At 46.0% G+C, this 72,089-nt stretch overlaps 2 protein-coding genes and 1 long non-coding RNA gene across 3 annotated transcripts in view; all 3 read left to right on the top strand.

The window, feature by feature from the left end:
* The window catches only part of LOC142574824 (sodium/iodide cotransporter-like), a 26,713-nt gene extending 1,285 nt beyond the window's left edge, over window positions 1-25,428 (top strand). The window contains exons 2-5 of the mRNA XM_075683830.1: window positions 8,481-8,638; window positions 15,198-15,338; window positions 23,653-23,782; window positions 25,372-25,428. Coding sequence (XP_075539945.1) covers window positions 8,526-8,638; window positions 15,198-15,338; window positions 23,653-23,782; window positions 25,372-25,428 — 441 coding nt within the window. The 5' untranslated portion in view covers window positions 8,481-8,525. The remainder of the gene's footprint in view (window positions 1-8,480; window positions 8,639-15,197; window positions 15,339-23,652; window positions 23,783-25,371) is intronic.
* A 2,986-nt stretch (window positions 25,429-28,414) lies between these two features.
* LOC142574272 (uncharacterized) lies at window positions 28,415-36,051 on the top strand. Its single transcript, XR_012826484.1, has 3 exons — window positions 28,415-28,502; window positions 30,562-30,671; window positions 35,984-36,051. It is a non-coding gene; the product is annotated as an uncharacterized LOC142574272 (long non-coding RNA).
* Window positions 36,052-36,143: 92 nt separating this feature from the next.
* Window positions 36,144-54,868, top strand: LOC142574271 (uncharacterized). The gene is made up of 5 exons (XM_075683395.1): window positions 36,144-36,223; window positions 36,354-36,526; window positions 38,486-38,586; window positions 39,255-39,349; window positions 54,621-54,868. The coding sequence occupies exons 2-5, from the start codon at window positions 36,477-36,479 to the stop codon at window positions 54,762-54,764; spliced, it is 390 nt and encodes a 129-aa protein (XP_075539510.1). The 5' UTR covers window positions 36,144-36,223; window positions 36,354-36,476; the 3' UTR covers window positions 54,765-54,868.
* Window positions 54,869-72,089: the final 17,221 nt, after the last annotated feature.

Genomic DNA, 72,089 nt, shown 5'->3' with positions numbered 1-72,089 from the left:
TTACTCAAGCACAGTTGCATACACGACTCGAGCGGTGGCGCTTTTGTTCACTCAGTGCGGATTCGAGAACGACGGTTACGGTGACGTGCGTATGAGAATCATCGGATAAAAACTCCGAATGGGCTTACGGAGTTGGAGGCTGTAGTGTTAAGTCGATTACGCATATCGAGATGTCGTCTGCGTACTTTAGCAGATGACGCAAGCATGAGTATGCCCAGAAATTCAGCTTCCACACAGGAGTAGCAAAAACGTTTTGGTCAGACAGGCCATCTTTTATATCCCTGTACTTCGGAAACACAAAGCCACATCCAGGAAAATAAATGGAACAACTTGCCCACCCTTCACTTCCCGCCATGGAGAGGGAACTTATACAGAAGAACAATGAAATATTTTACAATATCCCAATTACTATACTAATTGTTTTTCTTGCTCCCTTGAACTATCCCCACCTGAAACTTCACTTCAGCAAATTCAAATCGCAACTGTATAGGCTTTGCGTTAAACTTCCTGAGCTTAAACAGAATTCTGAGTCATCCAATTCAGCGTTACACATATCATACTTTCAGAATTACAGGGACAAAGTGTCCTTGCTGACTGAGTTTCTTGGGAGGGAAGAGAAATGGCTACAGTGCAACAGATAATGAGGTTTCCCACTTGAGAGCAGATGAAGGCTAATTTCAGTTCCTCTTCTCTTTAACCTTCTCAGAAAACTCAAGATCGTCTACGTCTTCACTGTACATACCTTGGCACAGTAAAAGGGCGGCAGCATTGTAACCGTCTTTGGAGCAATTGGGAAATTTTGTTCATTGTTTCTTTCTGTTTCTAGGTACATTTCTTTATAGTTTGATGCTATGATTTCAGCAACCATTTCAGAACTGTAGGCTTCATTATGGCAATTTCCCACCTTTTCGCAGCTGGTAAGCCACCACAAATCGAAACTACAAGTGATTCAAAGCTGCAATGATGCGTTTGCACAAACACATAAACACCCTTTTCCAGCCATTGGAACTAAGCGCAGAGATGTTGGTGCTGGCTCGCCAGTTAAGGCACCTACCTCGCATCGCATCTGGTCTTCGAATGGCATCTATGGAATGGTATACGCAGATAAAGCTTACCATTTGCATACCTACCATCTTCAGCCTTAAGCATTACGTGTGCCAGCATACTTCGAGCCAGCTACATGAAACGTCGCGCACCGCGCTCGTTTCTCGAAAATGCGAACTTGCTACATTATTCCCTCCAAACATCACTTACAGCGCGTACATGGGCAGAGGGACCCAAAGAACAACAAAAACAAGCACTCACTGAATTTTATCATGAGTAACAAGCACATATACCATGACACCATGACAAAAGCGCCCCCTCCAAAGAACGAAGCCAGCATGACCACGCATTACAAATTCAGAGGAATCATGACCGCCTCATTAAGATGAGCGAGCGCACATATGTGACCTTATAAAAGCAGGTTTTTTATCTGCTAGTGTAATTGACGGCTTACTAACCTAGTTACCTTTAGCGATCGCTGCTGCTTCAATGATAAGTCTAGTTTTTTTACTTGGATACCTAGCTAGGATATTGGTCTTTTAAAAGAGCGGAATACAGCCGCATTCCGCGCCACGGACAACTAGAAACCCATCCCTGTCGATGTAGGCGCTGTATGTGACGCTTGCAATGGAATACCAGCTGGCCCGTATCCAAACCCTGCTTCGCTATTCACCCTTGCGCTTGATCCTGCGGCCTTTTGAACTAAGCTTCTGTCATTTTATCTATAACTGACAATTTGCTGCGTGACAATGACGAGTCATCGTTTTTTGTCTTGCCCGTGCTATAAGGTTGTGTCAGAAATATTAACTGTTCCGTCGAAATTTGCCAAGATACGGCTTCTTTAGGAACGTTACAGAATGTTTTATTCACAAAATGGTTGTTGTCAGTGGCTGGGATGCATGCCAAAATGAACAATCGATATCCACTGCAAACTGCACCTTTATTTCGTCGTGGAATAAAGTACTCGAATAATTACAAAGCACACTGCGGTGTTGCTTCACTGTCAGAAACTGAGACAATTTCACATTTTTTTTTCATAACGAATATCCACAATTGATAACAGTAGCAGCCCCACAACGCCTACACAACTGTATGCATGGAGGCAAGGAGGCTATGCAAAGGCAACATTATTCCATGGGCGTACAATGGTCATATTGTTACGCAAATGAAGGATTAAGAACTGGAGACTGTTTACAAAGTATATTTTCGGTGATGCAAAGTTTTTGTACTCAAAGGTCCTCTTGTACTCAAAGGCTTTGTCCTCAAAGAGAACCCAATTGAGGACAAAACCGTTAACCAGTGCGTGTGTCCGGGCTTCCCAGGACGGCAGGGCTGCATTACAGTCTCGACGTGGAGACGCGGCGACAAGTTGATGAAAGGAGTTGCGCCGGTCTCACCAAAGGTCGGCGTATGGGATGATTGACCGGACCACCGGAGCGCCCTTGCTCTGGCTTGAAGATAGAGGCAGGCGGCTTGGCGGCACGAGCAGACGGCGGCGGCGTTCTGGCCGGGCAGCTGAGCGTAGAGCTCGGGACTGTAGCCCGACTGCTCTCGTCCTGCCCACGGGCACAGAAGCTCGCCGGCCTTGGGCAGCTGGCGGCACGCAGGAACGGGTTGGCAGGAGGCCCCGGTCGGGTGAAGTCCTGGTGGCTCGGGTCCGGAACCTGACGGCCCGTCTTCAACTCCCGGTTCGGTAGCCGACCTTCTCCTGGCGTCGCTTCCTGGAATTCTCCCGGCGTCTACGCCCTTCTGCCAGCGCACCACGCTTTTTTTTTTCCGCTCTGGCCGATTTGTCGTGTTCTGATTGGCTGTCTGATGCTCCGTGGTTTCTCCTAATTTGTTGGCATTTTCTTGTTTTCTTTTCTTGCGCCGCGCGTTCACGTGCCGGACGCTCTTCGGCGTTGTCGTTTTCCCTCCAGCACGGAATTCGCCTCGGCGCGCGCACTCCTTGTCGTCTGCTTCCGTCCTTTCTGATCACCGCACCATGTCGCGCACTACACACATCACATTTACAAAGGATAGTGGAGCGCTGGCCAGTTCAGCCGACAGCTCGAGAGGCAGAGAGCGTTTTTCGTCTTCGTCGGGGCGCCCGCGTGCATCGTCCACAAGAAACACGCAATATGCATGTATCATTATTCCCGGCGGCGCAAGCACCGTCCAGGTGCGTCTAAATATCGGTGCTAACAGGAGAGTAATATGATTTGAGGTGCGCGACATGACCAACGTCAGTGGAATTCGGGGCAGATGAGGCACTGGTACTGACTGGGGCGATTTCGTACGCAACTGGGGTCACGGCACGAAGCACTCGATATGGGCCTGTGTACCGAGACAAGAGTTTTGCTGTCAGGCCAACGTGACCAGTCGGAGACCACAGGAGTACCAGAGATCCAGGCGAAAAGTGGACGGCTCTGTGTTGGCGATCGTACAAACGCCGTTGCTTCTCTTGCGAGGTCAGCAGGCGAGCGCGGGCAATTTCGCGTGCTTGGGCTGCCCTAGTGATGGCGTCAAGTAGGTACTTGCGGGTCTCTGCTGCGGCGGATGGAAGGGATGCGTCCAGTGGTAATGCGGGTTCTCGGCCGAACAACAGAAAGAACGGGGAATAAGCTACAGTGTCATGACGCGAAGAATTATATGCAAAAGTGACATAGTGTAGCGCAATCAGTATGGTCGGACGAGACATACTTTGCAAGCATGTTTGTGAGGGTGCGATTCAGACGCTCCGTGGGACCATTAGTCTGTGGATGGTAAGACGTATATAGCTTGTGCTTGGTTGAGTAGCACTGCAGGAGGTTGACGATGACTTTAGAAAGAAATGTCCGACCACGGTCAGTGAGCAGTTGGTGTGGAGCGCCATGCTGCAGAATCACGTCGCGTAATAAAAAATTGGCGACACCTGTGGCGCAGCTCGTTGGAAGAGCTCTGGTGATGGCGCAGCGCGTGGCGTAATCTGTCGCCATAGCGACCCACAAGTTGCCAGACGTGGATAGAGGGAAAGGCCGAAGTAAGTCCAAACCAATTCGAAAGAACGGATCCGAAGGAATGTCGAGCGGTCGAAGGCACGCGGCAGGAAACGTGGATGGCGTTTTTCGGCGCTGGCATTTCTCACTTTCCACAACGCTTTTCCGGACGGAGAGGGCCTGGCCAAAAGAAGCCTCGGCGAATCCAGTCATAGGTGCGGGAGACACCAAGGTGACCTGCCGTTGTAAATCGTGAAGTTCTTGGAGAACAGGTGACCGGAGGGTGCTTAGGAATGACGAGGGGTAGGGCAAGGCCATCGGGGCGTACACTGTGGCCGTATAACACAGCGTCCCGGATGACAAAGAAGGTGAAGGGGCAAATCGGAAGACGAAGATTCCAAGCTACCAATGATGGCGCGCAAGGTGGCATCACGGCGTTGCTCGCCGGTAACGTGTAGCAGCTGAGAAACGGTGAAAACGCAAGCGTCGGCATCGGGGTCAAGGTCGGCGGGTGGTTCGTCCACGTGATAGCGTGATAAACAGTCTGCGTCTTGATGTTCTTGGCCCGACTTGTACACCACTGCATAGGAATATTCTTACAGCCGCAGAGCCCCGCGACCAAGCCGGCCGGTAGGATCCTTGAGCGAAGAAAGCCAGCAGAGTGCGTGGGGGTCCGTGATTACAGAGAAGTGCGTGCCATACAAGTACGGGAGGTATTTGGGAACCGCCCAGAGGAGAGCCAGGCATTCTCGATGTCTAATCGAATAGTTGCACTCCGCTGCTGTGAGGAGGCTGCTAGCGTAGGTGATAACACGATCTTGATCCTGTTGGCGCTGGGCTAATAGGGCTCCGATACCGTGACCACTGGCATCAGTACGCACCTCTGTATGAGGACGGGTCAAAGTGGGCCAGTAAAGGCAGTGTGGTGAGAATGTTGGTGAGCTGGGCAAACGCAGCAGTTTGAGCGGGGCCCCACATAAACGGCACGTCCTTCTTCGGAAGATGAGTAAGCAGTCGGTAAATTTCTGGAAAATCTTTAAGGAAGCGGCAGAAGTAGGCGCAGAGTCCTGCAAAACATCGGATGCCTTTGACAGATTGAGGTACAGGAAATGATGTGATGGCGCGAATTTTTTCCGGGTATGGTTGAATACCGGAAGCGTCGACGAGGTGGTCTAGCACTGTAATCTGCCGACGACCGAAGTGACGCTTCGATAAATTTAGTTTTAGTCCAGCCTCACGGAAGACTTGAAGAACAGCTGATAAGCGCTCAAGGTGCGACTCAAATGTAGGTGAAAATAGGAGAATGTCGTGCAGGCATCAGGGCATGTTCACGATTTGAACCCTTGAAACAAGGTCCATCATATTTTCGAACGCTGTTGGCGCTTTGCATAGACCGAATGGCATAACTTAGAATTGATATAGACTATCAGGGGTGACGAACGCGGTCTTCTCTTGGTCATTTTCATCCACAGAAATTTGCTAGTAAACAGAATGAAGGTCTATCCATGAAAAGTATTTGGCACCGTGGAGACAATCGAGGGCGTTGTCAATGCGAGGCACGAGGTAAACGTCTTTCTTAGTAATGCGGTTTAGATGGGGATAATCTACGCAGAAACGCCGTGTGTCATTCTTATTTTTAGCAAGTACCACGGGCGACGCACAAGGGCTTGACTAAGGTTCAACAATATCTTTAGCAAGCATCTTGTTCACTTCAACTTGAATAACCTTACGCTCTGAAGCAGAAACTCGATATGGCCGGTGATTAACAGGACTGGCATCACCAATATTTATGTGATGCTAACCACTTGAAGCCTGGCCCAACTGGCGATTGTTGAGGTCGAAGACGTCGTGGTACGAAACCAAAAGGCGACACAGAGCTGCTGCTTGTGTAGGCAATAGGTCCGCAGCAATCATGGGACGAAATGTGGCGTCAGGCCAAATCGCATCCTGTGGACATGGTGAAGAATCTGAGCAGACGTCCACTAAAAACGTGGTGACGTGATCATCTCCTATAGCACGCAGCGTTGCAACTCATATGCCTTGGGGTAGAACTTCCTTTGTCAGACCAAAATTGATGACGGGGAGACATGTCCGGTTATAGGCGACGGTGACAACGTAGGGGGGCAGAGTGATATTGCGCATCAAAAGGACATCAGGAACAGTTGTGGCGACGTAATCACTATCGGGCACTGGAAAAGGTGATAGTAAATCGATGAAATTCAAGGTTTTAGGTGGCAGGCGGACGAAGACGGTCGTGCTAAAGTTGTTCAGCACTTCGGTACAAATTTGCGCGAGTAGAGGAAGTTCGAGGCAAAGGGTACCGGCAGAACAGTCGGTCAAAGCTGAATGCGCCGTAAGAAAGTCGAGTTCGAGGATTAGTCACGGGGACAATTGGTCAGCACTGTAAAAAGAACAGTGGAGGTCGGCGATACTGACACGCGAAGTACACTTTCCAGTGACGTCAACAGTGCTACCATCGGCCACGCGTACAGGTCGAGTGGTAGGAGGCGTGGGAACCTTCCTCAGTCGACGACGCAGGTTACATACAACTCATTATGAACAGCTCGGGTCCAGTATCTATTAACGCCGTCAAAAAGAAATGGTCGACGTGGACATGAAGGAAGTTCTGGTTCGTTGGGAGCGTCAGTGGAGGATTTCGACACGACGGAGATAATGCAGCACTACCACCAGGCGCTGCACGGTCTAGTTTTCCGTCCGGGAGGGTTCATAATTGGTCGACGACGAATAGCGGCGTGCCTGGGGCGACGGGGACCGACGGCGTTGAAGTGACGGCCCGCGAGCAGCACGACTGTCATCGACGCACACGTCGGTGGTAGCAGGCATACGGGGAGGCGAGTAACGGCGTGGGTCGGCCTATGGGCGAGTAGACGGGGAAAAGGAGCTTGAACATGGCGACGTCCAGGAGGTGCGACAGTGGTCTGCGACGTGGCCAATGCGGAAGCAACGGAAGCAAATGGGCTTGTCGTCCGGAGTTCTCCACTAGATAGGCTTGCGGTATCTTGGAGGGGAATACATACGCTGTGAGGCATAGCTGTGGGAACCGGTCAGGCATCAGGTCGGGAGACGGAGTAGGCAGCAGGAAACCAAATTCATGCCGCACAACTGCCTGAATGAGAGAGATCGCTGGGGCTGGTTGGTCAATGGTGGGGTCAAGTGGGCATGGATTGAACGGCGCAGGACTGGTACCTTCGTGCTGGCGGCGAACAATGCGTCTGACGTGCTCATATAAGGGTGGTGAAGTGGCAAGATCGACTCAAGACGACGTCGCAGCCATGTTAGAGAGCCGGGAGAACTGTGGAATGACATGGCCGCTTTTGGCGAGCTCAAAGCGGTGGCATTCCTTCACAAGGACGTCGATGGTGGACACATTGTTAAAAAGCAGCAAGTTGAAAGCGTCGTCCTCGATTTCTTTGAGTACGTGGCCCATTTTGTCAACCTCCGCCATTTTGTTGTCGACTTTCCGGCAAAGAGCGAGCACGTTTTGTATGTACGAGACATACGACTTACTGAACTCGGGTAGCAAGCTCTTTTCTAGCAGCCAGCTGCCGACCGGTGGGATTTCCAGAGAGGTCGCTCAGCTTCTCTTTGAAAGCATCCCAGCTAGAGATCTCGTCCTCATGTGTCCGGAACCAGACACGAAGAGTTCCGCCCAAGTAGAATAGGACATTGGCTAGCATAATGGTAGGGTCCCAGCGGTCGTTTTCGCTAGCACGCTCATACAGGTTGAGCCAGTACTCAACGTCGACATTATCTTGGCCGCAGAATATCCCAGGATCGCGGGGGCTGGTAACCGTAACGTACGTTGTTGGCGGGGTTGCAGGAGTAGAAGGAGACGAGGTCTCGTCTCCGGGAGCCATGGCGGAAAGCAGGACGGTGTGACTACTGCGAAGCTCCGTGGCGAGGACGCGGAACGGAACCCTCCACCAAAACGTTACACGAACGAGGGAGTAAGAACTGGAGGCTATTTACAAAGTATATTTACATAGGATAATGGAGCGCTGGCCAGTTCAGCCGACAGCTCGAGAGCCAGAGAGCGTTCGTCGTCTTCGTCAGGGCGCCCGCGTGCATCGTCCACAAGAAACACGCAATATGCATATATCAATATAAATGCAATTGTTCAAACTGTATTTATTATTTTTTCATTCACCTCCAGAATGGTGGAGCATATGCAATGGCCGTGATGGTCATCTCAACGCTGACATTTCAGCGCTTTCATATAGACGTAGCACTAGTCGCAGTTAGAATGCTACCTGACTGCCTGCATCAACAAGTAATGGCCAATAATATCTTAACGTGCATAATTACGTTAATGTCATACCACTTTTTCATGACAAAGAAATGGTCGGATGTTCAATACTGAGACACCCTATTTTAGAGTTCCTTTACAAATTATTGCGTTACACTATAGAAACTTTTGAATAATTCCATCGCTTATAACGGTTCTTTTTAATTCCACAGGGTGGACTCCGCAGTGTCGTCTGGGCTGACTTTGCACAAGCATTCATGATGTTTTCTTCTCCCTTTATCATCATTGGAAAGGTCATATACGACTCAAGAAGTGTCAACCCGGCTCTGAAACCAATAAGCGATATCAACATTGCGGACTACATCTTCCGGTGAGCAATTTTATGGCGTAAATGTTCCCGTGCAAACTGTTGTTGTTTCCATATTTGACGGCCGCGTGCGTGTACGGTTCTCTCTGATAAATTAAATTTCCAACTATGAGACAGCTTTACTTTGTTGCGCCACCGTCGATTGCCGTTTACGTAGCTGTTGTGCAGCAGGCGCCGTTTTTCATTTCCGTGTCATTGCGTTGTATATATCGCAGAAATTTAATCAGTCGTACGCACATGCATAAAGTCGGGTTCAGCTACTCATAATTTCAGAATTAGGCCTACGTTGTTCAACCAGGATTTCTTTAGCTGGAGCAGAGAAAAAGTGTACGCTCCTGTGGCGCCTTTGGCATGATGACACTCCGTTTGGTTGTGTGCGTCTGGTTCTCTTGTCAAATGAGCCACGTTTCTAAACATTATGCAACATGAATTTCGAAGTAAAGCTTTCAGCTCAACGGCTTTTCCGTATTGCCAACAAACTGGACACTGAACTAGTTTATGATAGTGTCTTACAGCCTAAGATTGGTTCGTTGATAATTACTGAGATTAAAGGGATGCGGGTTCTCGGCTGGGAACTTCACTATTCCGGATCTAGCAGAAATTAAGACAATCTGAAACTGTTCACAAGATTAGCAGAAATGCGCCAGAGATTGTTAAGGCCCACCCGGACGTAGCTTGCTACCACGTGCGCTTTTTCCTGCAGCACTGCATTACTTATGACCAAGCGAACTTCCCGCGGTTCCCTACTCAACAGCGGGGCAAACCTTAAGTTGCCAATATAAGTGACCAGACCACGAGTCCTTAGCACCACTTTTGCGTTTCTTGATCAGCGAGAGGAAGCAATAAAGCTTAAACAACAGCGCATGTTGATAGTCGCTTCGCTCCGTTCGTATTTCTTGGATATGTTGTTGTAACAATGATCTTAGACACTATTCCTTCACTGTGACATTACACAACGATAACCACTAACAAGACGACAAAGCTCTACCAAGTAGTTCAACCGATTTCAGTAATTGAGACGACTATACCTACGGGACGCTGTCCTCTACACGGGTGGTGGCGCTTAACGCAAGATGAGGGCACATTGCTTTCTTAGATTTGACGCATTCTGAGAACCAAGGAGGACGACGCAACGAGCATTGAGGACGACACAACGAGCTATGGAAAGAAGAATGACGGGTGTAACGTTAAGGGATAAGAAAAGAGCAGATTGGGTGAAAGAACAAACGCGAGTTAATGACATCTTAGTTAAAATCAAGAAAAAGAAATGGGGGGGGGGGGCATGGGCAGGATATGTAATGAGAAGGGAAGATAACAGATGGTCATTAATGATTACGGACTGGATTCCAAGGGAAGGGAAGTGTAGCAGGGGGCGGCAGAAAGTTAGGTGGGTGGATGAGATTAAGAAGTTTGCAGGGACGACATGGCCACAATTAGTAAATAACCCGGGTTGTTGGAGAAGTATGGGAGCGGCCTTCGCCCTGCAGTGGGCGTAACCAGGATGATGATGGTTATGATGATGATGATGATGATGATGATGATGATGATGATGATGATGATGATGAGAACCAAGGCACTAGCGGTATGCAACGGCCTTTCCTTATCCGTTATTATTCGAGATGAAGGTTGTACACGATGCGCTCGCAGTCCTTGTCAACTTTTCTTAAGCAGTGGATGTCGGATGAGTATTTGAACGTGCACTTTAGCAAAGACAGTCCACGATAGGCTGCTTAGGGCTGGGAAGCTAAGTGACCAACCTTAATACTTTGAATGATGGCTTGTGGAAGATACGTTTCATAAGTCGATGTCGCAGCATCTGCATACAGTCAGCCTCCACGCTTATATGCAATTTCATTCGGACATTATGCTGCTCGAGAAGCCATATAATTAATATGGCGCTCTTTGGCCATAATGCGCCCTTGCTGCAGTATATCACATTGAATAATTAATCAAATCAACCAGTTAAATGAAATAAAATCATGTATGTGTCATACGTACTATTTATACATATAACTGATCACCATTCTTCTTTCTACAAGCATGTTATGTAGTCCTCGTCTTCATGACACGGCTGAGTAGAGTTTGCTGCTGTGTGTCCGCCTGGTTTGGTTTTTGCATTTCGACGTAGCGTCTGAGCGCTGTAGAGCATACCTATAAAGACTGGGTGAGTTTATAGTATTAAGCTTAAGGGGTGCAACAAAATGAACAGAGCACGAGACTTTACGTTGCCCAGGATTAAAAACGCATTCTAAGCATCGAGCTTACTTTTATACAATTTCACTAACCCATTCACTAGGCCTCACTTCATATAAGATCAAGTAAATGCGTCGAATTAGTATTTTTTGTCTGCATATGAGTTTACAAGCATGTGTACATTTGCTGTCGCAATTGTCTGAAATACCGAGAAACGTTAAGGCTTTCTTTGTGTCCAAAGTTGAAAAAGTTCTTCACTATCCCATTTCAGTCACATAGCGTTCATAACAATGTGAGTGTGCCGAAATATAAATTAAGCTTTAAGGTACCATGCCCAGTTGCAAAAGAAAAAAACTCAGTCTTAAAAAAATTGTTCTGTCATCGTGTAATCCTTCATATTTCTCTAATCTATCTTTTGAAAAAGAAAGAAAGAAACACATTGTGCACATGAATAATAAAGTTGGTACGACAGCAAACGATAATTGTCTTTCCGAAAGAATTTTAATGTTTCTCAGTAAATGCAGTAGATGACTGCCAACACCAGCATTACAATGCTGTCAAAATATCCTAAAATTCCTATTTTCACAACGTATGTTGCTCCTGACGTCTTGTGTTGCTTTCGTTAGTATTACAGTTTAACAAGTTATCTGTACAGCATAAGACCGCGACAAGAAATTAGGTAACATTACGGTTTCTGTGTAAACCCATGCCCTAAAGTGCTTTAAAATTCCCACATTAACATAATCATATAGTAACACTGTTTTTTATAATGTCACGTGGTAGTGACGGTGAAGAAAGCAGCAATACGGTGGAATACAAAACTAGCTTTTATTGGGTGAACCTGTGCCCACAAAAACAGGCTACACTTCCAACATCGTGCTGCAGAAACCTATTGTTCATTTGTTAACAAGTCGTGCTCTTTTCCTTCTCTATGGATACAACGTAATCATTGGAATCGCACCGAAATATATACGGAATATATAAATTACTGACGTCAGTTCTGATCCGATATAATGTACTTTTGTTGCTTCTGTTCGCGAAGTGTTCTCTTTTTTTCAAACACTCTTCATAGCTAAACATCAACCGCCACGCCTTTGAAAAGCCGATTTATTATGCGGCATAAGATGTAATAGACGATAAGCAGTAGCACTGGCACGCACAGGATATTCACTATCTTACCTAACCCCTGTAGCTCTCTCCTCGTTTTGCGTTTTCACTATTACATCAAAGCAGCTCGAATGCCCGAGGAAAGAAAACACTCAAGACCGATGCAGGGGCGGAAGTTGTCAGTCAGCGCCTGCATGTCTTGACTCGGCTTTTTCGTCGATGTCTTTCGCGCTGCTTTGCTACTTCATACCTCGAATCAACTAGCCGAAGCATACATCCCGCTGACATTCCCACTTAATGTAGCCTATAAATATATCGTAAGCAGCAATGCTCGAACATACCAATATACATTGAACTACGCTTTCCTTTTAAACACTTCAAGCAACTTGGCTCCTGTCATCAGATTGGAAATTATTAATGTTATTGCGAAACAAGTAAACATGAACTTGTCAAACCTGTAGCCAAAGGCTAACTGAAGGCCCGACAAGTAAATCATAGGCAAAGCTTAGCGTTGCAACAAAGGTAAAAAAAGAGGGATACACAGAATAAAGTAACATCTCGAAAGAAATGAAAACAAATGTGTGGAAGGTAGCGCATTCCACGCACCATAAATTAAAAGACAGAATCTAATATAGTGCACAGACCTATAGTAGCTAACGTGTTTACAAAATAGCACGCAATAGTGGTCCGAAAAGTAGTTTCGTCGAAAGGTTCGCCAGCGGTTTCACCATCAGAAAATTGCGACGCCGGGAATGGTGAAAACTTTAACAAACTGAGCGCCAACTGAAAATGTAGCACTAGAAAGCTAAACGTGGAAAACGTATAGAGGGACATACATTCGAAGCCCACCTTCACAGGCCACCCCTGGTTCCGGTGTTATACACTATGCAGCCGCGTGCACTGACAACAGCGATACGTAGGACTTTTCTGCTTGAGCATTTCCGCTTATTCTCTGTCTAATATCGACCATCGTGCTTTTTTGCCATACGGGTAACGTCACATGAAGATTTCTTGGCCAGAACTGTAGCCCTTGGTTTACGCATGCTCGTAGACGGAAAGGTAAACGCGTCGTCATTCATTGTCACTTTAGAGAGACCGCTTCGGGAAGCAGCTCGGGTCATATACATAGTGCCTGTCAACATTAAAGAAGATGTCCTACTGCTGCTTACATTCTGCTCAAATTTAGCGCAACAGGTCGCATTTAATTATCCTGTTAATTCGGTATAACCCCTTGCACTTCACAATCCTTCTTCATTTGTGGAGAAAAAGAAGACACTAAATCGCCTTGGTGTACGCCCCTCGTGACGTATACCTCGCACCACCCAGATGGTAATGGACGCTACTATGGAAAGCCATCGTCTGCAAGTTCCGCCGCCGCTGGAAGCTCCTAAACGGCATGACAGCCGCCATTACCTGGGCGCTTTTTACAGCAAAGGGCGCAGACGAAACTGACTTCAGATTTTTTCCTTCAGACACTAGGCAAGAGTGCCAAATATTACTGAAAGATCCTTGCCATAAAACGCGATATTTCCGCGAAATGTGAGCTAAATTATAGCGGTGAGCGAAATGATTGCTTTTGAAGATTTTAAACGAAAAAACTTCGTCCCGGTATCAATTCGCCAGAATTCGTCAACGTATCACTATATCTACCCAAATAGATCATTCGTCTTTCAATATTATCTCGTCATCATTGACACAAGAAAATGGGTGAGCCCTGTCACCAGTTATCGTCCTGGATAGGCCATGCTCATCATGGTCGGGGACTCTTTTAAATGTGCAACGATGAAGCCGCCCTCCGGCAAATGGTTCGTCAACCTAGCTGGTTAAAGGCATTAAGACATTGGGAGATGTAGCGGTACAAGCTTCTTGAGAAATCCCCCGTGCTGTTCTTCTCTGCAAAATCATCACTTCAATTTGCCTCGAAAGTCACCGCATGCAGCTATCGCCATTGAGATAGATTAAACTTAGAAGTCAAACACCGAGGCCAGCGTTGTCACGGTTGACGCTTCAACTTACGAGCAAGCACTGTACACACTAGAAGGTAAAAGCGATTAAAAGGACACTAAATTATGACGCATGACGTAATACAGGCAAATGTCACACTCAGTTTGCGAACTGATTTCATTCTAGTTAAGAGTGCCTTCGGTGTGGCTCGGATATGGAGTTGTTCTATTCAAGGACGTGTACCAGTCACATGGGTATTGATTACAGAGAATTTTCCTTAATAGGGTTTAAAGACACTTTTCGATGAGTTGTGTCCTTCGTGTCGATAAATACCTGTACTATGTTCACCTACTGTTACAAATGCACATTGAAAATCTGTTTGTAGAAGTCGTCCAATTGTACCTATTGTGTGAAACGCGTAATTATTGGAAAATCGAGGCTCTTGCAGCTGACCACAAAGCAAATTACAAACATTAAGTTCAGTTGTCTTAGGCTCCTCGTTAAAAAAATGTTCCCCGCCATCCACGGCCGTCCGAGAAGTACAACAGTTGACGTAATTCGCCCGCTGACGGCCCTGCTTCGAAAACGACCTCGCAGGGGCCCTTTCGGAAGTGAAACTCTCTCAGATATAACGCCGGGAAGCGTACCAGGCTACCTATCTTCAAAAAAGCTCAGTTAGCAGCCAAGAAACAGCTTTCTTTTTTCTTACATTCTGATCTGTCCTGAACAGAGCTCAATGACAGAATGCATTTTCAGATTGCTTCTCATTATAGAATCGCATGTGCGAATGTCAAAAAAAGTAAATTTCTTCCAGACTTTGATCGGATGTTTGAGACACCGCTTCAATATGCTAAGAAAAAGTAATCGCACTCTGATGATTTTTGTAGGAAAAGCCATCTTTCCTTACCTAAACCCTCAGATAAAGCCATAATATTGTGCGGTTGGTTGACACGTTGAGGCTACATTCTGGATTTTTGTACTGTCACAGTATTCAAAACGCACCTTAAGAGTGTATGTCGTCGTTTTAGACGATAGAAATGTCATGGTCAAATTAGCTTCAATTTTCATAAAGTCTTACACAAAAACTGGTACTGAACCAATTCCTAGAGTTAATTACGCATCCGGGAAGAATACTTCAGTACCGGCCTGCTGGATTTCTTTTTTAGATCTTTAAAAGGAATGGGAATTATAGGATAAAACAGGTCTCACGAGTATGTGAACCGGACGACAACAACGGGAATCGTTCAACACCGTTGTCGATAGCGGACATTGTTGTTGCTGTTAGTTGTTGCTGTTGATGGCTCGCCCTGCCTTTCAGGACGAACGTTGACTTCACGAGTGACGAGAACCTGTGGAGTGGCTTAGCGGCCGCTGTGCCCTTCAGTTTGGTGCGCACCGCATTTGATCAGATGGCCGTGCAGAGATTTATGGCGGCCAAGACACTGCGAGATGCGCGCAGGTACGTAAGCTCTCATCCCTTGGACTCCTTCCTAAATGGCGCGTCACACATCTGGCGTCGAAGCTGGAATTCTCTTTCCCTCTGCGTTTTTGAGGCATCCGGGCCTTCGCCCTAAAACTGTGCTCGGTAGTTTCGTGCACTGTGACGCGACGCGCGTGGACGGCGATTGGTAACCGAACCTATGCTCCATTTCACAAGTCGTTTTCAGCACTGCGGAAGCTGCAGGACTCTTTAGCGAATAAGAAGCTCGGATGCCCCTCGACTTGTGCTCATCATTGCTGCGTCGTCTGCTCAGTGGCTGCCTAATTCGCGGCATGCGACATGCCTTCGGAAAGGCCCCAAGCTGTCACGTATCGCTGTAACATACTATGTACAAAGCAAAAATAAAGCTATCATCAGGTAGTTAGGCCAGGAACTACTGTTTACACGTCGTACCTTTCACAGCACTGCTAATGACTTCAGAAATGAAGTATGGTTCATAACTTAGCCATGCAAAAATTTGGTCAGCGTTCTTTGTGTACCTTTTCGTGAATTAGCTTGTGTGCGTGTTCTGTGCCGCACTGAAAGTTACTAATTGTGTCGAGCATCTTCCCTGGCCCGTCACAAGTCAGCCAGAAGCACAAACATAGCTGACTTACTGAGAGGTTGTTGACAGAACTAAAAAGACTCCCTAGAGTGTCGTGGTCCCTCTAAAGAATCAGACAGCAAAGAGGCAAGTTGGGATATACTCAGAACGAACGAATCATAGTCGCCTGGAGACCTCAGTTGCAAGTGTCAATTGCAAGAGTGCTACAGGAATCAGTTAAATATTTCGATTGATCAACGCCTTGTAGTCTTTCCCCATCCCAGCCTCTTCATTTTCAAACCCTAGTGAATGTGCGACTTGAAATACTGTTATTGTAGCGCATACCGACGAGGACGCTAGAAGTCAAGTGAAAGACAAGGACCCCGCGCTATCTTTCAATAATATCTCTTTTCGGTTACCATGGTTTACTTATATCCTCAGCCTCGCGCATCGGCGAACAGCTGCTTATTAGCATTATCACTTATTCAACAGCAAAAAAAAAATAACAAGGAACATTTATTGGGAACACCACTTGCATCAAGAAGAGAATGCTGACTCTTTCATAATTTAAGCGCATGCGCCAAAATCCTTATTCTTTAATTGCAAATGCCATAGACAGCTTCTAAAGCAAGCATCAGCATCCATGGCGATTTAATCTGCTTCTAAATTCAGGCGAGTTAACTTGCCTCGTTATATACAGGTTGTTTCAGCGAACGCTTTCAATTTTTTTGAAGGTTGCCTGTGGTAGTAAGCTCAATTCTAGTTCATGAGGTGGTCTACTCGAAGCGGCAGAAACTACTTGCACAAAAAATTGAAATGCAAATCGACTAATTAACAATAATGCATTAATTAAATTTTAGCTAATTATCTTATAACACATATTGCAATCTACAAATTCTAGAACTGGACTTCGCTAGGCGGATCCACTTGGAACAATTTCTTAGGATGACACCTGTTTCGCCTCAAACATCTCCCCCTTTGTGTACTACGCAGACAAACAGCAGTGGTGCACGCAAGGTAACGTTTAACATCAACTCACCGCTCTTGTGTTGTATAAACCGTTGAAGAAATTAAACAATCGCCGTCAACATCACCGCTAAATATCTTGAATCAAAGCAAACAGCACAGAGAGCTTCACTTACATCGATTCCCACAGTGCGTGAGATCTGCATCATTTTTTTATTGGACGCCTCGTACCTTTAAAAAACGGTATTATTAGTACAATCATTGCATCCGTGATAACCGTCACCAACCTGTGCACGTCCACTGCAGGACCAGGGCTTCTCTCAGGCAACATCTGCGATTACCTTTGTCCTGCGCCAGCCGACTTCGCACTATGTCCTAAAACCGTAGAGGCTATGGCGTTGTGCCGCGGAGCCCACGAACGCGCGATCAAATCCAGACCTCGGCAGCGGCATTTCGCAGGGGGTGACACGAAAAAACGCACGTGCACCGTGCATATTAAAAGACCCCACCTGGCCAAAATTAAACAAGAGTCCTCCTCTACCGCAGTCTTCTTTTACAACGTGCCTCAGAATCATATCGTGGATTTGCTACGTAAAACTGGAGAACTTAATTAATGTTTAATGCCCGCAATTTTCTTAATTGTAGCGCACCACCAAATCCTACGCAGTCTTCGAGGCTACAGGTGTTTCTCTGCCTCCTCTTCCCCTTCCACTCACCATTCTATAATGGTTTCCACTTGGACTTACACGTTCATAGAAAGGTTAGCGTTGCACTTTCTGCGATGGTTTCGCGGTAGGTCACGGATAATTACAGCTGTCAAGAAGCTAAGCTGACGACGCCTGGGTAGCTCCAGAGGGCATTGTGCATATTCGACGCCGTGCTAAGATCCAAACGACGTTCTCGCGTCGCCTTCCCTCTCAGCCGCGCTGCTGTTCAGTATACATACGCTCTGGACTACCTCCGATGCTACGCCGCCGCCGCCGCAGCAGCAGCAGCAGCAGCAGCAGCAGCAGCAGCAGCAGCAGCAGCAGCAGCAGCAGCAGCAGCAGCAGCAGCAGCAGCAGCAGCAGCAGCGGCGGCGGCGGCGGCGGCGGCAGCAGCAGCAGCAGCAGCAGCAGCAGTGGGAATGTCGAAAAAGATCCAAAGCAAGCTTCACTTTAAAATAACTTATATATGACTTCTAATAATAATAATAATATTTGGGGTTTTACGTGCCAAAACCACTTTCTGATTATGAGGCACGCCGTAGTGGAGGACTCCGGAAATTTTGACCACCTGGGGTTCTTTAACGTGCACCTAAATCTAAGCACACGGGTGTTTTCGCATTTCGCCCCCATCGAAATGCGGCCGCGGTGGCCGGGATTCGATCCCGCGACCTCGTGCTCAGCAGCCCAACACCATAGCCACTGAGCAACCACGGCGGGTATATATGACTTCTGATCCGGTACATGTCTCTAAGAAATGCAAGGTGTAGTGGCTGCTCTCGAATGCACCGTAGTCAACGATCATATTAGAATGACAAGCTAGGTGCCAGAGGGAGGGAAACACCTGTAGTCTCAAAGACTGCGTAGGATTTGGTGGTGCGATACAATTAAGAAATTTGCGGCCATTAAACGTTAATTAAATTCTCCAATTTTACGTAGCAAACCCCCGATATGATTATGAGGCACGTTGTAAAAGAAGACTTCGGTAGAGGAGAACTCGTGTTTAATTTTGGCCAGGTGGGGTTCTTTAATATGTCCTCTACACGTGCGTTTTTCATGTCACCCCCTGCGAAATGCCGCCGCCGAGGCCTGGATTTGATCGCGCCATCGTGGGCTCCGCGGCACAACGCCATAGCCTCTACGGTTTTAGGACATAGTGTGAAGTCGGCTGACGCAGTACAAAGGATTTGCAATCAAGATTAACCAAGGCTAGCCATGCTATACCTTAGCTTTCGCTACGTATATCCTTGCATAGCTGAGCTAAGCTACTGCCAATTTTCTTTTTTATTCCGCCGCCGTCGAAAAGCGTTACCATAGCCGCAAAGCTATCGCGGCGGGCACACAAGTGTTGATTTGACGTGCGATCGCTTCCATTGTGCCGCCTATGACCCTGCGGTGCGCTTTAATTAGTGCGGCTCTGCTTCTGGAAGCCTTGCGTAAGTTGTCCGCAAGACCTATCTGCATACTTTTATTTTTCTGAAATAGCTGTACCTTGAACTTAAGTTTATCGAGCGTTTCCTTGCCTTCTCACGTCACCTTTTCCCTACCCCCCCCCCCCCCCCTGTATCTCTATGGGAACTGCGTGCGAAGAGTGGCAAGGCTGTTTCACGACTCGTTTCGCGGCTGCGTCGCTTCTACCTATTATATGTCTCCTCTACCCCTTCTTTCTTCCATTCTATTTAGCTACCTTCTGGAGTAGCACGTTGGTAGAAAAGCAACTGCTTGCAGGGGTCACGGGTAATTACAGCTGTCAGAAGGCTAATGTGGTAACGACCCGGGAGCTCCAGAGGGTATTTTGCACATGTGACGTGGTGCGTCCAAACGAGTTCCTCGCGTCTCTTTTCTGTCGCGCTTCTTCCATGTATATAAACACTCTGAACCACCTCCCGGCGCGATGTGCCGGACGGCAGCAGCCACAGCAGCAGTGGGAGCGTCGAAGTAAAAGGCAAAGAAAGCCTCGATTTAATAACCTATTCACTATGAAAGTCAAGAGCGCATGTTGCACGCTAATGCGAGATAGTATAAGGCGGACAGCCCCAATCCGCCTATTTCATGGCGCGACGGTGCATGCAGCCTCCCCTAGCGGGTTAGTCACGAAACGTTTTGAAAGGGACGCGTGCGCCGCCGCGCGGCCTTGTATCGAAGAAAGTATCAAAAAAAGCGCCCGCACACGCACTGCAGCAAAGACTCGTGCCGTGTGAACTCCACTGGTAATAACTCTACGTCCCGGTGCGGTGCCTAAGATGTGCGTAGCCTAAACTCCACTTTAAGACAGAAAGCGACCAAGGCTTCGTCCGGACTGCACCGTGAACCACGTTGTTGCCGCCTTGCAATGATGGCAGCCGAATTTGTTGATAAACCCCGGGTTACACAGGGATGACACTTCAAAAACATTGCGCTTCTGACGAAATCTTCTTGCAGCGTCGGCCCTCTCTTGCTGGTGGCGGTAGCGCGTGCCTGACTTCACGTACTCGTTTAAGGCGCGGTAACACTGGGCCGGTGCGAGACCCACAAGACGCTGATGCCAACTATTGTGCACAGTGTGTCGCTGAGACCATATTATTATAATAGGGGGACCAAGACGTAGGCGATGGGCGCGACTTGTCGTACCGCGAGTGGTTTTCTGCTCGACGACGGCACCGATAAAATCAGCGTGCCGACCATGATCACTCTTCCTAACCCAACCCCATGGGCCGTCGAACCAACAACGCGATAGCCGCAGCACCTTCGCTTGTATATATAAGTAATCACGCTCCAAACATGCCTGAATCGAAACATGCCTTCGAAGGTCAAATGCAGAAGCTTCAGTCACCTCAAGCCGTGCACATTAAGTTTGAGCCAATGTTGATCGGTTTTATCGAAGGTTGAGTTAGGCCTGGCCCCGTCAAGTTCGTGCACCCTCTACCGATTGACGTGATCATAAAAGCAAGCAGTTACGATGAAGGAAACTACTCTTATAGTTGAGTTGTGGCAATATAGCGATTTGATATCAACTACTGCTCACTTCGCACAGTGCGTACACAATAAGCGGCAAGCGGCGACACAGCGCTGTGCCAACACGTGTATGTGCGTCAATGTTCCCGAAGGCTGCCGGTCGCATTCGATACGTAGAGGAGTGGTTCTGTACGTGTTGTTATGCTGACACATTTCTTAATTCAAGAGAAGCACTGTCTACCTCAGCGTCAAACGAGAAACCCGAGACAGTGAAGTCGGTTGGGCAGCTCAAACAACCGTCTGGCTCGGTTACCAACAGCGTCTGTGATTTCATGCGCGTTTTTACGAGAGAACAACACGGCCTATATGTCAGCGCTCATGCCGAGCACAGTTTTCCCTAATAATACTCTATGGCACGCGCCAACTGTACGTATGCTGAAGTGAAAGAGAGAGAGATAGAGGAAAGGGGAAAGGCAGGGAGGTTAACGAGAGGGGAAGATCCGGTTTGCTTCCCTACGCTGGGGAAAGAGGGAAGGGGGAGGTAAAGTGATAACAAAGTAGAGATAAAGAAAGGAGCACGGACTTACAATCACACTGGTCACTGTCGCCGCACACTGTCACCGCACAGCACAGTAGCACTTGCAGCACTATGCACATCTGTTCATGCTACAGCCGCCTGTCCAATTCTGTAGCCCTTAAAAACTGCAACAGTGCCCTCATCCCCCTATGCTGCGATGGCGTGTGATGGCGGAATTTTATTATAAGTTCCTCTTTTAGAGGTCTTCGGTCAAAGCGCCTTATCACGTTTGTGAGCGATGGTCTCTGTAAATTATAGCGAGGACATTCACAGAGAAGGTGCTGAAGAGTCTCCTCGTTACCACAGTTATCACACGAGGCGTCGTCGGCCCATCCGATTCGGAAAGCAAAAGACTTGGTGAACGCCAACCCTAGCCATATTCGACAAAGCAGGGTAGCTTCGCGACCCTGCTTTGAAGTGAAAGAGAAGCGAGAATCAGTAATAACAGCCTGTAATATATGTGTCTGGACCACAGTAGCCGTTGTATAAGTGGCTGGGCCGCTCATATTGACTACTCTCAGGGTGGAAGAACGCAGCTCACATGCGCAGATATCTGCGTTGCTACGTTTTGACGTTATTTCACATAAGCGATGCGCTGTTTCCACAATATCGTAAGCTAACAACGATGGGTGGCTGTAGATGTCGATGAAAAACGCACCGCTTTCGCAAATACGACGCGGATGGTTGCGTTCGAAGACTTCTTGAGTATGCGAAATCCCTAATGATCGTGCAAAAGAAATACAAAAGCGAGGAGCAAGAGCCAACATCCACCACATCAAACTCCAAGGCTGCCACGTCAGCAGACGGTACTCAGCGTGCCTTTATCAGGGGCACTGTGTGCACAACAGCGCACACCCAGTAGTCAGTGAGTGCTAAGTGACTTCCAAGAATGACATGCTGCCTCAAAGAAGCCATAAATAATTATTCCTGATCCACAAAACGCACAACCGAAGCACACTTAATATGGGCTCACGTACACAAAGCCAGGACACCCTTTCAAAACGCATCTTGTAACGGGCGACAGAGGGCAGCACAGGAACGGGAGAAAAGGCTGATTGCAGCACATGTGCCGGCGAAGTAACGACCAAACATCTCCGGTGTGACTGCCTGCCCCACATACGAAGATGACAGAAGTGCCCTTCGGACAGTTTTTGGGCGCTTAGACGACCGGCCTTTCACAGAGGAGAAGATCTTGGGCCCATGGCCTCGTGCGTCTGCTATGTTCAAGGCCACAAAGGCGCTCGCGCATTTCATGAAAATTGTTGCGTTTCTTGTGTGTGTAACAGTGCAAACTGTGAAATTCTTTCATCTTGCTCCTGTGTCAATGCGCTTTCCCCCTTCCCCAGTGCTGGGTAGCCTACCAGGCTCAGCCTGGTTAACATCCCTGCCTTCCTCCCTTATGGCCTCTCTCTCTCTATCTGTAGGTCTAAGGTCGTTTTTTCCGCTGAATCAGCCTCTTCTTCGTCTTCACGCTGTCCCAAGCACCGGCTCAGACGCGAAATCTTCCCAGGTGATCGTCGCCGCCGCCGTTAGAGCCCTGTCTTCCGAAGGCAACCACTCTTAACTGTGCAGCTTCATTGCAGCAGGACTTGACCAATCTAAATATCACAAACTAATTTGCTATTATGCAAGATGTTGGTGTGATGGTTGCTGCAAATTGGCCCCTATATTCACATAGATCGGGAAGTTTGTAAAGTCAAAATTAATTGTTATTTTGCTGCTTTATTGCGATAGCAATTATATGTACACTCCAGTGCATTTCTACTGTCGCCGTCACCGTGGTGTTCCATATAAAGTGCAAGAGCGATAACACCGTCGCCGCGCGCCCTTCGCTGTATGTGTGAGTGAAAGCGTGCAAAGAGAGCCAACGATCTCGGCTCAGTCTCGCCCGTGCAGAAGGGATGAGAGCGGGCACAAGTCGTGCCGTCTTCCGTCGCGCGCGAGGCACCCAACGTTGTGAGGCACCAGGGGTGAAGAGGGCGGCGTTCCACTCCGGCTCCAACTGCCTACACGGCCGCTGCACGCAGTCGCGCGGCCATGTCTTGACAGCGATCTGCATAGAGGACAGAGCCTAGGTGCGTCGACGGCTCGTAGCTTTGCGCATGCTGCTTGTTCTCAGCACTCTGTTTGCGTTGAAGCGATAGACTTCACGTTGGTCACTTCACTCGCTGTTCTTGGCGCGCTTACTCACGCCAGTGTTTCGACAGTGAGTGTCCGCGGTCATCAAATATGATGTCTTCAATGTTTGTTTATGCGCACTCATACCATGCTTGTTAATTCACTTAGTGAGCGAATGTCCTTTTCCAAGCTTTTACAGCCGGTAAAGCTACCATCCTTGCTTCTTATAGCAGTCTACTAATTTGCTATCGCAATTGATGCTTATGCTTCCGGGCGAAACTGCGACGTTTTTCTATGCCCGTTTTTCGCGGTCGCAGTCCTTGCAAGCCTAGAAAGCGCATTCCATAAATGCTATAAAAATACAAATTTACGCTTGTGTATTTTTTAAATATACCATGCAGAAAGAACATTCTCACCTCTACGACAGCCATTCCCCATCTTCATTTGCAGGATAGCCATCGGCGGCCCTCTCTTGGCGTTTTTCTTTTTCACTCTGGGCCTTGCAACATCTTTGGCCCTCGTTTACTGGTACACAGACTGCGACCCGGTCTTGAGTGGTGCCATCAAAAGCTATGACCAGGTGACAGTCATATTATATGCGTCATTTTATCTCCGTTATCCTCAATTTGTAACTTTCGCTTAGTGATTGTAAACATACTTTTCTTTCTGTGAGTAGTGCCTCTTAAACTTGATTCCTCTTACCAAAAATTATATGCACGAACAGCCGGTCAAAACCAGTGATAGGTCGACGAAGAGAGTGTTCAGTTGGTTCGCAACCACACCGCTTCTCAGGCGCTCGTACAATAATCGATGCTTCCGATTCTACTTACGCCCTACTCAAAGTTCGCCTTCCCCATCAATCTTGTCACTATAAAGGAATCGCCAAAAGCTGAGTTTTCCGGAGCCTGATTGTGCCATTTGGAGAAGATATTTGCATTAAGCAGCCTGGCACTAGAGGCATACAAAGACACTACTAACACATGAGCTTGCTGCACTTACCCGAAGGAATGTTAAGCCTTTGCTGGTGCCACGTTCTAAGATTTTCATGGATCAGGGTAACATGTACACGCATAAACTTCAAAAAGTACAGTTTGGCAGCTGTTCGTAACCTGATACGGCATGTTCAAAGCTAAGCAAAAGGAAAACACTCCGACAGAAAAACGCATAGACTGGACTGGTTCTTTGTGTGAGAACATGTGTCTTTGCGCGTCAGCTTTCTGAATTCATCATTGCTTCAAGCTGTTGTATTTAGCTTTGCCCGCGCCTTAGTTATCTCGAACAGTATAGTCTTGTCACGGATATGCAGAGCAAGCGAGCACGGCGCTGCGGTAGAATTTTGTGTCGTCTGTAGCATAGAAGTGAAAAAAAAATTACGGCAGACCTGATATCGCAATCACTCACGACGATAATGCGAATAGCAATCGAGCGTTGTAGCAACTACCATGTCCCTGAAATCAAATTTTTTAAACACCTGTAGTGGCAATTCTGAGACGTTGCATGCTTTGGCTGTGTGCTAAATACTCCGATATCAGGTCTCATTGCTATGGCACTCCCTTGCCAAGGTCGCCCATGGGCATGATACATGACGATGTCTGTATGACGCCGACCAATTGGTGATGAAATGACAAATAAGGAACGAAAGTGATCGAACGACATATGCGTGCAACGACGACGGCATAACAAGAATGACATTCCGATTCTTAAATTATAACGATGGTATCCCGACGACAGCGTAAAAACGACAGGAGGACAATGAAAGGACGGCTGTATGACGACGGTGGTGTGAGGACGATGTTATGACGACAACCGAATACGAAGCTGAAATGACGCGATGGCACGACCAAGAGGCATGGCGACGACGGTATGACAACGGATGCCTAATATCATTCGTGTGACGACGAAGCAATGGAGACGCTGGCATAATCACGACTGAATGACAACAGCAAGATTACGATAAAATTAAGAACAAGAAATGATGCTGATGGACTGACGAAAGTGGTATAACGACGACGATATGACGAGAATGGGATGAGGATACGGAAGTGATGAACATGCTGAAGCGCCACCGTAGCGTTGATGGCATGACGACAACGGATGGCGACGAGAGCATGAGTGGTATGTCGTGCTTAAAATGACGCTGGAACGACTGTGACTGCATACCAAATGCAGTTTGACAACAAATGCTGGCCGACGATGATGGTATGGCAACAGCAAAAGGACAATTGATGACAAGTGTATGATGACAATGACGTGACGATTAGTGGTTCAGAAAAACTGTATGACGACGATGTCGTGATGATGACGGCATGACGAGAGTCGAAGGACGAAGCTGGAGTGACGATGATGGTACGTCCACGACGACATTACGGCGACGGTCAGACAACGCAGGCATAACAGCGACTATGAACGATGGCGGCATGACAAGGGCCGTATATTCACGACTGAATGACGACGTTATAATTAGAATACAACGAAGAATAATTATTGACATCGATGGAACGACGATGGTGGTATGACAATGACGGCGTGATCACAATTGTGATGACGTTACTTGAAGTTATGATATTGATACAACGACAGTGAGTTCGCCGCATCTGTGTATTCGCCTGCCAGGCGGGCAGGTATAACCACTGCTCGTGTGTCTCGCATTTCAGTGCAACCGAACCCCACAATATACGCCAAGGGCGGCATTCGCTATGTCCAGGCAGCCAGGGGAAAGTGTTTCTCTATCGAGGTTCGTCACCAATCGTTTACAACTCATGCCGTCATCGCTGCGGTTGATCAGGGGATAAGGGTGAATATGGCAATGGCTTGCCCGTTTGGCTTCGCGCAGTTGGCTTCGTGCGCCTGTAAACAAAGCCACTCTCCATCTAGCGGTGCCTCGCGGTAAAATGCGCAAACGGTGCGAAGGTTCACAGTGCCGCGCTCAAGACAGCTGTGACCATCTTACGTACAAAACTTTTTATTCATTTTGCGCGATGATCTACCCTTTCAGCCGATGAATAAGTAAAAAAATCATTATTTGAATTGTGGGATTTTACGGGCCAGAACCACGACCTGATAATGAGGCACGGCTTAGTGGGAGACTCCGCATTAATCTCGACCACCAGGGGTTCTCTGCCGTGCACCCAATTTCAGGTACACGGTTATTTTTGCCTTTCACGCCCATCGAAATGTGGCTGCCCTCACCGGAATCTGATCTCCCACGCTCAGGCTTAGCAGCTCAACGTGAAAGCCACTAGGCCACCACAGCGGGTGTGAATAAGTACCGACTCTCTGCGTATGGTTCATCATCAGCCTGGTTACGCCCACTGCAGGGCAAAGGCCTCTCCCATACTTCTCCAACAACCCCGGTCGTGTACTAATTGTGGCCATGCCGTGCCTGCAAACTTCTTAATCTCATCCGCCCACCTAACTTTCTGCCGCCCCCTGCTACGCTTCCCTTCCCTTGGGATCCAGTCCGTAACCCTTAATGACCATCGGTTATCTTCCCTCCTCATTACATGTCCTGCCCATGCCCATTTCTTTTTCTTGATTTCAACTAAGATGTCATTAACTCGCGTTTGTTCCCTCACCCAATCTGCTCTTTTCTTATCCCTTAACGTTAGGAGGAGGAAAAACTTTATTTGCTCTAATTGGTTAGAAATCAGCGGTGGCAGATGCGGTCGGCCGTCTTCACGGTCTTCTTCCCCATCTGCGCAGGGTCGACGCCCCTATTCCAGGGCACCATTGAGGGTGGCTACTCGGCGAGCGTGCCTTACTAGTCCATGCTGGACTTTCGGGTCGCTGCTGGAGAGCACCCTCTCCCACTGCTCCGCACTCGGGTCTTTTATTTGAAGGAATTGTTGATTCTGAACGCATTCCCATGTAATGTGATATAAGGTGGGCTTGGCGCCGCACCAGGGACGTTACACCTATCATTCTTCTTTCCATAGTTCGTTGCGTCGTCCTCAATGGTTCATGTGCATACATATGTCCCTTTGTTGCCGGGCTATATATTTGTTCAGGAACTGGGTGTGTTGACTGGCTCTTTCACAGTGCATTGAGGATAATTACTCTGTCCAACTTTCACTGACCACATTTCGGGCTGCGGCATGCATTATTCGGCGATATCGAGTCAATTGGGCATTTCTAGTCGCTATAAGAGATGCGCTGGGGAACGTGAGAACAAGAACTACAAGGACGCAATGCTCTCATGATAAAAAAGTTTATTTCGGCGCAAGCGCTGAAAAAGAGTGTCTTTTTTTTATGAGCTGCTCTTAACTGTGTCTTGATGTATCTTTATTGCCTGATGTTGTGTTGATGAACATATGAGATGGCTGCTTGTGTCCTCTATACCTATGCAAACTAACACCCCTGCATTCTCCCTTTCTTTCCTCCTCCTAGACATGTGACGGCTTAACTTCCTGCTTGAACGATGGTGCCTGCACCGAAATATATTTTCTTCGATCGTGAGAGCGGTGCATCTTTCTCGTTCCTTGCTTGCTTGTTGATTCTTAAGCGTTCTTTTATAGGAAATCAGTTCCGGCTTGAACAACTTACAGTCGTTCGACGGCGCTTTGATGTAGCTTCTGCTGTTTTAATATTTACGGGTCTCCCTTTTGTCTGAAAGATGACGATATCGAGGTAAGCATTTCGGAGCTTAGTTACCTCTTTCTTGAATTTATACTCACAGATTATTCGCAACTAACCACTATTGCACATTGGACTTTGCGGCACTGAGACCTCAAGCGCCTAATTTAATGCTCTGTAGCCAAACTAGTGACGTAGTAGAAAGACCACCGACACGCTTCGCACAAGGTAATATAATACGCTTCTGAAAACGAGCCAGCCAGTGCGCTTTCAAGCCGGTGGTGGCGTCTTACCTCAGTATTCATTTCTTGTTCAAGCTGGTGCTAAATTTTCAATCAGTATGCGCTTGTACATTGGGCAGAACATCCATTTCCGCTGTTTTGCATCCGCGGCATCTTTTTCCAAAGTATGTCTGCTACTTCGAGAATTGTAATCGGACCCAAGTGAATGTCTTGCGAAAAGCGGTAAATTACAACACAACAGGCCTGTGCACGAGCTTGCTTCATGACATCTCAGCAACATTGATGGTACCACATCATATACAGCATCATATACGGTCTTCCTTCTTCATAATATTCAAACATTGTGACTTCGCTTATTGAGAAAAAAATCGTGCTGTATCTTTCTATCATACACCAGATCGTTCCTCATTACATGACTGAAAGACTGGCCAGGGTAAAGATGCTACGAGGTTTGTTTCTGGCTGGTCTAGTAGGAGCTTCTACAAGGTAAGATTGCGTTTAGGTATCTGGTAAAATCCTACATGCTACATAACTCAGATAAACAAGTATACTCTTGTGCTCTTGTTCTTGTGGTGAGCAATAATCCTAATTTTTCGCTTGTGCCCCGTGCCCAAGCAGATGCCTCACTAACAGATTGCGTACTTTCGAAGGGCGCATCTGGGTGTAAGGTGGACAGAAAATACGATAAGATTACGACAGACGCCGTAGTGAGAGAATGACGCGTTAATATTGACCACCTGGGGTTCTTTACTATGAACCCAATACACCATTGACCAAAAACTAACTACCAGTCGACTCTGAACTATTCGCATTTATGTTTCATTTGCGTCCGTATTATGTATTTTAATAAAGGTTGACATGTACCTGATGTACCGGCTAAATGTTGTCAAGATTTAGAAGAGAACGTAGGACGTTGCACGAAAGAATCCCACTCTATATTGACAAGCGTCGTTCACGCTAGTCATGAGGATTTTATTTTATTTTACAAAGGTAATTTCTAATTATGCCTAAATGTCTACCTTTCATATGCCTTATGCAACCCATAAGGTGTCAATGCAAAACTTGTGAACGAGGAAAAGAAAAAAAGACGCAGTTTCGCCCGAGAGGGGAAGCATCAGTTTCGATAGCAAATTAACAGCCAGCCATACAAAGTAAGGACGTACTTTTATCGGTCCAATCAATTTGTAAACATTAGCTTGCTAATTAATAAGCATGGTGTCAGCGTCCACAGTAAATACGAACACACCACACTCGATGACTGCAGACACTCGCTCTCAAAACGCTGGTGCGAGGAAACGCGCAAAGAAACGAGCGAAGGAAACGAGCGAAGTGACATTCGTGCTGTCTATCGCTTCTACGCAAAGCGAGCGCCGAGGACACAGCACGCACAAAGCTATGAGCCGCCGACGTACCTACATTCTGCCTCCCAACGTAGGTCTATATCAACATACAGCCGCACGACCACGCGCCTCCGCGATATGCGCATCTGCGCATGTGGCGGGTGCGCAACAAATGCAGCGTTTAATAATTGAAGACAGCGTTTAAATAGCCTAGCCTTCTATGGACTTCTGCTATCGCTTAAGCGCTGAGGAGTTGTCCCTTCGTATTTATGAAGTTCATTAAGGTTTTCCTTACAGGTGGCTTTAAAGCAAAAAAAAGTACTTATAGACCGGGAAGAAAGGGGCTAATCGAGGGGCCTGATTTTTAATAATCATATCATGACAAGCCAACAAACAAGGACACCAAGGACAACATAGGGGAAATTACTTGTACTTACTAAACGAATTACCGAAATGATAAATTGTCATTAATTTATCATTATTTATCATTCGTTATCATATCATTTCTTGTTGTCTTTGTTGGCTTCTCATAAGACACTTGTGGGTGGCCTTAAATTCTGTTATCTGTCCTATCTGCACGTCCTCCGCAACTCTTGCACTGACACCTTATCGAAAGGAAGGTAAATAAAGTAGGCTAGTTCAATTTATTCAGGTACATACCTGCGCACAATTAAAATACACTCATGGCTAGCGTGAACAATGCCTAGTTAAATTCGGTTGCGCCATTTGCACTGCCTTCCCGTTACGTTTCTTTAACTCTTGTAAATCTTTATTTAGAGAAGCCGGCATTAGATAGATAGATAGATAGATAGATAGATAGATAGATAGATAGATAGATAGATAGATAGATAGATAGATAGATAGATAGATAGATAGATAGATAGATAGATAGATAGATAGATAGATAGATAGATAGATAGATAGATAGATAGATAGATAGATAGATAGATAGATAGATAGATAGATAGATAGATAGATAGATAGATAGATAGATAGATAGATAGATAGATAGATAGATAGATTTTGGAAACAACTGCGAGGTCGAGGCCACAATGGTCATTACAATGCTGCTCTTTGTGAATGGCAGTTTCGGCAGAAGACAGCAATCATCGAGAATTTGCATATGTGAGAGTTCGCTCAGATATACACCAAACCACTGCAGCACAATTTGCTTCTTTTTTATTTATTCTTTTCATCTTCCACAGCACAGTTTCTTCGGTCGTCAACTCACACGCAGCAATATTTTACATCGACGTCATCAAGCCCCACGTGAGGATGACAGCACGGAAAGCTCTTTTCATAATGCGCGCGCTGGGTAACGTGTTTTTGCCTTACTTCAGGCTCGCTGCATTCTTCAAGAACGATCAGAATGCTGGAAACGCCTTGCTTACTTTTGAAAGTGTGACAAAGTTGCGCCGTTTTTCAAAATGACATAGTTCAATATATGCATCTCTCAAGCTTTTCAATACGAAATTCGTGATCACGATAAACCTCAACCTAGAAGTGCAACAGCCGTTAAGAGAAACCTTCAGCTTAGGGCCCAATTGCAAATTCCATATAGATATACCTATAAAACTTAGAAATGCTAATGGCAAGATAACCGCTGCACCGACGATATTAAGATATGTTCAATTTGTGAGATAATGTTCTAGTGACTGTCGGAAAGGAAATCTTCATTTCTTACATGGAATCTCTTTCTTTTTAATTCCCGAAAATTCGTAAGTATAAAAAAACAATAAAACACGAAGTTGACGAATCCGTAATCTAAAGCAGGAAAATCAATATATGAACTTACAGCTTGCGTGAAAATTGTAAAACCTTTAAAGAGGTTTTCCAAAAACCTTACTCACAGTATTGAATTTTGCGGGCAAGGTCTCCCAGGAAAGTAATCAGAGGGATAAACGGACGAGCAAATTGAGAATTTAAAGAAAATGGTCGAAAAATTAACGGGGATAGTCGATTCGCAACGGTCCGAAATCCAAAACTTAAAGAAATCACAGAGGCAGGCAACCCCTTCTCCGCAACAACCCATTAGACAGATGATCCCCCCCCCCCCAGCAGCACGTCAACAGCCGCAAGGAGAGGATAAGATGGTCGCAAAGGCGTCCCTCCCGCCACCAACGAAACGCAAAATTCAAGACGCCGACCCTATTCAGGCTATAGAGAAAAGGGTCGAAAATTTGGAAAGGTTAGAGGCCAAGATGTATGAATTTATGAACCGTATCAACATCCAAATTCAAGCTGACCTCGGGGCAGTTCAGAAACAGGCCGAGGAATGCCAAATGCTAAGGAATCAGATGGTCGCCATGAATGGGTGGCAACAGAATATGAAGCAGATCGTCACGCAAGTGCAAAATGACCAGTCGCGCAAATGAAAACCAAATCTGGCAGTGGAACTGTCGCGGCTTCCGGCGCAAGCGGTCGATTCTGCAACAGTACCTTCCGCTATTAGATAAGACTCCTTTGGCGATTGCCCTCCAGGAAACTGGAGGACCCGCAAAACTGTCAGGCTGTCAGGCATTTCATAGTGGCAGGGGGGAGAAATCCTCGGTCACAACGCTCGTGAAAAGAAATATCGCGGCCACTGAACACGATCTAGAGTCGAGACAGATCGAGAACGTGTTTGTCGAACTTCTAACCGGAAAACAGAAGGACCCTAGTTTATTCCTTCTAAGTTCATACAGCTCACCCAGGCAAAGGAAGGTGAGGTTCAGGGCTCTGCTTCGCAAGGCCCTCAAAATTTCAAGCAACCAGCCACTGTTGATAGTGGGGGACTTTAATGCACATCACTAGGAATGGGGGTACCCGCACCAATGCCCGAAAGGCAGACAGCTGTGGGAAGATACGCATGACATAGGGCTCACTCTGCAAACGGACCCTGAGAGTCCAACGAGGGTGGGCAATAGCGTTAGTAAGGATACATATCCAGATCTGACATTCTCGAAAAACATTAAAGATCTAGAATGGCATAATTCGGATCAAAATTTTGGCAGCGACCACTGCATAATTGTTTCCATACTGAAAGAGGGCCTTCAAACGCGCAGGGCTCGCGCGCCGGCCGTCGTTGAGTGGGATGAGTTTAGAGATATCAGGAGAGCGTAGGAACTGGGGCCCATGAGAAACATCGAGGAATGGATGACGGCGCTCAAATCGGACGTTAGAGAGACGACAAAAACGCTCGAAGGGGATAACGCCCCGGAGATAGCGGACATCCGTCTTCTGCATATGTGCGATGCTAAGCAAAGCATGCAGCGTCGTCTCAAAAATCAGAAATGGAACCGCAACCCCAGAAGAAGGATTGCTAGGCATAATAAGGAAATCGAAGATTATACTTTTAAATAATGCGAACAAAATTGGGCCAACAAGTGGGACGAAATGGAGGGGCGCATGAACCTCTCCTAGACGTGGAACATCCTCCGGCACTTGTTGGACCCCGCAAGCTCGAAAACTCAATCCGGCATAAGATTGGCAAAAGCTAGGCACGCGTTCGTAGGGAAAGATGATTATTTCGTGAAGAAATTAATTGAGACGTTCGTGGGGCAAACATCGCGAACTCCACTACGCGACTATGGTGGAGCGCCTAACGAGGCGTTGGCCGCCCCCATGACAGACGCGGAAGTGAGGGCAGAGATTGTAAGACAGAACGAAGTCGGCTCTGGGCCCTGATGGGGTAACGAACAACATGCTCAGGAACTTAGACGATAATTCCATTAGTTATCTAACTAAGTACATGCAGAAATGTTGGGATAAAGGCGAGCTCCCACAACAGTGGAAGACGGCAAGCATTATTTTAATACCGAAACCCGGGAAGCCTCCGCAAATGGAAAACTTACGGCCAATTTCCTTAACTTCGTGCGTGGGGAAATTGATGGAGCACGTCGTCCAGGCCAGACTGATGGGCTTCATGGAACAGGGCGATTTGTGGCCACATGAGATGGGCGGGTTCCGACTTCACTTGTGTACGCAGGACGTCATGCTCCAAATCAAACATGATATAATAGACTCAAGGTCTAAAGATTCAAAAGCAATTCTTGGACTGGACCTCACGAAGGCTTTTGACGACGTAAAGCATGAGGCGGTCCTGGAAGGGCTGAACAAGATTAATGTAGGTGCCAGGACATATTGATACATCAGGGACTTCCTAACGGGAAGAACTGCCTGCATGAGGTTCCAAACGTTGGAATCCCTCACAATTGAGCCAGGGAGTAAGGGTACGCCCGAGGGATCAGTGCTTTCTCCCCTACTTTTCAATGTGGCTATGAGAGAACTCCCCGAGCAATTGGCAAAGCTCGAGGGATTAACATTTAGTATATATGCGGGTGATCTCACCCTCTGTGTCAACCTGGCAAGTGATTCAGCCGTTTAAAACCTGCTCCAGGCCGCCACCGACATCATAGTCGATTACGCGGCCGAGAGAGGCCTAGCATGCTCGCCACAGAAATCAGAATTGTTTATATTAAATCCGAAACACTTAAAGTGCAAGGCACCGTCGTAGATCAAAGTTAAAGTGGCGGGTAAGGAGGTACCAATAGTCGAGCAAATTAGAATCTTGGGCCTGATTCTCCAGTGACACGGCCACAATGGCGACACCGTCAAGAGGCTGCAGAATCACGCAATACAGACCCTGAGCCTAATTAGGCGGGTGGCCGGCAAAGGCCGAGGGCTAATGGAGAAAAGTTTAATTCAACTAATACACGCGTACATATTCAGCCGAGTGAGCTATGCAACGCCATATCTCGATATGAAAGTGGTGGAAAGAGAAAAGATTGATTCTCTAATGAGAAAATGCGTAAAAGGAGCGCTGAGACTGCCCATGTCTACATCAACAGAGAGACTGACGGCTCTAGGAGAGCACACCAAATGGGCAGAACTGGCGCAAGCGGTGCGAACCTCTCAAATTGAGAGACTTAGCACCACGAGGACAGGAAGATCCATATTGGCCAAAGTTGGAATAAATCCGGACAGAGGCCTCATCCAAAAGGTGGAAGTAGATAGGGAAGTGAGAAAAAATCTGATTATCCCCCCCCCCCCTGCCAAAGAACATTCACCCGGAACATAGCAAAGACAGGAGGCATAAACGAGCCGAAGCATTAAAAACTAGATTCGGTAATATTTCGGAACATGAGGTGGCCTATGCAGACGCGGCGGGAGGTAGCGGCAGTTTTACGGTGGCAACGGCCGTCAGCGGCCGGGGTATTCCCGTGACCGCTGCCACTCTGCGCGGACCCAACATAGAAGTTGCCGAGGAAATTGCGATCGCATTAGCTTGCGCTGGCACGGACGCGAAATTTGTGATCAGTGACAGCAAAACTGCCATACAAAATTTTAGCAAGGGAAGGGTCTCGCCCTTAGCGGCGAGAATCCTAGGCCAGAGAAAGTTAGATAGAAAAGATCAAATAATTTGGACTCCAGCGCACGAAGCCGTCCCCAGCAAAGAGGCGGCCCACGAGCTGGCTCGAGATCTCTACCGCCGAGCCGGTACAGGGCCCCTCGATGATTGAGGGAGCGGAGAGCGCATGCTAAAATATGGGGAGATCACGCAGCATTATAGATTGGCTCGTAGACTGGTATCCCCGCCAGACCCAAAATTAAACAACAGACAAGCAGTCGCATGGAGACGACTACAAACTTATACGTATCCGCACCCGGTTATGGCGAACCACATGTTCCCCGAGGCCAGGAGCGATAGATGTAATCTTTGTGGGGCGAGAGGGACCCTCGACCACATAATATGGGAATGTCGGTACTCTCCCGGGGGAACGCACAAAATAGGTAGTAGAGACACCTGGGAGACCCTGCTAAGCAGCTCGGACTCTGAGCTCCAGCTCCGGCTCGTCCAACTGGCTGAAGAGGCTGCTGGGACCCAAGACCTCCCAGCCTGCATCTGAGGCGGCGGTACTCGCCCCCTGACCGGCGTGTCGGGGGGTGGGTAGATCACCTTATCCGTTGGACAATAAAGTTTATTCTATCTATCTACTCACAATATAGCAGCATAATACACAGCTGTGTGTAAAACATCAACTTCGTCCGCTTTAGATATTTTATTAGGTTCGGTTGACAGAATTGTGATCTTATTCGTTATGGAGTTACACAGTTGAAAAATACTACTTGATAAATTTTTTTCAATTTTGCAATTCTCGCAATTTTTTCGAAAAATTACGGCCGAAATAAAAGCTTCGCTTTACCGTTCTCTTTTACATTCAACATACCTAATCACAATCGGCGCACCCGTCACCGTGAAAACGATTTCTGCGATCGCATGTATATCGATAGCAGTTCCCGACCTAAAACTTCATGTTAACGTCAATACGCAAGAGAAATACTACAACAGCTATGAGGTCTCAGTATCGCACACGTCGCGCGAAGAAACGCGGGTAACGTAATAGACCCGCCTCACGATACCAGGGGAATACACGCGTCGCTTCTGAAGCAATTGTTTCCTTTTCAGTTGCCGCATCGTTAATAACATATATGGCCCATTCCTTTTCGGTCTTCAATAGATATTGTTTTACACGTTATTATCTGTCGAACTCTATAGATGAAAACGCTCAAGTCGTGCTGTCAGTGTATATAGTCCAGCAAGCTTTTACGAACTCAGTATTGTATGGACTCCTCATTTCACTGCAGCGTTTTCAAGCGGCACGGTCATGACCCTCCTAGCGGTTGCAGTGCCGCACATCGGAACGGCTGCGCGGTTCTGTAGGCCGTTCTGTTTATACTTAGCTGTACCAAACTCTCTTTCCTCCACTTTTAAACAAATGAATTACTCTTTCTCAACAGCTTTTCTTGTCCTTGTACTCCACTGCCGCGGGTCCGTTCGCTGGGCTCGTGCTTCTGGCCATCTCCTCGCCCTGGGTCAACGCAAAAGTAAGAGTCCGTCGCCCGCCTGCCGTGCGGGTAAGGGTTCTTTGAATGCGTGATTTTTTTTAATGACTCCTGGCTAAGAACCGACTACTGTACGGAGTGTTGTTACACTGTCGCCTCTCCGATGTTGCAGGGCGCAGCTTGGGGCACCGTGCTGGTATGCGTCCTGCAGTTGTGGCACGCCATAGGAAGGAGTCTGTCGTCGGTTGCACCACCTCGCCTCATCACTAGAACCTTGGAGCGATGCGCGCCCCTAATGAATGCTTCTTCTGAAGCCAGAAATCATACACTGTTGCCGTCTGAAAGGTGTGTGTGACGCCCGAATGGCTGCACGCAGCCGTGGTGACCGGCTGTACTGCAAAGTTTCGGTTGACCCTCGCGAGGAGTACTGTTCGGCTTTGATGTCGGTAAGCGACTGCTTTGGGAAGGAATTAGACTGGCAGTAATCTTCAGAACTATATTGCTGTGTTAGTGTACAATCGGCATTTTCTCTCCCGCAGTGTTTCAGTTGCTCAGTTGGAGAGAATGAAGCGGTAGCAGTAGCTGACACTCGCTGTCGCCTACCCAACTCGCGGTAATCAAATATATACGTTGCCGATGCAGAACGCAGCACACGTACCAGCTCATTGCTCTAATGATATTTAACTACATGTTTTAATGTGCGCTCAATGCACATGTGCTCTCTTCGGTGGTTCGTGTTGGAACAGGTAATTGTTCAAAATAAAAATCGGCAGCCAACCATAATTTTCGAATTTCCATGCACGAGCGTGTCTAGATTCATATGTCAATTGCTCGTTAACTAACACAAACAACCGATCATCTTGAGAAAAGTTCATATGACGCACAGTATTCTACACCATACAACCTATGTCAGTAATTAAACAGCGTGAAGGTAAAGCTTGAACAAAATAAAAAATGAAAAAATCAACGCATTGTGCTTTCGTCCTTTCCTTTCTTCCTTTTTTGCCCAGCTCTACTTTCGCATTGTTATTATAATTATGTCCCACAAAGTAGTCCAAACCACCACGTCGCATGTATCATTTGCTCAGAAATCGAGCAAGATCGAGCTAAACTCGAAGAATAATTATACACAAAGTTCATTCTAGAACAGTCGTATCTTATGTGGAGAAAAATGTTGTGTGCATTCATTAGCCTGATGTTGAATCTCGCACTACCATCGTTGTAAGGGACACGAAATAGCCAGGAGTGCCTACAGTATCCTGTCCAATGTGCCAGCCCTATATATATACGGCTAGTTTTTAGACGTCATTTCATACTGTTTTTGACAAATCTGAATATTCACAGCCCTCTTTTTCCGGAAAATTACAATAGGGCAGAAGCGTTCGTGTGGTTACAAGAAAACCTGACAAATGCATGTAATAGGCATCCTTCACGAGTACTGCACCAAAGGGGCAAGGTGTCGAATAAATCAACTGGAACACCACACCGCCATTTAAGCTGTTTACTTCCTGCACACGGCACACACCGAAAGTATTTGTTGAAGCTACTGCTCCAAGCTTTAAATGGAAGCTTGATAGTCGGTTTGCATGATTGTTTTCCTCATCAGTGTCCTGCTACTGATCGTACGGAAACACAATGGTGATTTCATGAGAAAAACTAATACTGTAATAACTCTTGAGGCCATTCACTGTGTGACTACACCTAATGACAAAATTGCCCAGTTGCGAAAGCTCGCTTCGATGGTCGTCGCGTCTCCACAGGAGCACGTGCGCGCCTTCGATGCACGCGAAGTATGTTGTTGTTAATTAACTAAAACCTGAACTACACCGCACATAGAAAACGCAGTTCGTGAGCAAACTTCAAGTGTAGCGTAAGGCGAACTTCTCTTCGGGTACGCTACAAAGTCGCGTCCAGCAATGTATTGCGGCGTATAATATTTATCCTGAGCAGTGATGAATTTCACCATTTCTTGTTACAGCCACTCTATTTTGCAGCCTACCATTCTGTTGAATTCAAGGGACAATTTGAACCACGTGTTTGCTCAAAAGTTGGATAGTGTAGTCACAATGGCAAAAAAATCACTCTTCCTTCTGCGCTTCCTATTTGTTAGCAAAAGTATAGCATGACGTGAACCTGTAAATATAACGTATGCATGGTCATATACCGTCATTAAGAGTCATGAGGCAAATATCCAATGAATTGGCGCCTGTGAGACCACTCTTTGAGCCCATGTTTTGACTTTGGGGTTAAGGAAGTGCTGGCTTATTCAATGAAGCGTTCGACTTATTTGATCTAATTCTGCAGGGCACCTGTGTTCTGGCTGTACCAAGCCTCGTTCTATTGGATGTCCTTCTCTGGGTTGCTGCTTACACTTCTTCTCGGAACTGTCCTCAGCCTTGTGACAGGTGAGCACCTCGTAAATTGGATCAGGTTCTTCACCATAAAGATTCGCAACTCATTAAAAAAATTACGAAAATGGGCTCGTGGCACTGACACTACGCTCATACGCATACAAGCACGCGCTCATATCACGCCAAATGTTCGTAGTTTTCTGTAGTGTTCAGTATTTTCATCACTTAGTTTTCCGCGTTAACCGCGAGGGCCCTCAAAGAAAATGCGCCCAAGAACGCTCATATCACATCACGCTAAGCAAAGTACTTTCTGCACAAGCATTTCACCATGTGATGACGAGGAAGCGTTAAAAAAAGAATGCACGCTTCTTACAACATATCAAAGAATAAGTTACTGTAGTAGGAAGTATACAAGCATAGTATAGAATTGCCAGACGCGAGGTAGGTAGAAGTAGAGGTGGCTGGAGAAGACCTTCGTATTGCAGTATAGGCAAAATAGTCTGATGGTGTTACGATGTATATCAGCACTGCTCTTCTCAATTCCTCGACAATAGTGATCTCCCATTACGGGCCATGTACCTGTTTATTACAGATGAGCGGATTCAAGTTCATGGTTTTATTCGTGCTCAGAAACTGGGCACTTTCCATTACCCATAGATTGTGCGATCTTCTAAACTGTCTGACTGAAAAAGAGCTTTATTTTACCACGTTACATTTAACAGGTGGTGAAAGAACTGCTAAGAGCAATGTGCCACTCACAAGCCCTATATTCCTGAAGTTATGGGCACGTTTCAAGTTTTTTCGCCATATGCTGATGGTAAGTAAAGAGGAGGCCACAATTCTTACTTCTTTTCATACATATTTGCAAATTCAGTATCTATAGAGAAACATAGCGACGCATAGTTAGAATCCCGTACAACTCTCACACCTTGAAGAAGTGGCTAGATTGTAGCAATATCTAGCAATATATTGTTAAATTGAAGCAATATATTTTACAGCAAATCTGTTAGCGTCTGGTTGGTAGAGATTTTTCGCGGCGCGTACTCAAGCAATAAAATACCTTCAGTGATTTAAAAAAAACTATAGCGATTGAAGCGGAAAGTGGACACATTCTTTGGTATCATGCATACAACATAGAGCGCAGCATTCGTTTCAATAAATTTCAAGCATAAAACAAGAATCAAAACCACATCTTTGACGATAAGCCGCTCCTGATAACAATGCTAAGCAAGTATATGTTTCCTTGTACGTTTCCCGGTAAATATTACTGTTGCGCAAGCTCCAGCGGCGACGGCACCTTGTGGTGTGGTGAGAAACGTCACTAGCTTCCCATATATAAAAGAACCAGCCTGGCAACTTATTTCATTGTTGTTGCACCGTTGCTATGTGTAGGCAATGCATAGTCCGGATTCCCGAGGAGCGACGTGAATACGAGGAGTGACAGAGGGAAAACAAACGGCAATACGATCAGCGGCGACGCGCTGCCAAAATTACCATTACTCCCATTACTCTCAATTACCATTAACACCTTTACACTCAAACAATAAAGCATAGCGCGCCCCTCCTCACCAGCTGTAGTGGTGGTTTTCAACATCTTCGCTGGACAACCACTTTTGCAGGGCCGGGATGGCGAGACAATTTCTTTGTTTTTATTTCGCATGTGATCTCACCAGCCAAAGCACGTAGTAGTGATAGTATCAGGAGATATAATACATTGAAGTTCATCATGTTGTTACCGTATGCTGCTTAATTTTCCGCTTCCGAGCAAGATATCACTCGATGTGACGCTAAAGAAAAAAATATTCATCTTTTAGCATAAGTTGCTGTAGTTATTTCAGAGTAAATGAAATGTTAGGAAATATGGGAGTTTTATCAAGTTTCTGTGCGTGCTTAGCAAACGGGAAAAAATCCAGAAAGTTATAAGAGTCATGAGGAAGACCACACGAGTAAACAAGAGCGCAACTGCACAATTATTGCAAGCCACACGGCAAGACCACGTGGGCAGCGGCTTGTTATAACCCAAACACGTCCAAAGGATTGACAAAGGCTGTGAAGTGCTACAATTCTTCCTGGAGTGGAACTTGTTTGCAAAACATGCAGATGCTTATGTATGCAGGAAAGCAAAAACACCCACGTGTTTCATCGATAATATCAATTTTTATCATTTGGTATGGAAATAAATCGATCTGGCGGTTCCCAATCCTGTATTCAGTACACATTCGATACGTTCTGCCCTGTTTCGGGACTTTAGTAATCGGCGACACGAATGAAGACATAGAAGGCCCAATATTCTCACCACCGAGCACGCTTTGCAATTCTTGCTTTAGCCACTTCTCTTTTTTTTATAGGACAAGCCCAATAATTTTTTGCGCACAACAGTAGGTCGCTGAGCTTACAATGCACTTTCGTAAATTTGGACGCCGGTGGATACTGCTCCCTACATAAATTATGGGTAACGTGTTGACACAGGTTCACTTGCTGTTACCAGATTCATTGGGCCTTCAGTATCTCCAGTTACTGTGTCAACACAGCGTTCCCGTTCTACCGGTTCGCGTCACGATGTAGTTATTCTCATTGAATACATGTCAGGTCGAAGCAGAAGAAAATCAAATGAGCTATCCTGTACCATCAGCGCCCTGACATCCGTCTTGCTACTTATTGTGTCCCACGTGCACTAGGGGCCACGTAGGTCGTGTCGTATTCAATAACTTACATCATCGCTCTCCACATTATTAATCTTGCCGGCAGAGGTTGCATCTAGTGGAATTAGTTCAGACTTCCCGATGCTTCCCGAGACTTCGGTTAGCCTTCCATGGTTGGTCATTTGTGCATAAAGCAAACCAGCTGCAGACTATCCAAAATGAATAATTTCTGTTGGCTTTGTCGGTATAGGTTAAACACCACTGTTGTGTCTTGTCGCACTGTGGTAGCGTGTCGGTTGAGATGTCCCTTAAAGAATGCCACAGTCGCGCCACTGGTGCATGTTTCATTGGGCAAACATGGCGCTGTGAACTCTTTGTCATGCAATGAATTATTAGTGCTACTAAGCAATACTGCGAAAACTCAGAGTCAGCGATTTGATATAGTGGCGGCGCATTTCCAAATAACGATCGACAGTTTTTCCTTTTTGGTGCTTGTGAATGATGTCCTTGTCACAAAATTCAACATCATTCTAATGATGAGCAAAACGTGAACAAGGTGAATGCAGGAGCCAACGTTTCGACAAGTGCACTTGTCTTCTTCAAGGCGACATATGCTTTCCTCGCCACAGTATATGTAGGTGGGGTTCTTCTAAAGGGGAGCGGGTGTGAGGCGGGAGCGCGTGGAAACGAGGGAAAGTGTGTTAGCGTGTCGAATTAGTAAAGGAACGCTGTGTACAAGGTCAAAGCCAGGACCCCTTCTCCCCTCACCCCAGTTTGTCAACCCACGCGCGTTAGCCGGCGCGTCAAGGGCGTCTGCAACGCCAGCTGACAAAAAAAAAAAGAAGAAAAAGAGGGGAAGAAAAAGGAAAAGGGGGAGGGGATACGCCAAGAAATCAAACTAAGTGTTATTGCCTATAGCTTGAGGTTTAGCATAGCGAATACATTCTAAAGCTCCCTTTGAAACGTTTATGCCTATTGGTTGTAATGTCTTGAACTTATGGATAAGGTATGATTCTCTGTATTTTTTTTCTCGTTCAGAACGGAAATTTGACTGTAAGATGTAGAGTTTAAGTTCATCAAAGTTATGACCTGGTTGGTTGAAATGCTCGGCGACGGCTTTGGGAAGCTTTTTAGCTGTGTCCGCGCGATGTCCGTTTAATCTGACGTTCATTGATTGTCCTGTTTCACCGATATATTGTTTCTTACAGAAGGAACATTCAAGCATATAAATCACATCCGAACTTGTGCAAGTGAAGCTAGATTTGACTTCATTTGTATAATTATTTGCGGTGCTTTTAATTTTAATGTCACTTTGAAGGTGCCTGCAGGTTTTGCACCTAGGGCGACAACATGCTTTTATTACAGGGGAATGCTGCTGGCAGACTTTTGCGTGCACTAACATGGCTTTAAAGTTCTTGTTTCGGCGATAGGTAACCGTGGGTACATCCGGGAACGCTTTTCGCAGACGGTCGTTACTTGATAATATTGGGTGGTATTTTCTTAGGATGTTGTTTATGTTTGGGAGTGCATTAGAATATTTTGTTATAAAGGCCGGCGGTCTGTCAGATTCTACTGTGGGCTGTCTCTTCGCCAATTCCGACTGTCTCTCCAATCTTGACGCGGTATCATAAGTTCTATCGAGAGCAACTTGGGGATAGTTCTTTTCTGCTAGCGTTGATCTAAGGTCATTTAGGTGGTGGATATAATCATGGTCTTCGCTGCAGATTCTTCTTATACGTTTCGCCGGGTGATGACTGTTGTAGCATAAATATTGCTGGCTATCTGTAGGCTTCCGGTAAAGTGTCGTTCTAAGTTTTCCGTTTTCTATGTAGACCGTCGTGTCCAGGAAGTTGACCTGACTAGGAGAGTGGTGAGCAGTAAATTTAATACTCGGGTGAAAGCGATTGAAATGGCTAATTAAGTTGGTTAAGGCGCTTGTGCCGTGTTCCCACATTATAAATATGTCGTCAATGTAACGAAGATAGGTGTGGGGTTTTAAAGTGTAGGATTTCAGCAGGTCGGCTTCAAGCTGCCCATGAAAATTTTCGCATACGTGGGAGCGAATGGCGTCCTTATGCTAGTGCCGAAAATTTGCAGGTAGTGTATAGAATCGAATTCGAAATAGTTGAGCGTGAGAACTAACCTAAGGAGCGATAAGTAAACTTCAGGAGCGTGCGCTTGGGGATTCATTCCGAGGGATCTAGAAACGGCTTCAATTCCTTCACTCATGGGAATGTTGGTGTAAAAGGCAGAAACATCCAAAGCGACTAGAATAGCGCGGTCGGAAAAGATTTGGTTGGCGTTGATGCCATCGATAATTCGAAGGAAGTGCGGCGTGTCTTGAACGAAAGATGGCAGGGTGGTGGGTATGTTTGACAGGTGGTGATTTAAGAAGTTAGATAGTGACTCAGTAGGTGTGTTGTTATTAGACACAATAGGCCGACCTGGGATTTCCGCTGTAAATATTTCTTCGACCGGAACTTTATGTATTTTAGGAAGAAGATAAAAGCGGCCTGCTGTTTTGTTTTTGGGCATCATGAAGCGATATTCAGATTGCGTGATTAGTTCCCTGGACCGGAGCTCCGCTATTGTGCTTAACACAATATCGCTGTAATCTGAGGTTGGGTTAGAGTCAAGTTTTCTGTAATGGGTGTTCATGGATGTTCATGGATGTAATGGGTGTTCAAATCCTTTCCGACCGCGCTATTCTAGTCACTTTGGATGTTTCTGCCCTTTACACCAACATTCCCATGAGTGAAGGAATTGAAGCCGTTTTCGCTCCCACGTATGCGAACATTTTCATGGGACAGCTTGAAGCAGACCTGCTGAAATCCTACCCTTTAAAACCCCACACCTATCTTCGTTACATTGACGACATATTTATAACATGGGAACACGGCACAAGCGCCTTAACCAACTTAATTAGCCATTTCAATCGCTTTCACTCGAGTATTAAATTTACTGCTCACCACTCTCCTAGTCAGGTCAACTTCCTGGACACGACGGTCTACATAGAAAACGGAAAACTGAGAACGACACTTTACCGGAAGCCTACAGATCGCCAGCAATATTCAGACTACAACAGTCATCACCCGCGACATTGCAAGCAAGGAATTTTTGTCGGAAAAGCGAAACGTATAAGAAGAATCTGCAGCGAAGACCATGATTATATCCACCACCTAAATAACCTTAGATCAACGCTAGCAGAAAGGAACTATCCCCAAGTTGCTCTCGATAGAGCTTATGATACCGCGTCAAGATTGGAGAGACAGTCGGAATTGGCGAAGAGACAGCCCACATTAGAATCTGACAGACCGCCGACCTTTATAACAAAATATTCTAATGCACTCCCAAACATAAACAACATCCTAAGAAAATACCACCCAATATTATCAAGTAACGAGCGTCTGCGAAAAGCGTTCCCGGATGTACCCACGGTTACCTATCGCCGAAACAAGAACTTTAAAGACATGTTAGTGCACGCAAAAGTCAGCCAGCAGCATTCCCCCTTAATAAAAGCATGTTTTCGCCCTAGGTGCAAAACCTGCAGGCACCTTCAAAGTGACATTATAATTAAAAGCACCGCAAATAATTATACAAATGAAGTCAAATCTAGCTTCACTTGCACAAGTTCAGATGTGATTTATATGCTTGAATGTTCCTTCTGTAAGAAACAATATATCGGTGAAACAGGACAATCAATGAACGTCAGATTAAACGGACATCGCGCGGACACAGCTAAAAAGCTTCCCAAAGCCGTCGCCGAGCATTTCAACCAACCAGGTCATAACTTTGATGAACTTAAACTCTACATCTTACAGTCAAATTTCCGTTCTGAACGAGAAAGAAAATACAGAGAATCATACCTTATCCATAAGTTCAAGACATTGCAACCAATAGGCATAAACGTTTCAAAGGGAGCTTTAGAATATATTCGCTATGCTAAACCTCAAGCTATAGGCAATAACACTTAGTTTGATTTCTTGGCGTATCCCCCCCTTTTCCTTTTTCTTCCCCTCTTTTTCTTCTTTTTTTTTGTCAGCTGGCGTGTCAGACGACCTTGACGCACCGGCTAACGCGCGTGGGTAGACAAACTGGGGTGAGGGGAGAAGGGGTCCTGGCTTTGACCTTGTACGCAGCGTTCCTTTACTAATTCGACACGCTAACACACTTTCCCTCGTTTCCACGCGCTCCCGCCTCACACCCGCTCCCCTTTAGAAGAACCCCACCTATATATACTGTGGCGAGGAAAGCATATGTCGCCTTGAAGAAGACAAGTGCACTTGTCGAAACGTTGGCTCCTGCATTCACCTTGTTCACGTTTTGCTCATCGTCTTGAATTGCCATCTCCTGCATTCCCCGTCTTTTCTCCTGTACATCATTCTAATGAAATATACGGAGAAAACCATTCTCAAATTCAACCCATGGTTCAGATATGGTCTTTGGCATGCGCAGATCATACAACTTCCTTCCATTTCACGTACTAATACGGCGTATACTGTTGGTGCCGTTGCACTCATCGGCCCGGTTATTCTGGGAGCATGCATATTCGAAAAAAACTCAAGCCACACCGATGGCCTTAATTTTCTACTGTCGAAAGAGTCGGGTACGACGACATCCCTCGCTGCACGCATTGAAGTGTTGAGTACCGACGTTAAAATTGTATTCAGCTGTTGATTTCGTTGCACTTCCTGCCTGTGCACGAAAGAGATATTTAATGTCAAGGTTCATTCTTTTTTCCTTACTTATCACTGCTTCGTGGCCCTTTCGTCCATGAACCCACTTCTTGAACTCGGCCGTCTGCATGTCAACTCTCTCTGAAACCTCTTTAACCCGTTTCTTCAAGGATGATGTTAGGCATAGTAGCAAGGAACGCCAAGGAGTCCGGTGTGCTGCCCATTTGTGGAAGGTCAACGGTGACATTTGTGCTTTCCTGACTTTTCTTGAGGAGTGCATGGCTGTCTTCTTTTTGGCCAATTGTAAACAGCACCTACGTTTTCCAAAAATGTGCAGCTACGACAAAATGTAACGTTCTTTTATGCCCCATATTGAGCTACAAGATTTGATTATGCCTGTCCTATGTATTCCAACCCATTTTTATTCTTCTCTAAATTTCGTGCTCATGATCAGGGCCCCCTGTAATCTAGAGAAACATACTCCTGTACAGTCTCTAGAGGCTGACTGGTGATCCAGAATTCCTTGTAACCCTTGCCAGGCTATAGAACGTTGTCCTTGTCTTCTGCACATTAATCTTCAAAACTGCGGTTACACTTTCTCTGTTTATGTGCTCGATCATTTGTTGTAATTCGTCCGCAGTGTTGCTGAACAGGACAAAATCACCCGCAAACCCAAGGTTGCTGAGAAATTTGTCACTTATCCTCACTCCTAAGCCTTCCCAGTCTCATAACTTGAATACTTCTAAGCATGCAGTGAATATCATGGGATACATTATGTCTCCTTGCCTTCCCCCTTTCTTGATAGGGGTGTGGTTCAGAGAGCTAACGAGGATAGCCGATGTTCTAGTTGCCATTAACAGAAAAGAAATGGAGGTGGGCAGGCCATGCAATACAAAAAGGTAGATAACCGCTGGACCATTAGCGTTGCAGAATGGGTGCCAAAGAAACAGAGCGCAGTCGCGAATGGTAGAATACAAGTTTGGGTGATGGAATTGGGAAATTTCCAGGCGCAAGTTGGAATCACCTTGCGCAAGACAGAGGTTATTGGAGGTCGCAGAGGTCTTTGTCCTGCAGTGGCCAATAAAACATTGACTGCTTCTGCTGACGATGAAAATGATTGAGTTATACAGTGGACTGCGTATACGCAATGCTATGTCAAACGGGAATGCCGGATCATCGGTACGAGGCTACCAACTCTGGTTGGCCACCAATAGGAACAATGCTAACAAACTTGGTTTAAGCACAACGCTTCTTTTTGTTAACACCAGGTAAACAGAACTGGAACCATAGCTCCACGTGCCCCATCGGGTGTCATACTTCATAAGAAAGAAAGGTAGGTCAAGTGTGTAAGCGTTTATGCCAAATAGTCAGGGAAATTCACTTCGTCAGCCAGTTGCGCTTCCGTGGAATTACGGGTTGCTCTGCGGCGTTTACGCTGCTTTGTTATCGTTTTTCTTTGGGGATCGTGAAAATGCATGCACCTTGTTCGAAAGGTGCTGTGATATTCCAAGCACAGTGGAAAAGGCTTTATTTGCACCGCAGTGAAATTAAACCACCTTTGAAAGAAAATAATTTTTCGCGAATTTTCTGCCCTTTGCGTCAGCAAAAGTTCTCATTTTCATTTCTAAACAATCACCGGTACGGTCACAAAAGCACTTTTATGTAGCACGTATTGAGCAACAGAAACCTCTATCGGGAGTTTTACAGCGAAGCTGCATGTAGCTACCCTCCGGCGGTGGTCGATGTCCGTTCGTCTACGCGTCGCGTCGACACTAACAAATTTTCGTCTCCAGTTTCTAACGAATGCTTTGTAGCACTCGACCTAATGTAGGTATCTTGGAAAAAGTTAAACTGACATTGGCCTCTAAAAGCACTCTATCATTACGACGAGTATCATTTACTTGCCTTAATTATTTCAAAGTTAAGTTGTAAACGTTACAGAATTCCCGTCTGCTGTCAACACATGGCCGTCAACCAAGGTTGTATGGTTACAAGAAACATATGCAACTCTTGGTTCGTGAAAACTGTCTTGAAAAAAGTTAAAGTAGAATTAGCTAGTAAGACTACTCTAACATTATGCTGGGTTTCATCTACTTCTCTTAATTACGTAGTTCACACTGAAGTTGTAAATTTTGTGGAATGCCCGTCTGCGATGCGGCAAGGCTTGCCCACGTCACTACTTCATCATCAAAAAAGAAAGGAATAAATCACTCCACAGTGAAAAGATGTATTAGCGCAGTAACGTTAATGGCCCTGTATCGCAGCGTCCGATTTACAGCGGCAACCGTCGTTTCGGCAAGAACATTCGAACAATGCAAACCAAACCACGCAGAGCCGGCGTGAAGCACAGAGAAGCTACTGAAGTAATTGAATTTCTCAAAGTAAAATTCTTCAGAAAAATTGTAAAGTGCGACTTACACACAACCTAGAGACATAATAGCATCGGATTATAGCTTGAATATACGAGAAAACAATTCTGCTAGCGGGAAACTCAAACAAACCCCTTTTCCAAGCGTTTTTGCCAACCGCAGACCGGCCACGGCATCGCCATTTGCGCGCACTGGCGTGCGCAAATCTCGGAGGTCACAGCGCGGGGCGCCCAGCTTCTTGCAACATCTCAATATGGCGCTTGATTTTGCCGCATCGTGGATGCGATGGCAAAATTTAGCGTTAAGAATCAGGTGTTATGATATTCAGCGATGACAGTGAAAAGACAGTGTCAATACAGGGCCAGCAAATACCGCGCGTAAAAAAATATAAATAACTTTGTTTACGAATAAACGAAGGCAATAGATATAGGTAAACACAGGAAAAAGCAATAACAGCAAAGGGTAAGAGAAATGCGGCCATAATGAACAGAGAACACTATGGTGATACAATAGGCACGAGGTACTCCGGGGTATGTGGAAAGGTGTGATGGTACCAGGACTTACTTTTGGAAATTCGGTTGTTTGCTTGAAATCGGGCATACAATGAGAACTCGGTGGCGACCATACGTCAGTTGGACGTCTTGCATTGAGCCCTCACGGGAAGACTACAAATGAGGTTGTGCAGGATGATATGTGCTGAACAAGTTTTGAAGTGAGAGAAGCTCACGGTGAAAGTCATTATGAAGAGCGGCTAAGCAATATGGAAGAAAGTAAATGGGCTGGCAGAGTGTTCAGGCATTTGTACAGGAAATGCATCGATTCACAGTGGAAATTGAACTATTAAGCTTACCAGCAAGGTAATGCGGCCTATATTGTGAGCAATATGGCAATAAAGAACGTCACGTGGAAATTCACACAGCCTGAAATAATCTCATGGGTGGCGGCAATGGAAAAGAAACCTGCTTTGAGTAACAACGTAAGAGGAAAAAAAACGAAATCAGGAAAGAAAGTGATGATAACTCAAAGGGAAGCTTATTACTCTTCGAAGTGACATCAGGACGCCTTAGAACGCGCACTTATAAAGCCAGATATAAGAAGGAACAAAAAGCGTGTGCTTGCTGCGGTAAACCCAGATAAACGATGGAGCATGTTTTATTAGAATGTCAAGGTATCTGCCCAGCGGTCGATTTAGGAATCACTGACATCTTTGAAGACCTTGGGTTCAGCGAAAGTAGGGGGAAGTATACATGGCCGCAGTGCAGATCAATAAGATGCGGTTGGATGATTGGTGGAAGAAAAGTAAGAAAACGACAAACAACGGAGGCGCGCAAGAATAAAGTTCACAATAAGGGCTCACGCAGTTTTGTTATGGGAATTCATCGTAGCTTTTTCTCTCCTTTTTTCCTTTCCTTTTTTTCATTTTTAACATAGGTGGGACATTAGGCAATATAATAACAATAGCTTAGTGGCGCAATCCACCGCCCTGTTACAAAGGGGACGCTCATAGCATCCATCCATTCATCCATCCGTTGCATTATAAGGATAGTTGAGGTGTTTGACAAAAATACAAATTAGGATTTTCACTAATTTAGTGTATATTTCTAAGATTTCAGTTCAGGTGACAAACATGAGCCAGTGTTGTTTTCATAGGCAGTCCAAATATTTTTTTTTATTGCTATGGTGACTCCGTCTTGCCGTTGCATTGGTATGCCTATTTTGCCACGAAGCTTCTACTTGTCTTGTGGCTAGGGATCCACGCACTTCTATGATTTAATTTTGAACGCAAATAAACGTATACTTGGAAATAAATTCTGCTCGCTCCCTATTTGTAGTGAGACCCCTTGTTTTGGAGAGAGCTTGTGGGCACTAGCGTAAAGCAATGACCTGCGTACTGGCGGCGCCGGACACTCCCCGGCGCTGGTCGAGCTTGCCGCACCCGTAGATGGCCGGGGCTCCTGTGCTTCAGGTCTCTATGAAGGCGAACGCGTTTCGGCATGGTCAAATAGGCTCGACATCGATTCTCTTCGCACAATTTCTGGGCACGAAGTATCAAAGGCGAGAGCGCCATAACCGACCAAGCACAGAACTTCTGCAAAAAAATGTCCACACTGGTAGCCCTCATAACTTGTGTTCTTAAATGGTTTACGTCTGATAGCTATTCCTTGTAGGAATGAGTGAGCTCTTAAACACGAGCGCTGCCGCTCGGATCGACAAGCGTACTACCGAGCTGTGCCTCTCTGAATGCCAAGCGAAAGACTAAATGTAGCTCCCAATTTTATCTGGCGTGGCGCTACAAGGGAGCGATCGGTGCACACGATACATGCATAATCGAGTAGTGTTTTTTTTTATGCAAAACAATACCAAACTAATCTGCGTGGGCACTACGGTGAAGAGCATATAAGCGATGACGCTAAAACGTTCGATCATTCTAGGAGGCTTGTGCAAGTGACCTCCTCTTGGGGATAGTAAAGATGTTTCAAATCGAAAAAGATACGAAGAAAAAATAACAGTCGACATCATAACGTCGTGCAGGACAGATGATTATTTTACGTTGTATACTAACAATGAGCAATATTAACAAGAGTATGACAGTTAAGCAACCAGCCTCCCACAACTTTAATATTTAGTCTTAACGCACGCCATCCAATTTTGTACTGAACGCAGGAAAGCTTCGCTAACGCATGGGCTACTCTGCGTGTGAATAAAAATAACATTTTTATCACTTCTGGGACCACTCATGTCAAAATTCTCAGGCTTGCAATCACGCAGGCTCTTTTGCATTCAGCACAGTATGAGTAATTCGCGGATCAAATAATTGCGCCGGACCCTCGGCGATAAAAACGACCTAACTGTAATTTTTAGGACGTCATAACAGATTTTAGATTTAAAGCCAGGTAATGAATTAGAAAAATTTTAAACAGTTTGTGAGGCCTGCCCGTCCGCTACGCGCTAATTTTTTAGATGTACGGTTTCGACCTGCCGCAAGAGACTTGCTGAGAACGACTCCTACACTGCTTATGATCTTCACGATTTTAAATGGAACGGTCGGTGGAGCGCCCGGCCTTTGTGCAGCAAACTAGCAGAAAACAAGCGCAAGTGCACGACCAATATCATTTCATCGTCGTCACGTGGTCTTTGTCCCCCCTGTCCTCATGTTATTCTAGTTCCGGTGCCGTCGTCTTCGCGCCGTCATGGGCGTAGTCGCGCTGTGGTCGTGTCACGACGATTTGCAAATTGATGTCTATTACCCAGAAGGATATCATTTCGAAATATTCAAATAGACATACGCATGTTACACATCTGAGATTTAATTCGCTCTTGCTGAGTTTCTGAGTCAATATTTATTGCTTCACTCAGTCAGTCAAGAACTTTATTGAGGTCTTGAGGGGTCTAAGCCGTTGGAGATCGCACGCGGGGAGCTCCTTAGGCCGAAACCGTAGGCGATGCCCAAGTCGGGACGGGAACGTGGTGACGTTCCGCCAGTTCTTGGGCCCTCTGGACGGCCTTGAGTTGGAGTTTGAGGTCCGGGCTTTTGAGGGCTTCTTCCCATTCGGGCTCACTGGAGAGAGGGCCCTCTGGTAACGCGGTACATTGCCAAAGCATGTGCGAGAGTGAGCAATAGGGTTCTGGGCAGTCTGGGCAATTTGCCGGGATTTCAGAATTGTAGTAGCTTAATAGGCCTCGTGACGGATACGAGTCCGTTTGCAGCATTCGAAACGTGGCTGCCTGCGCGCGCTCGAGTTTGGCGTACGGGAGCGGGTATTTCATTCTGCATTTTCGATAGTGTGAGGTGATTTCTTGCTAAGTGAGAAGCGGGTCATTAAACTGAATGTCCAGCCCCTCGGAGGCCGGGGGACCGTCGCGACGGGCAAGTTCTCGCGCACGGTCATGGGCCGTTTCTTTGAGGTTGGGTTTTTGCGGGTGGATGTCTTTCCCCATGTGAGCGGGGAACCAAGAGAGGCATCGTTTGCGCTCTTTTGAGCTTGCTAGTAGTATATGCGCTACCTCTTTCGATACGTTGCCGCTTTCGTAAGCCCGAATTGCAGCACGCGAATCCATGAGGACATGGGTAAATGTGGGGTCTGCCATGGCGATGGCTACGGCTATCTGTTCGGCTTTAGCGCTGGTGGTCGATTTAACTGATGCCGATGACCGTAACGTTCCGTTGCCGTCCACAACTGCTATCGCGAAAGTTGATGTATTGCCGTACTGGGCCGCGTCCACAAATGCGGTGGCTTCACGATCCGGGTCGGTGCGGTCGAGAATCGCGCGGGCGCGGGCCCGGCGCCTACCCAGGTTGTATAATGGGTGGACGTTTCTGGGAAACGGTGAGACTCTGTAGTTGTCTCTAATTTCACTGGGTAGGGTAACAGCGTGCTCGAGATAGGGAGATGGGGAGTCAATAGCTTCGCTTAGAATTAGTCTACCGGCTTTGGACGAGGATAGGCGGAGTCTTTGCGCCATAGTCTGAGCCTCGATCACTTCGTCGATGTTGTTGTTCATGCCTAGCTGATCAACCTTTGCTGTACTTGCTCTTTGTGGAATGCCCAAGACCTGTTTGATGCTCTTGCGCATGAGTGTGTTTAGTTTCGCCTTTTCTGTTTTCGTCCAATTGTGGGCAGAGGCGACGTAGTTAATATGGCTCATAAGGAACGCGTGGTATACGCGCAGAAGGTTATCTTCGCAGAGACCCTTCCTGCGCCCTGAGACTTTGTGAATGAGTCTGATCATGTTTTCGGTTTTGGCGGTTAAGTGTTTGATCGTGTGTCCGTGGCATCCGGTGGCTTCGATTAGGAGCCCAAGAATGCGTATGTGGTCGACTCGCGGAATCTGTTGTCCGTCTCTTGTATGTAGTGCGAACGGAAGTTCGTCTAGAGGAGTTAGGTATCGGACTCCTTGGCAAGACTTGCGATATAGTAAGAGTTCCGATTTCTTGGAGGATAGTTTCATTCCTGTGTCTAGTAGGTACTCCTCCGTGGCATCTAGGGCAGACTGTAATGCCTGCGCCATGTCTGCCAGGGAGCCTCCCGGGCTCCAGATGGTGATGTCATCTGCATATAGAGCGCAATTTACGTTCGGGATGTCTCGTAGTTTGTCTGCGAGTCCCTTCATCACTATGTTAAATAGTAATGGAGAGATGACTGAGCCTTGCGGTGTTCCGACGGTACCCAGCGTGTAGCAGTCCGACTTAAGTTGTGAGACTCGCAGTTGGGCTTCTCTGTCTTTTAGGAAGGAGCGCACGTACTCCTGGAATCTCTGGCCGAGGCCAAGGCCTGCCACAGACTCCAATATGAAGCGGTGCGAGACGGTGTCGAATGCTTTCGTGAGATCGAGGGCGAGGATGCCTCGAACGTCTCTTGTTTTAACGTCAAAGACCTGTTTTTTTAGGAGCAACATGACATCTTGCTTGGAAAGGTGGCGTCGAAACCCTACCATGTTGTGTGGGAGGAGTTCGTTTTCCTCAATGTAGCGTGACACTCGGTTTTGAATGACGAGCTCGGCTACTTTACCCACGCATGAAGTAAGAGAGATGAGGCGTAAATTGTCGAGGTTAAGTGGCTTGCCGGGTTTTGGGATAAGGACCACCGTGGCTGTGCGCCATTGCGTTGGTACCTGTCCTGTTTCCCACACGTGGTTGATGTCTTTAATGAGTAGTGTAATAGCCTGGTCGTCTAAGTTACGTAACATTCGGTTGGTTACCCCGTCGGGTCCTGAGGCCGACCTGCTGTTTAGGTTGTGTAGCGCCTCTCGGACTTCTGCTTCCGTGAAGGCAGCGTCTAGTTCGGAAGTGGTTTCGTACTCTATGCTCGGGTAATCGTTGGGGTGAGCGTCGCCTAGCGGAAGGTAACGTTTGGCGATTTCTGCCAGGAAGGACTCTTCTGTTCCCCCTTTCTCTTTATGTGAGTGTAAAAGTCGGTCTAGCGCGTGGCTTTGATTATCCTTTGTTTGGCTGTCGTCTAACATGCGTTTCAGGAAGTTCCACTTACCTCCGGTCCGCATGCAGCCGTCGACCGCCGAACATAGTTCCTGCCATTGGAGTCTTGTGAGCTCCGTACAGTATTGTTCGATGTCTCGGTTGAGTATCGCGATGCGTTTGCGCAGGCGATGCGTTTGCTTCATATTATTTTTTTTAATTTACCCAGGTTTCCGCAAATCCAGCATAAAAATTTGCTGCTGAAGTGATGACGTTGCTTTAACAAACGCTGTATTGTAATTCCCTCTTCTCAACACAACAGAAATTATATAAGGTCACTCAGTAGAAGCAGTACAGAACAATTGTTCATCTGTCACGCTTCTAGAAGGGAGCTTTTCAGAGTTAAAAATTTCTTTTGAGTGGTTGGTCAGTAATTTAGAAACCCTGTCACAAAAATCTATTCTGACGTCATTGCCTTTCTCTGCAGCTTGATGACGACAAGGTGGAGAACGGAGCACACGCGTTGCGACAGCGGGAGGGACAAGAAGACATCACCGAGGTTTCGCCTATGTGCGAAGGACAAGAACTGTCGCATAGCTTCACATCAGAAAGAACTTTGTACGCCACTTAATCGAAACAAGCACTCATACGCTAAAATGCGTGAGTCAACCACTACTGACGCTTAAGGGGACCGTGTATCATTCAGTGAAATGTATCAAGTGATCACTCGAAAGAATCATTGCTTTTCTTTTTTTCTTGACGCGTAAAGAACAAACGTTGGGGTAGTTTGTATATTAGTAGCAACATATGTACACTGGCGAGCTCAGTTTCTATTATTGCTTATGTCTGCAAAATTGTCAGAAAGACGGCTGCGTTGTGGTGACTATATCTGAAGTGAGAACCTTGCGAAAAACAGAAATGCAAGAAATAAATAGTCATGAACAATATAAACATCCTGATAAATAAAGAGACATCCTAAACAACACAGCGAAATCTAGATGAAGCGCTGATATATAGGAAAAAGAGCGAAAGAAACCCTTTACTCAAAGTATACAATTTTATCGAGGAGTGCAATCACGCATAAATGGTATTCTGTGTACAGAAAGCGAGAAGGTTAACTGCAGATTGTAGATGCAGTAAAAAAGAAGAGGAGGAAGAGAAAGAAGACCAATCTTTAGCCAACCTACATTTCATGTTACAGAAAAAGAACTAAATATTTCGTCATCAGGTAGCTGGTAATTATCGTTCTTATCAGAATTAAAGCGGGAAGTAAAAAAAGAACAGGGATGGAGCAACGAAGGGGCTCCCCCTGTAATTGAATATATGACTTTCGTGTTTTCATGCTCCATTGTAATTGCCTTTCTGTACCAGCGTAATTTTTTTCATGTAACTTTTTCGACAATGAAGATGTGACAAAAATGAGAACCTTTAATCTCACACACAAATTTAGTAAAACGTAAGTAAAGCCCTTGAAACTAAATGTTTCAAATTTAATTATAAATTTTTGCGAATTCTCTACTAATTACCACGTATCACTTGTCCCCCCGTGGTCGACACCACTGATGGCATGTCTCCGAAGCAACCATCCGAATTGTGGAGTAGCCATTTCAACTTTCGGCGCAAGTCCTGGCGCAGCAATCAATCAATCAATCAATCAATCAATCAATCAATCAATCAATCAATCAGCCAATCAATCAATCAATCAATCAATCAATTTTATTATTACATAAAAATAATATACAGATAGAAGTATACAGAAGGAGGTCCTATAGTTAAAACTGAATTGGGACCTCCTGTTCATGGTTAACATAAAAGTTCGTTTAGCAAGCAACAACAGCTCAATTGGTACAATTCCAGTAATAATAAATAATGACATACAAATCTAAGTAGATGAAGTAATTAATCGACAATATAACGGCAGTAGGCAATATTTCTAAGCTAGATTAATTTAAATTAAATTATGGGGTTTTACGTGCCAAAACCACTTTCTGATTATGAGGCACGCCGTAGTGGAGGGCTCCGGAATTTTCTACCACCTGGAGTTCTTTAACGTGCACCTAAATCTAAGTACACCGGTGTTTTCGCATTTCGCCCCCATCGAAATGCGGCCGCCGTGGCCGGGATTCGATCCCGCGACCTCGTGCACAGCAGCCCAACACCATAGCCACTGAGCAACCACGGCGGGTGATACTAGATAAAACGAAAGTAAAAGAGGGAGAAAGAGAAAAAAATTAAAGAAAAAGAAATTAATCACTTGTTGGAGTACATAACAATGGCAGGTCTAAAACCAAAATCGGATTATACAAAGCATAGTGTCACTTATATATCACATAACACAAAATTTTTCAGTTCATCATAAAATCGATGGGGTTTCAGGAGCTTTATTATAAATGTTAATGTATCCTATGATGATATGGCTGCAAAGTGAATTGTCTGTTTCCCATAATTAGTGCGCACTTTGGGCAGAATGAAGTTATTATGCAGCGCAAAACGAGTTGAGTTAGTGTTTGTTAGAGGTGATATAGGAATTAGCGATAATGATATTTTGACATTTATTATTTTGAAACGAAGAGTGGCAAGGCTGTACATGACAAGGGCTGCAACGTCTAGAATGTTATTTGCTTGTAGTAACTGTTTAGCATTGGCGGTGTGTAGATTCGACGTGATTATTCTAATTACCTGGCTTTGGATGGTTTGTATCGGTTTTAAGTGAGTAGTGCACGTGTTACCCCAGGAGGTTATGCAGTAGTTAATGTGAGAGTGTAGAAACGCGAAATAGAGTGAGAGCAACACAGGTCGTGAAAAAAATGGACGCGCCCTGATGAGAATGCGTATTCCATGTGATAACTTCTTTTTCATATGCGTTATATGGCGATGAAATTTTAGGTTACAGTCAATAATAACACCTAAGTACGTGCATTCTTCACTTGCTCGTAATAAATGGTCACCAATGGAAATGGGCGGAATGCATAGTGATGATTTATTTTGGGATGAGAATAAAATAAATTCAGTTTTAGTAGGATTAATGGTAAGTCTATTCATTTTGCACCCATTCTAACAAGTTATAAAGATCACTATTAAGCTTGGTTATTACCGTTGACAGACATTCGCCAGAATTAGTAATTGTTGCATCATCGGCATATAGTATACATTTAGAAGATGTGAGGCAGTTAAGTAGATCATTAATATAAAGTAAAAAGAGTAACGGGCCCAATATGGATCCTTGTGGTACACCTAAATTAGTCATTTTAGGTTTAGAATGAGCATCGCAAACACTAACAACCTGGCACCTGTCTCGTAAGTAGCTGCGTAATAGTAGTAAAGGAGGACCTGTGATACCAATTGAATTTAGTTTAAGATAAAGAATTTCGTGGTCAATGCTGTCAAATGCCTTTGAAAAGTCTACAAATAAGGATGCTGCGAATTTACCGTTGTCAATGGCTTTCTTTAATTTATCAGTCAGACATGCAAGTGCTAGGTCAGTAGAGTAACCGGATCTAAATCCAAATTGGTCAAGTGAAAGAATATTAAATCTGGTTATGTATTTGATCAATCGCTTTTCGATTATTTTCTCGATGACCTTGCTAAAAAAGCGTAAAACACAGATTGGGCTGTAGTTAGGTAGTGATGAGCGATCGCCTTTCTTAAACACTGGAATAACCCTACCACGTTTAAGCTCGCGACGAAATGTGCCTGTTTTAAACATGAGGTTAATAATTTCAGACAGTACGATTGATATTGATTTAGAAATTATTTTAACATGGACCAGGATGAATGTTGTCTAGTCCAGCACTAGTTATTTTTAAATTGTTGATTACTGATACCACCTCATCAGGAGTGGCTGGAAACATATAAAATGAATGTGGAAGGCGCTTTGATGCGTATAAGTTGTGTTGAGTTTGAGTGGAGTTATTAGCAAAAAAGAAATTACTGAAAGCATCCGCAATCTTAAGAGGTTCGAAATAAGTATTACCATCGTGGGATATTTTAGTTATGCTATCCGCTCCTTGTTTCCTATTCAAAAAGGAGTTCACTATTTGCCATTTTTTCTTTACGTCCGAACCACATCTAAGTATTTTTTCTTCGTATTATTTGGTTTTAGCTTTTTTAAGCCGTGAAGAAAGTGTGTTGCAAAATTTCTTGTACCGCGCATGTAGGTTTAAATTGCATTGTTGCCTTTTAGTTGTTTTATGTAGGTTTTCTCGTGTGCGCATGGCCTTCAGCGAACTATCGGTGACCCAGGGATTTTGAGGTGAAGCCACTTTCTTTCTGCATTAACTTATCTGAGAGTAGGTATGATAGTATGATATCAACTTTGTTATAAATCGCGAGAAGGCTCCCTGCGGATCACTTGTGTCAAAAGCGAAAGACCAGCCAATGTGAGGTACTGCTGCTGAGAACAATTTTTTATCAAAAACAAGTTTGGTGTAAGAATTTGAATAGGAACAATCTGCAGATGTAGTGCGCAGAAAAAGGGGAAAATGGTCAGTAATGTCACTTTCAAGTACTCCTGCATCAGGTGGATTCAAAAGATTAGACAATGCACGATCGATTAGAGTGTTAGAACCCCCAAGAACTGAACGAGTAGGGATATTAATAAGACATTCGTAACCAAAACTTTCGAAACAAGACGAATAATTGACAGAGCTCGGGGATGACTCCATTAAATTTATGTTCATATCACCCATAATTATGACATTTTTTTGTCTCAGCGGATAACTTTGCCATTATTTTTTCGTGAGAAATACAAAAGTCTGGAATTGAAGAGGAAGGCGAACGGTAAACAGAACCAAGGATGAAGTTTCGATCATCGGTGTTAAGAAAGTTAGGGTCGAATTCCAACCATACCGATTCGCAGTTTTCAATATTTAACGTGAGGTCGAGTCTTTTTTTTTTACGGTATTCCGGACGAGATATAGACAGCCGCACCGCCGTAGTTGCTGGAGTGTCTGTGTGTATACTCTGATTTATAAGGGAAGCAGCACAAGTTTTTATCATCTTCGCTAAGCCAGGTCTCTGATACTGCAATGATTGAAAACGTGAAAGAAAGTGTTGAAAGCAGATTCTGGAAGTGATCGATATGTTTACGGAGGCTGCGCGCATTGAAACGAATAAGAGAGTGATTACTATTTTGAAGGAAGTAATTTAACTCGCTCGTTGTGTAATATGACGCCATGATGGAAGATAAGGGGTTAAGGAAGACACAAACTTTAGGCCGATAAGTTAATGACCATTAGGTCTGAATCATCAGCAATGCGGCACACTCTGGTTTTCTCGGCTTTTCTAGCCTTGATTTGGCAGTTGCTGATCCAGAGAAATTGCCATTTGTATTGTTTTTTCAAAGTCAGCGCCTTTGAAAAGCACACTTTATTTCGTGCTGTCAAGTGCTCATTGACGTAGACCGCACTGTCAACAGAAGCTTTCACCCCGATGTCACTTAGGTGAAGCTTAGCCTTATGTGCCTTGCTGACAAATTCATCCTTCTTTGTGCGGGAACAGAATCTAGCCACGATGTTTTTCTTGTCTTGCACTTTTGTAGGGACCCGATGAGTGACAACGATGTTAGCAGCCATTACCGGGCAGCCATTCTAGTGCCAGTGGTTTGCATGACTGCGATGCAGTCCTCCCCTTGGGTGCAGGGGACGCCCCTGACCTCAACATTGTTCATTCTAGAGTATTGTTCCATCTCAGCCACCCTTTCAGACAGTGCTTTGTTCTCTGAGATGAGCTTTTTGTTGTCAACTGTAAGCTTGTGTTTTTCGTCCCGCATTTTTTCAACGATGTTATTTAAGACACCGGTGCTTGCTTCCAGGCTTTCAACCTGCTTTTTTAGTTCAACAGCATCAAGCCCAGTGGACTGCAACTTTAACAGAACTTTACCGAGAATGTCGTCAGCGAATTGGATGCATTCAGTTTCTAGTTTAGTCTCAATTGCTTCAATCCTCTTGGCAAGCTCTGAATTTCTCGGCATTTTGGTTTCGCAACAAAGCACTAACCAAACAGCTTCACACACAAGAGCACAAAAGGAAAAAAGGTAACTGTGGCAGCAGCGACAGCGAACAGGTCACACACAAAAATTAGGCAAGATTTAACGCAACTAACCTGCACATTCAGAGAAAAATACGTGGGGCAGTGCTTGCTGCACCGTCGCTGCCACCAGTGAAGCCTCGGTGATGGTCCCGCTTCTTATGAGCAGTGCTCAACGAAGCTGACGACACCTGTTGGGCTTGCAGGAGGCTGTCGTCCACGGATCCGAGTGCTTGATTTCCACGTGCGGTGCGAAGGTTGATAGGAAGCTGGCGAAGATAACTGCACATTCAGAGAAAAATACGTGAGGCAGTGCTTGCCGTGCCGTTGCTGCCACCAGTCAAAGAGCAGCAAGCACTTTGGCGCAGAGCCCTACGCACGTGTGCTTACCCTATACCACGCAAACATTAAGTGATATAGTCGATATGTTGTGGAGATGGGTTTGCGCGAGGCTTACCCTGCATGCGTGGTCAGGAAAGGACGCGAGGCTCCCCCACACATCGACCCTGAAAGGGCGCTGTGGCCAGGTTCAATGATACGGCGCCGAGGAGACTCCACACAGAGATCGTCAACAAACGTGTGTTTACTAACCCAGCATGCAACACAGTGCGAAAATCCCGGCATGTGGGCAAAAGCTCACCGCAACACCCATCGAGTGCGCGTGCCTGCACTGATCATGACATCATGCAATATACTCATGTGATGCCATGCACATTAGGGAGTTTTCGAATCGGGGATGCAAAGGTTTTGATGCCGAAAAAAGAAAGCGTCAGCGCCACTATAATTTAGCGCAAATAGCGTTTAGATACAAATAGGGTTTAGAGATGCGTCGGCGACGCTTTTTCACCGAAACACCGCAGCGACGCAAACTCGACGCAAAAGTTTTGCGTCATCGAACATGGCGGCGACCATCGAAGTGGCGGCTCTTGCCGTGTAACGCATTCGATCTCGTTCGCTAATACAATGCTTAACTAGGCACCATGTGGTATTCTGATCAAATAGGCTCCTTTGCTATCACCGATAAACATCGAAAACACTTACCTTTAATCCTATAATGCGACATCCTCCTTCGAGAAACTCCGCGGTACCATGCGGGTTCGATGAAGACCGAAATAAAGCACTAACAAGACGATACAGCGGCACTACATTGTGCGTCGGTCAAAGAAAAATGCGCAAATGACAAACCGGACGACCCTGACGGGCCCACAGAGTTCCTCACTATATCATAATCATCATCATCATCATCATCATCATCATCATCATCATCATCAGCCTAGTTACGCCCACTGCAGGGCAAAGGCCTCTCCCATACTTCTCCAACAACCCCGGTCATGTACTAATTGTGGCCATGCCGTCGCTGCAAACTTCTTAATCTCATCCGCCCACCTAACTTTCTGCCGCCCCCTGCTACTCACTACTCACTATATAGACCGTTTTATTCAGTTCGCCGCCATTTTTAGGCTACTTTCACACTTGGGGAGCGGCAAGCGGGCAGAAAGGCCGAAGCGGGCGGGAAATCTTTTGCGCACATGTCCAAGACGTTCCCATTTGTTTCGCCACGGAAGAGGAAACCACTGCCGCTTTCGCCCACACCCATCTAGTCTGCGTGCGTGTGTCCGCGTGGTGGTGCTGTTCATCGCACCATTTCAAGAGGTACATTTATTCATTCAACTGCGCTATGACTGTGCTTGGCTTCTTTAATTTTCGTGTACACGAAAGAGGAAGAGATAGCTTTGCCACGTTTAGCCGGTTAATATTCCCAGAAATGAACAATGAACAATGGAACATGTTAAATTTCACGACCGGATGTTTGCATGCTAGTGCAGCTTCCGGTGAAGCGGCACGGCATTCCGCTTCACCTTGGCGAATAAATCGCTCCCAGGCCTATCGGGCTCGCCACTTGGCTTTCCGCCTGTTTCTCCACCTATGCGGGTAACTTTTGTCAAGTTTTTGCTGCTTCCGCCTGCTCCAAGACCAAGTGTGAACATAGCCTTGAGTGACTGGAAAATGTTTTTACCGTGACTAGCTGTTTTGAGATCACAGCGCCGTCTATCCGGCGCCATGCTGGTATGTAGGACTACGCTAGAGGGTGCACCGCAAACGTGATGTTGACGGCGAATGGCAAGTTTTGGGGTTTTCTTCGACGTGTCGACAAGTTTTTGTGATTGGAAACTTTTTAGCCTGTCCTTACCGAGCTGCGACCTTAGAAATAGCCGCATTATTGAATGTCGATGGGCCTAGAGGCGCAGCCACAGCTCTGCCCGCGATAAAAAATAAGAGGCGATTCAAGTCTGAAAATTGTCGATACGTTCCATACGTGCAACGTCTTATTGTATGTGTAGCCTTGGACTCTATTAAGGTATAACTCAGGTGACAGCAGCAGAGGTGTGTCCGTGTGCCATGCGGTGTGCCGCACCACTGTGCATCCAACTACAGGTAACTGCGAAGCCCCGGAAACACGATTTCTTAGCCTTCGCTTTCCTAAAATTCTCGCAGTACAATTTTACAAAGATTACTAACTGTTATCCTGGACTGGCTTTACAAAATAATGAACTGCAAAATAAGTTGTGATTAAATTATGGGGATTTATGTGGCAAAAAGATAAGCACGATCTGATTACCAGGCACGCAGTAGTGGGGGACTCCGGAAATTTGAGGCACCTGGCAGCGGTTCTTTAACCTGCGCCTAAATTTAAGTACAATGGCGTTTTCGCATTTCGCCCCCATCGAAGTGCAACCACTGTGGCCCGGGTCCGATCCCGCGTGCAATATAACTCAGCCGGAAGGGCATTTAACATGGTTAAAACAGCCTAACGACAGTGGCCACGAATATGCCAGAATCAACGAGACGCACGCGATGCGTTGAAAGAATATGCCCACTGTTAGGCGTGAAGTGGTGCCTGTGCAAAGGAACCGAATGACTCGAGAAAGCTGAAAAACGAACGGCTACTTTTTGCAACACCAACTTTATATTTCCTGAAGTAAAAGCTTAGTGCCCTTCCGCTCTGTGAAGAAGGATGACCAGCCTGTATGGGGGCCTTTTAATGGCGAATTGCACCTCCGCCGTGGGTCGGCCCGGTATTGCACTATCTTCGGGATTGACCTTCGTACGAAAAATTGTTGGTCTATCCAGTTGGTATGTCCCGCGGAGACGAGATGCGCCAGAACCTAGCCACAAACAGCTTCGCCGCAATATGGCGCGCGATGCGTGGCGTCGGACAGACAACTTGCCGAAGAGAATAGGATGTCCGGGAGGACCCATGTGAATTATGGGTAGCCTGCACGCGTTGGAGAACTAAAAAGAACACACTTTCATTTTCTTAGTCGGCACATACTGTTTTTGCGACGCACACTAGGTCAAATTCCACCAAAACGTTAGCTACCAAGCATGATAATCCTTGACGACATTTGAACAGAATAACTGTAATGTGCGTGCGCGAAGAAATAATTGACTTCTGTCGTTCGCTAGACTTGACCTACTCGAATACGCTAATTTCGTCCACATCCCAGTATGATCATGGGTGCCGATTTCGCCGCCATCCGCTCACTGCAAAACAACATGTTCTGAACATACCACGCATCGAAGCTAGTGGTGTCAAGTCCTTCCTGTTTATGCCGGCGATCCAAAGCGGGCGCTTGTCTGCAACCGCAGCGGCGGATTCCACAATGTCGCCGCGCTTGAAGAGGCACTTGACGTTCGCTTCCGGAAGTTATTTCTGCAGCCGAATACAGCCCAGTGTGGTAGCCCGTTGACTTTGAGTCACCTGACTTCGCAGCAAGCAAAGACAGAACACGTCAGAATCGCACTAATTCGCAATGAAACCGCTGCTTCTCCAAGCTGCCGATGGAAGAAACGGCGATTCGCAGATTTCACTGCGAGAAGGAGAGCGATGCGGCGCTTTGGTTCGAAGCTAGGTTCCTCCACGGCGATAAAACGGCCTATAATGAGGCCCTCTATAGAGGGCCACGAGCCGTGCGTTTAAGGGATCGCCAGCCGTTTGTGCCCACGCGCGAGTAACAGCGGGTGCGAGAGAGATAATCTGGGCGCTTTGGCTCCTTGAATACATGACTCTGCCTAGGCACTATGCAAGAGGTTTCTTAGCGCGCGCTGTATGCGTATGACGCTAGACGTGCCGACATTGCGGAGTGGGATCGAGTTTGTTTACGCTCAGACGCTGGCTGCCGGCGCTGTGAAATAGTTGAAGCAGCGGACACTGACGCCCAATTTGGCGGCCTCTGTGTCGGACAGACTGCCTGGCACCTGCGGCGCTCGTGCTAAGTCAGTCGTGCCGGACCATTGCTTTCTCGCGCCTTATGGCGATGTACCTTGGAAATAACTTCCGTGGGAGCAGCAGGGACCGTAGCAGAGCCCGGGCCGCATATATTGAATATATAGAATTCAGAGCGCCTTAGCAACCGCGTTCGAACGCAAGTGGCTGAAAGGCCGCCGGTGACGCTAGGCACCCCTGCAACCGCTGTTAGAATACGTCGCGCTACCCTAAGGCCTCATACTCTAACCTAACCTAACATAAACCTAGTCTAACGTTAACCAAAGCAAAAGTGGCCGAGACAAAAAGACAATAATCCCCTTAGAACGAGAGAAAGCTGAGCTAGTTGGTAAGAATTCCTTATGCAAAATAGAAGTGAGGCGTGCAGACAGGACACAACAATGCTCCAATTCATACACAACACAGGCCTCACAGCACACATATAATACACATATACAGTCCAAGAATTATGCCTTAAGGGCAAGCCTTATCGCAATAAAAAAAAATGACAGGACACAAGAGTAGAGAAGGCGTTCGTGTTGTCCACTTCTCTACTCTTGTGTCCTGTCTGCACGCCTCACTTCTATTTTGCATAAGGACAAATTTTCCTTCCACTGCGAGGCTTTCTTTCTATGAAAACCGTATGAGCTTGCTTTGTACCTTCGCGCTACATTGAGGGTGGACGCCAATTTTTTTTCCCGTTTCATGTACCTTCCACCACCATGTGGGGGGCTTCCGCAGAACTTATTTTCTATAAACTTATGCAGTTTTATACTTCGTTATGTAGCTAAGTGCACGGATACGTGAGCAAAGCGTGTGCGCGTCCTGGAAATGGTTTGTGTACATTCATGAGCGTATCTGAAGGTCTGCCATGAAACCCCTCAATAGCACGCATAGTGCCTTTCTGAATTGAAATTAGTTTGAGGTAATTGCTGGACGTCGTAGTTCCCCATACAGTAAGATAACCTTGAGTACAGAAGTGCGTAATACATGGATATCTTTAACCAGGGGGGCAACAAATGAGATATCTTATACAAACAGCAGACTGTTTTACTTAAATCAGACATTAATTTGGTGGTATGAAAATTCGAAGAAAGATTCTCATTGAACCAAACACCAAGAAATTTCTGGTTTGAAATACGCTTTAATTCAGTATGTTCGTAGAAAATTTTCAGAGTGATACTTTCTACTTTATTAATAGGCTGAAAAATTATGTATTCAATTTATTCTTTTCTTGTACAAATTTTGTGCATGTTAACTTACTGCTTCATGCTTTTACAATTCTTGAGAAATTCATTGTCTATTTGTTGTGAAGTGCTTGTGCACAATGCCAGCTGTTTTACGGGAGACCGGGACCTTGTCAGGCTCTTGCCTTTTGTCTTGGCGCCCTCTTTTCATTGAAAAGAAAATAAACTTTCACTTTCCCTTTCACTTGTCGATGGGACTGTATAGCTCTCGTTACTCTTTTCTGTGCTTCCTTAGAAACGCGTGGAAGTGTGTGAAATTTGACTGTCTTCTCAGATGTTCAGCATTTTCTTTTTCGCATTTTCTTTTTCCTTTTTTGTCCATTGACGAGCACCCGGTGTCGCCACCAATGATTTTACATGCAGAAGTAATCCACACCTATATAACACGATTCAATCGTGAAAGCAAAATGTAGAGCGTGCGCAGCGCTGATTCGCGTAGATCTCTGACACAGACGAAACCGTGAAAAATATCAACTTGCCTTCACAAGAGACAGCTGTTAAGCATTCAGAACCCAGCTCGGCTTCACAGAGAGGTGGTCTACCTAGGTAGTGATTAAAACGAACAAGAACCAAGGCTGAGTGATATCATAACACTAGGAAAATGTTTGAATGACGAAGTCAGAGAATTGTTGGGTGCTTACTTTCGTGGGGAAAGGCGAAACAGGTGCATTGTGACATGTCTCAAGTTTATTCGACGCAAACATAATCTTCATGCGGACTGGAATGTGAAAGAAAGCGTCCCGTTTTGTTCTGAGCACTGATGTGTTGTAGCCACTTGTGTTTGAATATCGTGATTATAATAGTGCCCATCAAGGCGCATAAAAAGTAGTTCGTAGCAGCAAATGTTGTTGCGTGTCTTCATCTTTGGGATGTCACATCCGTGCCCAACATGCTAATACCTGTAGATGCTTAGAACTTGTCCTTATAGGGTATAGTTTTTCACCCTAACTTTTCTTCTTTTCTAGTAATTTCGAGGCTGATAAATTTGAAGTAGCTTGCAAACTCGCTTTGTTTTCTTTTTTTGATATTGCGTCAGGGAGGCAAATAAAAACCCATTATTCTAACCCTCCCACGCTCTATAAAAAGTGTCCTACAGCGTACGGCGAACTAAGCATCTCTGTCTTCAATGAAGAGTTATCTTTTGAGCCATTTTGTCTCTCGCACAACCTCACCTTTACGCAGTGCATAATTTAGTTTCTAAGCTAATACCTCCGGTTAGCCTGCGCTATTGTTCTCCATTATCTCTGGCTATGTCTTACCTCCACCGTTCGCGTAATAACGCTGAGTACAAGCTAGGAAAAGAAAAGTATGATCTTAAAATGAATTGATTTCTCGTTACAAGGTGTAAATTCAAATATTTTGCATCAACTATCGAGTCTAAGTGCGGTTTCAAGAGCTTTAAATATTTCAGTGCAACTTGGTATTACTGTGCGCTTAATATCCCATCAGTCGGGAATCAGGATTTTCTTTAAAAACACAGGACTATTGTCGGAGATTTTCCGAAGTGTCAGATGAAGTAATTGTTTTGTTACATCAGTGTGAAGTGTAAGTTTGATGTCAAGAGTTACGACGCTAAATTTCTGTATGGAATTACGGTCCTGGTTTACGCCAGATATCTCGTGTACTCAATGGCTTTTATCTAGGGGTTGAGTGCAGCACTTATTTTTACTGCTATAAACCCACCAGAATGCGACTTTAGCAGCGGAATGCGTTGATTTTTCGCGCCTGTCTTTGCACTTCTGCAGTTAGGTTAAAATTGTTTGCTCGAGAACTAAAGAAGTGTAACAAGATCTTTCATTGTAGCGCGAAGTGACACAGACAGAGACTATAGAAGCAGACAGGACGAGCGCTAACTCTCCACTAAATTTTTATTGAAACTATCAACGCATATATTGGTGATTGCAAATACCACAGCATATGTAATGAGAGGGTCTAAAGACATCAGTTAAACATATCAAGATGTAGGAAAGCCAAAAATAAAACAAAAAGATACTACTTGAGATTAACACACCTGCTCTAAAGATATTGAAATTCGCACTCTAACAGAGTACTGATGCGTTGCTAACGCATTGTTTCAATTGCGGTTGTAAACCTTTGTTTAAAGACACAAAAATTCTTTTAAGACACAAATGTCAAACCACACGGGAAGTAATCGAGGCATTTCACATTAAAAATTAGGAGAGCTTGCGTTAACCACGCATCATTATCTCTGTTAGAATGCGAATGTCAATATCTTCACAGCACGTGAGTGAATCTGAAGTAGTGTTTTCCTTAGTTTTTTTTTTTGTTCCCCAACTTCTTGATATGTTTAACTGATGCCTTTAGAACTTGTTATGTTCATGTGCTGCGGTATTTGCAATCATATATGTATATATATTTGATAGTTTCAATAAATATTTTGTTGAGAGTCAGCGCTCGTCCTGTGCGCTTCTAGGCTGTGTCTGTGTCACTTCGCGCTACAATTCAAGATAATGTTACCGTACTAACTCGCCCAAGTTTCTATCCTTTTGCAAGTGTAACAAGGCCGAGATTCAACAGTGCTGTTGAAATGAGGCGGGCAGACAGGCCCTTCACATATGTCGCCCTGACCCAGGCGGTGCTTTTATTCCGCATTCCATTAGTTCTACAACACCACAACGCTGACTGTGTGACTGTGTCGGACACACTCGTATACTTTTGAGCGCGGGTGCACGACAACTGGAATGCGATTTCAACTGCAAAAACGACTAAAGAAGGCGCGAACTGGGCCGGACTTAAAAAAGGCCCATACGCGCACACAGGCGCTACTTCCACCAATTTATACTTGTGACAATGCTCGCTACATCTATGCCCCCAAAACATCAACGCAATCCGATCGTATACCGGTGCGCAGTACGAGATGAAATAGACACGCTTCACATGCAGTCAAATCTGACTAATCCCTTCTTCACTCCAAGAAAATCGAGTTGTTTCACTTTAAACACATTAGATACTGACCAACGTATGCGGAACAACAACATTCCGGTTCAAAAGCACGTCGATAATGGAGCGAAGCACATATTCACCGTCAGAAACCTTTGGCTGGGCGGTCAGAGTGAGGTAAGTAACTCCCTCGGGTGACAGACGCACATTGTGAAGCGAGCACAAGTGCCGTGGGGCGATGCCCGGAGCATCGGCGTGTTGAAGCAGTTCTAACTGAAGGACGCCGGTCGCGCAGTCGATGATAACAGAATGAGTGGATAAAAAGTCCAATCCAAGGATAACGTCGTGAGGGTAATTGTCGATCACAGCAAAGATCACAGTATTTTTGTCAGTTCCGCGTTAGATCAGTATTTGTTACGGGTGTGATGGGACCGTTTAGCTGCGTAAAGTGGTGTTCGTTCACGAAGACATTTCTTGCTCAGCCGTATGAAGCATGCCTGCGGATTGGGGACACGACTGAGAACACAAAAGCGATTGCGAAGCCTGAAATGGGTTGAGCATGGAAGTTATTTATTCATTCAATACTGCTACCCCTTGGCAGCCAAGGCCGCAGTGGTTAAAAATCAAACAATAAAATTCAAGGGGCACTTAGTTGTCTCTACGTGGATGAATGCGAAAGCACTGCGACCACCACGCGAGGCCTGTGCTCTTTCAGTCGCATTAATTTACCTCCGCCTTAATTAACACAGAGGGTCGTACGTTGGACTCCCACCAAAGGTCAAGGTTTCAACTCCCAACAAAGGTCGCAGGTTCGAGTGCTTTTATTAACAGTACTTTATTTTCGCTTGCCATAATTAGCACCAAAGTTCGTGGGTTCGAGTGCCTCAAGAACTGTATCCTAACACAAAAAATCGTAGGTTTGGCTCCCACCAATGGTCATGAGTTCCAGTGCAGTAATGAAGTCTAGCTAACTTAATGAAACCTGGATTAACTGACTGCCTTAACTGACATTGTCTTAATTAACTGTGTCCTAATTAACGTCATCAATTGCCTCGATTGGCTCACTGGACTTTTTGGACCATCGGGGTAACGCCAACGCTGACAATGCCGGATTTTCGGCCTCGTGAGCCATGTGATGCTTCCGCATTGTTAACTAACATGAGGTACAGGTTTGCAATTTGGCATAGTAGAGGGCAAAAAAATGTCACATTAAGGGAGGGAGCCAGCTGCAGCAGCAGCAGCAGAAGAAGAAGACGAAGAACGAGCCTACCCGAAAGAGCGGCGGCATCAAGGTGAGCTGGGGAGCCGAAAACCCTTGGTTTGCTCCGCACTCGGGTGGGGTAGCTAACGAAAAGAACAACACAAACAGCAACCACGAACAGCCTAGACAGGAGGACGCAGAGAAAATAGCGCTGAGACGCGAATTAGAGCTATCATTCTCTAGGCAGAAAGAGCTAGAACGCCAAATAGCAGAGCTAACGAAGGCAGTGCGAGACCTTAGGTCGAACAGCTCTCCGCAGCCACAGACCGTACAAACCCAAGCCCCATGGCAAGCAGGCAACGAGGATTTCGCCACGTTTAAAGCAGAGATTCAGCAAATGATGCAGCAGATGATGCAGCAACAGCAGCAACAAATGCAGCAAGTGCAATTACAAGTCACAGAGCTCCGGAGCAGCATCCGCAAGCAGAAGTTTACCGAGAACATTAGAGAGAAGGCCTACCACCGCCCCGCGCTGGCATCCCTCGCCGACACATCCGCAAACAACACCGAGGCTTAAACATGGCCAGTACAACTTTAAGCAAGCAAGAAACCTTAGATATATGGCAATGGAACTGCAGAGGCTACGTAAGAAGCAGGGCCTCCTCCAACAATACATTCACACACAACAAACACCGCCCGACATCATATCGCTTCAAGAGACGGGCACGACACCAACACTCGCAGGATAAACGTGTTACGAGACTCAAGAGAAAGGAAGAACGGCAACCCTAGTCAGCAAGGCACTCATTGCCATAAGCCACGACAGGATAGCCGACACCGACGTAGAGCACGTGATTGTAGAAATTATACCAAAGAAGAAAAGAAAGGGGGCCAGTATATTTATTGTAAATGCATACAGCCCCCCGAAACAGAGGAAGGCAAAATTCTACGGGCTTTTCCATGGCGCACGCAAACTAGCGAAAGACAGCACGCTAATCATCCTAGGAGACTTTAACGCCATGGACAAAAGCTGGGGATACCAAACAGCAAACCCAAAAGGCAAAACGCTAGCGGAGGCAGCAGAGAACACCGAATGCAACCTCCTCACAGACCCAGACACTCCAACCAGAATCGGAAACAGCGTTAGTACCGACACCTGCCCCGACCTCACGTTTATACGAGGAGCGGAACAAGCAGTGTGGGAGAACCTGTTAGAGAACCTGGGTAGTGACCACTACATACTCAAGACGCAAGTAACTTCGGACAGGCTAAGGCGTCAGCTGGGATCGGCAAAAATTACGGACTGGAGCGCTTTTCGAGACGCATGCGATAGGAATCTCGCCGAGAACGGGATCCAATCGATAGAAGAGTGTGGGAAAATGCTCATTGAAAAACAGCGCAAGTACACCAAAGAAATCACGCGAACGACACAGACGCCCGAGGTAGACGCCAGACTGCTCAAGCTGTGGGAAGCTAGACGCGGGCTCACCAAGAGGTGGAAGAAACAAAAATACAACAGGAAGCTAAAGATAAAGATCGCAGAAGTCACAGCGAAAGCAGAGGAGTACGCAGCGCAATTGGCAAGGCAAAATTGGCAGCAATTCAGCGACTCCCTCAACGGAACTTTGAACACAGCGAGGACGTGGCATATCCTCAAGGCTCTCATAGATCCGACCAAGACCAAAGCAGAAAACAACAAAACCATCTACCGGTTCATCCACCAGTTCGAGGGACCAGACTCGGAACTCCTGGAGAAGGTACGCGTTAAATGCTTCGGGGACACAAACCCAGCAGCTTACGCAGAGCGCTACCGCGGAAGAGAAAACGTTAACCTGGACAGACCCAACACGCGAGAAGAGGTCTACGCAGCGATTCGAAACACAACCAGAAACACAGCCACGGGTGCAGACAAGATAAATAACGCACTGATCCGCAACCTCAGTGAAGAGTTAGTCGCAGAATTAACCGACTTTCTCAACAAACACTGGGAAGCTGAGACCGTTCCCGAGGAGTGGAAGCATGCGGAGATAGTGATGGTTCCTAAACCGGGCAAGAAACTGCACATTGAGAACCTCAGACCGATCTCGCTCACATCGTGCCTGGGAAAACTGTACGAACGAGTGGTGACGCTGAGACTACAACAGTACATGGAGGACAACGAGCTGTATCCCCACAGCATGTTTGGATTCAGAGCAAAATTATCGACCCAAGACGTACTGCTTCAAATCAAAGAAGAAGTACTCGGGAACGTCCCCAGGAGTGGGGAGAATATAATAATGGCATTGGATATCAAGGGGGCTTTTGACAATGCAA

Source organism: Dermacentor variabilis, chromosome 3 (assembly GCF_050947875.1).
Source record: "Dermacentor variabilis isolate Ectoservices chromosome 3, ASM5094787v1, whole genome shotgun sequence".
NCBI classification, from domain to species: domain Eukaryota; kingdom Metazoa; phylum Arthropoda; class Arachnida; order Ixodida; family Ixodidae; genus Dermacentor; species Dermacentor variabilis.
Note: the sequence above shows the minus strand (reverse complement) of the source record. Positions and strands in the feature narration are given on the sequence as shown.

Excerpts from the sequence above, each read along its gene's own strand:
- LOC142574271 (XM_075683395.1), top strand. The coding sequence starts at position 36,477 with ATGAATGCTTCTTCTGAAGCCAGAAATCATACACTGTTGCCGTCTGAA. Across the intron at positions 36,527-38,485 it reads ACACTGTTGCCGTCTGAAAG|GGCACCTGTGTTCTGGCTGT; the intron begins GTGTGTGTGACG and ends CTAATTCTGCAG. Across the intron at positions 39,350-54,620 it reads TTTTTCGCCATATGCTGATG|CTTGATGACGACAAGGTGGA; the intron begins GTAAGTAAAGAG and ends CTTTCTCTGCAG.